The sequence below is a fragment of the Phacochoerus africanus genome, chromosome 4 (assembly GCF_016906955.1).
Source record: "Phacochoerus africanus isolate WHEZ1 chromosome 4, ROS_Pafr_v1, whole genome shotgun sequence".
Taxonomy (NCBI): Eukaryota; Metazoa; Chordata; class Mammalia; order Artiodactyla; family Suidae; genus Phacochoerus; species Phacochoerus africanus.
This window is the reverse complement of record NC_062547.1, coordinates 45,775,578-45,843,805: the sequence shown is the minus strand read 5'-3', so window position 1 is coordinate 45,843,805 and position 68,228 is coordinate 45,775,578. Positions and strand designations below refer to the sequence as shown.

Sequence of the window (68,228 nt, the reverse complement as noted above, 5' to 3'; positions counted from 1 at the left end):
GATCTTTTTAGGAACCAGGTCTGCCTATTTCAGACTAGAAAACTGGGGAGATTATCAGCACTGCAGTCTTTATTTAGCAGGACTTGATAATCTTCAGAATCTCCATTAAAGGACTGATCCACCTGGAGTTCCCTAGTGGCCTAGCAGGTTGAGAAATCCGGTGCTGTCACTCCTGTGGCAGGGTTTCCATCCCTGACTGGGGAGCTACCAGCCGTGGGCACTGGCCTTAAAAAAAAAAAAAAAAAATTGACCCATTGATATAAAAAGAAAATAATCTCACTATTTGGCCTCTTTTACTCATCTATTTTTTCATCCTTATGTTAAGAGGTATTTTTGCATGTGATATCTTATGAATTGTAATTGCACAATATTTAGGCAACCTGAGTTAATGATGCATCTTTTCACAGTTTCCCCAACAGGTTACTTCTTGGCGATCAAAGAAGACTTTGGTCTGCAGTTGCCCAGGGATGGTACTTACTACTCAAACTTTTTGCCTCTGCTACGTAAAATGAAGCAACTGATTGCCTACTTGGAAATATCTATTTGCTATTTCTGTTTCTCTCTTTTTTTTTTTCTTTTTGCCTTTTCTAGGGCTGCTTCTCACGGCATATGGAGGGTCCCAGGCTAGGGGGCTAATCGGAGCTGTAGCTGCTGGCCTATGCCACAGCAGCGTGGGATCCGAGCCTCGACCTATACCACAGGTCCCGGCAACGCCAGATCCTTAACCCACTGAGCAAGGCCAGGGATTGAAACCGCAACCTCATGGTTCCTAGTCAGATTCGTTAACCACTGAGCCACGACGGAAACTCCCCCTTTCTTTTTTTCTTAAAGGCTGCACCCATGGCATATGGAGTTTCCCAGGCTAGGGGTCAAATCGGAGCTGTAGCCATTGGCCAAACCCACAGCAACTCCAGATGGGAGCCACGTCTCCGACGTACACCACAGCTTATAACAATGCTGGATCCTTAACCCCCTGAGATCAAACTTGCATCATCATGGATGATAGATTCCTTTCCGCTGAGGCAGGAGTGGGGGAACTCTGCTATTTCTGTTTCTATTCCTGTTTTCTAAAGGGTAATTCCTTGCAACGCAGGACCTACTGGGCATGAGACTCTTTTAAGAGCTGTTCTTTGTGCTTGAGCAGTGGCAAGAGTGTTATGGTCCTCATTAGCTTAATAAGGCTTATTCACTACAGACATTTTTAAAATGCATGCAGTATGATATCCAAAGCAATAGAGATAATATGTGAAAAGAGTAACAAAGTCCCTACTCTCCTAGAATTTACATTCTTGTGAGAGGGAAAAGGAATAAACACATAATTTTAGATAATCATAAGCAGATGAAAATAAAAGTATGTTATAGAGAATGCTTGGACATGGGGAAATCCTTTAGCAGGTGAGAGATATCAAGAAAAGTCTCTTTAAGAAGATAATATTCAGGGAGTTCCTGTTGTGGCTCAGCGGATTAAGAACCCAACTAGTATCCATGAGGATGCAGGTTCCATCCCTGGCTTGACTCAATGGGTTAAGGATCCGGTGTTGCTGCAAGCTGCTGCATAGGTCGCAGATGCAGCTTGGTATAGGCTTGTACCTGCAGTTCAGATTCGACCCCTAGCCTGGGAACTTCCAAATGCCACAGGTGCAGCCCCAAAAAGAAAAAAAAAAAAGATAACATTTGGAGTTCCCCCATGACTCAGCAAGTTAAGGATCCAGTATTGTCACTTCACTGGCTCAGGTAGCTGCTGTGGTGTGGGTTTGATCTCTGGCCTGGGAACTTCCACATGCCATGGGCATGGCCAAAAAGAAAAAAGCCTTTATGATTGTAACATTTGAGCTTATATCAAATGATAAGGAGGTGTATTAGTTTCCTACTACTGCTGTAACAGATTACCACAATGGTGCCTTAAAACCACAAATTTATTATCTTAACAAATTTTGCATTCAGAAGTATAAAGTGGGTCTTAATGGGCTAAACACTAAGTGTTGGTATGGCCGCATTCCTTCTAGAGGCTCTAGGGGAGAATCAGTTTCCTTGTCTTCTCTATTCTAGGGGCTACACACAGTCCTCGACTCCTGTTCCCCTTCCTTCATCTTCAGAGCCAGCAACATCTCGTGCACTGACTCATGTGCACCGAATCTCTTCTGACCCCCTTTTCTGGCCTGCCTCTTCTACTCAGGACACTTCAACTTCTATTACATTACGTGTGGATAATCCAGGATAATTTCCCTATCTCAAAGTCAGCTGTTTAACAACCTTAATTCCATCTTATTTCTCCGTGCCCTGAAACCTAACATATTCTGGTTCTGGGAATTAGGATGAGGATATATTGGGGGTGAGGAGAGGGAGAGAAACCAAGGGAAGATATGGGGGAAAATATTTCAAAGAGAGACTACCAAGAGCAAAGGTCCCCATGTACTAATCAAGCTTTGTCCTCTGGGAGTGTTTCCAGTCTCTTGCTTTCTGTATCTCTGATGCAAACACATTGGAGCTGAAACCAGGCAGTTAGTTAACCTTGGAGATTTACTGTTCAACTATTTTGCACTCATTTTCTGGAATATGGACATCTCCAGTGCCTGAAGGTATATTTCACAGGCTCTCCAGCCACAGACTATCTACTTATTAGGCAATGAAGCAATACCTCACATAGGCAATGCCTACAAATAGGCAGTCAAGTAATGCCTAATGTATTACCCTTAGGGATTCCTTAAAATGCTTGGCCATCACAGAAGTGATTATTAATTGTCTTCTAATAAAATGGAAAAAATGAGAGATGATCATTGCTGAACTTAGTCCTCAGTGTCTAACCAAAGGTAAATGGAGATGGCCCAGGATGGATATTGGCATTGCAGGTGGGCCATAGTGTTGCTGAGACCTGGGAACAGAGGAATATCACCTACCAGATGTTGGAGTTCAGCCCTGCCTCTCTTTCCCTGCTTCCTAAGGTTTGCATTGTCTGGCTGACAACAACAGTTCCACAGTATGGTACTTGGCTCAAGTGTGGCCCCTTTCCATCCTCTATTTTCAAAAAGGATTAGTTTTCATTCCAGAAATATCTCCCCATTCACTTAAAATGAGAAACCTTTCTCCTTTGGCATTCTCCCCCTGCCTACATTAGCAGGCGAGAGCTGGAGCTCTGACGGCAGCCTGACTCACGACTGCACTGATCAGATGCCTCCTCCTCACCCCCACTGCCCCTTGGGGACAGTGTGTGTGGGAGGGCATCACGACTCACTAAAAGTCTCTCGGAACACAGATCCTTCCCTGTCATCATTTTCATCATTTATTGTGTTCGCTCAGCGCTCAGCCAAAAAATAGCTTTCTTTGTTCCCCCCCTTCCCCTGTATTTGCTCCTAGAGTGATAGGAAACAACCTGTATTATGTTTGTCTATGGATTTTATCAGGACAGGGATGTTTGGTAGAACAGGAAATGAAAGACTTCACTATTTCATGGCAGAGATCCCATCTTCTACAGCTGGGCAGAATGGTGCCTGGAGAAATGTGAAAATCCTGTATGTGGTTCTGACATTTCTGTATATAAACAGGTAATGGTTTCAGCAGAGTTGCTGTGCTCCAGGAAGAGCCTCTTTCTTGGACTTAAGGAGCCTCCCTCCAGGACTCACTCTGAGGGTTCCCTGCCAGTTTTTGGATGGCTGCATCCCTGGACTGAGCCTTGGGTGCTCACTGGACAGCCCTCTCTCCTGCACCACTGCCACTCCCAGTGCACAGTGATGAAATCAGCACAGGTTGCCTCCTTGGCACTTTGTTGTTGTTGTTGTTGCTATTTTAGGGCCATACCCGAGGCATATGGAGGTTCCCAGGCTAGGGGTTGAATGGGAGCTGTAGATGTCGGCCTATACCACAGCCACAGCAATGAGGGATCCCAGCCTCATCTGCGACCTACACCACAGCTCATGGTAACGCCTGATTGCTGACCCACTGAGCGACCCAGGAATTGAACCTGCATCCTCATGGATCCTAGTTGGGTTCATTGACCACTGAGCCACAAAGGGAGCTCCCAGTACATTTTATATGTGTACTCCCTCATGGTTGGGTCTCATCAGAATAGGAGGAAATGAGAGTTAAGGAAGTCCCTTGCAGAGCCATGTTGGAGCCTGAGGGAAAAGAAAATCAACAATACTGATGTTAGCTCATTAAAAATGAGCTATCTTGGAGCTCCTGTTGTGGCTCAGTAGAAATGAATCTGACTAGCATCCATGAGAAAGGAGATTAGACCCCTGGTATAGCTCAGTGGGTTAAGGATCCAGCATTGCTATGAGCTGTGGTGTAGGTCAATGAAGTGGCTCAGATCCAGGGTTGCTGTAGCTGTGGCATAGGCTGGTGGCTACAGCTCCAATTTGACCCCTAGCCTTGGAACCTCCATATGCCATGGGTGTGGCCCTAAACACACACACACACACACACACAGAGGTATGTTGGGAGTTCCCATTGTGGCTCAGTGGGTTAAGAAACCAACCAGTATCCATGAAGTGGTGGGTTTGATCCCTAGTGTCACTCAGTGGATTAAGGATCCAGTGTTGCCATAAGCTGTGGTGTAGGTCACAGACACGTTTCAGATCCCATGTTGCTGTGGCTATGATGTAGGCTGGCAGCGGCAGCTCCAATTTGACCCCTAACCTGGGAACTTCCATATGCTGCAGGTTCAGCCCTAAAAAGAAAAAAAAAATGTTATCTGATTACTGAGTTTTTGGTGCCTCCCTGGAGTCATAACCCTGGGATACAGGGTACCCAAGTGGTGATTTTAATGAAAAATGGTATGTAGGAACTGGTTTTGCACACTTGGATTTTTCTCAGCCAGGTACTGAGGGGAAGCTGGTAGAGTGTGGTACCGCTGCATGGGATGTGAAGAGCCTTCTGAACAACTCCCTTTGATCACCAAGTCTCTACCTTGCCTGAGGTGCAACATTTACCATTTAATTTCTGTGAGTTAAGTATTCCCAACTCAACTCGAAATAGGCCAAATTGGAAAATATAAACTCTGATGGAGAGTAAAATCCTTGAAAGTTCCTAAAACTAAGAAAGTGTGTTCATTCCCACATTGATTTTAGAGGCAGGATAGAATGAGAGGCGTTTTAACACTTATCTGTTGAGTTGATAGCATGGCCATACACAGCAGTGGTAGCTATGGGGATTTAAGAAAGGGATGCAGGAGTTCCTGTTGTGGCTCAGTGGAAATGAATCTGACTAGTATCCATGAGGATGCAGGTTCGATCCCTGGCCTCACTCAGTGGGTTAAGGATCCGGCATTGCTGTGAGCTGTGGTATAGCCTGCAGATGTGACTCAGATTTTGTTTTGCTGTGGCTGTGGTGTAGGCCAGAGGTTACAGCTCCGATTCGACCCCTAGCCTGGGAAACTTCATATGCTGCAGGTGAAGCCCTAAAAAGAAAAAAAAAAAAAAAGGGGGGGGGGGTGATGTAGAAAGAAAAACTGTTTTCAATAATTCTTTCCCTTCACAGTTTTTCCAAGGGCTATAGAGAAATCAAATTTCTATCAGGATTCATTTCTGCCATTTCCTGGGGATGCTCAGCCAATCAATTACTATTTAGACTTCTAATCTCTTTATTTTTTATTTTTTGTTTTTTTGTCTTTTTAGGGCCACACCTGAGACATATGGAGGTTCCCAGGTGAGGGGTCCAACAGTAGCTGCAGCTGCCAGCCTATGCCACAGCCACAGCAACACCAGATCTGAGCCATGTCTGTGACCTACACCACAGCTCACGGCAATGTCAGATCCTTACCCACTGAAGGAGGCCACGGATCAAATCCACATCCTCATGGATACTAGTTGGGTTCATTAACCACTGAGCCATGATGGGAACTCCCTAATCTCTTTAAATACAAGGAAAGGAACAAAACAGTCTAGTGGGGTGCTGAAAGAGAGGCAGTGATAGAGGGTGATTGGGACTCAAGACTTAAATGGGAAAAAAAGTTCCCAGAATCTGGAACTGGGGCTTGCCTTTGATGACTACTTCCCCCTCAGTCACTGCACCTATTTGTCACCCATTTGCACTGTCACAGGTCTCCACCCCATTTCCAGCAACCCACTAGGTAGGAGGAGAGAGGATACCTGAGAGCACCACCTTCAAAAAGTTACTCCTGCATTCTGCTCTCCCTGCAGTGCCTGGGAGCTCCAAAATTGCAACACGGACCTAAGCACATCTGCTGCCAGCATGAGACTGGAGCCGGGCTCAGGTTCATAGTGAGCTAGGAGGGAAAAAAGTAACAGAATGTTATTACTTATTAGCTGAGAGGCTCTTGTCACCTATTATACTAATTAATTTTTATATTGAGGATACTATTGTTGCCTTCAAGTTACAAGGAGAAGCTGAGGCTCAGAGGCATACTTGCCCATAGTCACAGTTAGTGGAAGACAGACACAGTATTTGAATCCGAGTCTATGCTCCAAGTTCATGACATTGTAAGGTATGCTCCAAAAGGGTAGGGTCATTACCTTTCAAATTCTAATGCTAGAGCTGGACCCCAATTAATACCCAGGGAACAGTGTTTTAAGTAAACAGGGTCTATATTTCCTGGCAGATGATGTCAGTGTCACAGGGAGAGACTGGAGAAACAGAGAGAAAGAGCCCAATGTTTCAATTATAGGGATTATCAGTCCTTTCTCCAGACACTGGTGTGGGCACCTTGCCACGTGGAGGTTTTACCCCCATGCGCTCACAGAGGGTTAGGGTGTGGAATGCACCCCTGCAATGCCCAGTCCTCTGTCCTCCCACCCGAAGGTACAAAAAGGGCAGTCACCTTCCTCCTGGAATCATCCCACTGCTCAGATCCAAAAGTTCCTGCGGCGCCCACCAAAGACCTTGAAGCCCATCTTGGTGGGCAACAGGTTGCTCCTCACCATACTCCCAGATCTGCTGAGCAAGCCCACCAGCCGATGGGTCATGCAGGTGGCAGTGTTGCAGGATCTCTTCTGGACAGTGATGCTGATTTGTGGGATGAAGAAAGAAGAGGCCCATCAGCGAGAGGTTGAGTGCAGGTGCTGTACGACAGAATCGTCATGGAAGACTACTGCCTTGAGGGGACCAGTGAACCTTGAGTATTTCTGCTAGAAAAGGTCATCACAGCAGAAAATCCTAGGCCGTCAGGGGAAATGCCATAATCATCCCATAGACATGTCCAGGGGGGTCAGAAAACTCAAAAGTGACTTTAGAATATGCTTTCCTGGGAGTTCCTGTTTTGGAGCAGCAGAAACAAATCTGACTAGGACCCATGAGGTTGCGGGTTCGATCCCTGAACTCTCTCAGTGGGTTAAGGATCTGGCATTGCCATGAACTGCAGTATAGGTCGCAGATGAGGCTCAAGATCTGGCATTGCTGTGGCTCTGGTGTAGGCTGGCAGCAACAGCTCTGATTCGACCCCTAGCCTGGGAACCTCCATATGCTGTGGGTACGGCCCTAAAAAGACATATATATATGCCTTCCTGGGCCTGACCAGAGGAAGAAGGGGATGCCCTGTTGTCCTTGGGCAGGGAACCTTACCCGGAGCCCCGAGCCCTCTGCTTCTGCATCTCACGGGCCTTCATCTGCTCATAGTCATTCACCATTGCAGCCAAAAGGAGGCGTGATTCCTCCTCAGAGAGGGTAGCAGGATCAAAAGGGCTCCCAAAGGCAGACCTAAGGAGGGGAAGCAAGCCTAAAACAGGTTCTGATCTCCTGCGTGCCCCTCCCCAGGATAAACAGCCAGGTTGCCTGGTTTCTGATAGTTTGAATGGGAAAATAATTTTAGCTTAATGCAATTTGAATGAAGGTGAAAAATGAGATGTATAGATCCCATATCAGATTTAATAACACCGTTGCCCTGGGTGGTCGGTCCACCATATGGGGAAGGATGGTGCCCTACTGGGCTTGGGCAGGGACGTGCACGGCATAGATGCTTCCCAAGCCGCCAAGCCGACCTCCAGCCCCACTCTTCCAGCCCCACCATTCATCATCTATGCCCATCAGTGTCCCAGAACCATTTGCCCAGCTGCCCCTTGCTTCCGGCTGCTGTTTGCCAAGATGTTCCAGTGACCTGTGATTCCAGCCCTGTGCCCACATCTACCCCAATCCAGTTCTGATGCTGCCCAGGATCACCGTGTCGGAGCACACAGCGATAAACCGCAGCAGCCTGTACAGACCCTCCAGCGCGGCAAACGCTGCAACAGCATCGGGGGCCGGTGGAGGGCAGCAAGGACCCCAGTTAAGTGGTTCCCCCAGGCAGAGCCGAAATTAAACCGAACTCTGCCATGAGTGTGACCCGAGCCACAGGTCCGAACCTGAGCCTTCTCTATATCTTTCCGCACACCTGCCTCGCGGCACGTCTGTTTGCCGGTTAATTGCCTCTTGACTGAGAACATCTAATTTACAAGATACCCTTATTCAACTTTTCTCCTTCATGCAACAGACTGCTTCTATAAGGTAATAAAATTCCTCCCACCGCGAGACAGGGCTCAGCGGACCAACCTGGGAGCCCCCTCCGGGGTGTTCGGGAGGGACTCAAGATGGCGGACCGCGCGGGCTCGGTGAATCGTGGTATCGTCAAGCAGAAATTGGGTGCACAGACCAGACCAGGTTTGGGGGTTCAGCACTATAGTTTTGAGCCTTCAGCTAGAATTTCCGTGAAGGGTTAGTTCTATGACCAAAGTGGCTAATTCGGCATAGCAGATGCGGTGCGGCATGTAAATTGGACTCTGCCACTTAAAACTGTGGTAGGTGAGGCTTCAAAACTCAGGCGCAAAACGCTTTTTCCAAAATAATATCCAAGATCTGAGGTTTTCTGACCTATCAATCTTCTGAAATCATTTGTAAGTATGTGTGTCTGGGGATGTCTTTTTTCATTGGGAGAACAACAGCTTTTTTTTTTTTTTTTGTCTTTTTGCCTTTTCTAGGGCTGCTTCCGCGGCATATGGAGGCTCCCAGGCTGGGGGTCGAATTGGAGCTGTAGCCGTCGGCATACGCCAGAGCCCCAGCAACGCCAGATTCAAGTCACGCCTGCAACCTACACCACAGCTCATGGCAACGCCGGATCCTTAGCCCACTGAGCGAGACCAGGAATGAAACCGTAACCTCATGGTTCCTAGTCGGATTCATTAACCACTGCGCCACGACGGGAACTACAACAGCTATGATTACTGTAAAGGTGGCTGCACTATGGCTAAGAAACGACTCCTTTAGAAGACAAATTTGTAACTATGTTAATTTGTAGGCTCAGCATTCTACCCTTGGCTGCCACTTGTGCCTTTCGTGTTCAAAGCCAACATTCATTCCTCACTCAGAAATCTTGGGCGCCTACACACAAAGGGCTGGGGATGAGAGGCAGGAATCAGGGTCTGCCCCCAGAGGGTGCTCACTTAGCCTCCAGCAGTTTTAAGCTTTACTTGGAAAGAAAAGCCAGTCTCTCCAGTTAGGGAGGGGCTGAGATGAACTCCTTCCTCAAGTCCTCTGACTTTCCAAGAAGTCCTGGCTCTGAGCTGCGGGTAAGTTTACAAAACAACATCTTTTCTTTAGCACTTAGCACCATATTTTGCACATGAGGTGGCACTCGCCCAATGTTTGTTGAATGAATGTGAATGGAAATTCATTTCCTCTGGCAGATTCACCAAGGCAGTCTCCCTGCTATGAGAGGGCTCTAACTACAGCCTGCAGAGCATTTGGACCTAGTTAGGTAGAACAGGATTTGCTTGGAGCGCAAAAGTACCCTTTCTAAATTCTAGGGTTCACTAGTCTGAGTTACAGAACCAGTCTCCTCTGCGCCCATCCCTGATTTACCAAGTGCACTCGAAATTTTAGACCTTCAGCAAGTACCGATTACTTGGATTGCACACAGCCCTCCCTGAAACTTCTTAGGACTGAAGCACTAAACAGAGTATAAACTAGCGAAAATCACTGAGGTAAAAGTTACATGACTAGCTGGCACTTGACTGTACAATCTTTTTCATTATGTTTAAACCTCAAAATTAGCATCAGGTAACCACAATCTAGTGTGGAAAAAAAAATTACACCTCCTGATAAACTCTGAAGGCTATGTTATTTCCCTTCTTTTAAATGAAATTCTTGTGATTATTTAAAAAAATTTCTAAAAGATGATTTATCAGAGTGTACCGGAGACCCATATCTGTCTGAAAATTCTCAAAAATTTTTTTTCCATTTTCTTCCAGATCTTAGAGGAAAAGCTTTCGGTTTTCCACCATGGATTATGGTGTTGGTGTTGGTTTTTCGTATATAGTTGTATTATGCTGAGGCAGTCTCCTTCTATACCTAGTTTTTGTTTTTAATCATGAAAAGGTATTGAATTTTACCAAATAATTTTCTGTATCAGTGGGAATAATCAGGTGTTTTCCCCCCATATTCCATTATTGTGATATAACACTTTGATCAAATTTCACATTTTGAATCATCCTTGCATTCCAGAAATTCATCCCACTTGGTCATGTTGTGGGATCCTTTTAATACGCTTCTGAATTCAACTCTCTAGCATACTGTTGAGGGTTTCCACATCCATGTCATAAAGGATTTTGTCTGTAGGGGTTTTTTCCTTGCAGAATCTTTCTCCAACTTTGGTATCAGAGTGATGTTGGCCTGCCTCATAGAATAGGTTAGGGTGTGTCCTTTCTCTTCAGGTTTTTGGAAAATTTTGACAAGGATTGGTCTTCGTTTTCTTTAAATGTCTGGTACTATTCACCAATGAGGCCACCGTATCCAGGGCTTTTCTTTGTTGGAAGATTTTGGATTAATGCTTCATTCTCCTTCCTAGTCATAGGTGTATTTGAATTTTCTATTTCTTCATCATTCCATCTTGGTAGGTCTTCTGTTTCTAGGTATTTGTCCATTTTATCTAGAACATCCAACTTTGTGTACACTTATTCATTGTACCTGTTGTTATTCTTTTTATGTCTATAGGCTTGGTAGTAATGTCCTCTCTGCCATTTCTGATTCAGGAATTTGAGCCTTCTCTTTTTTAACTTGTCCCTCTATCTAATACATTGTCACTTATGCCGATGCTTTTGAAAAACCATCTCTGGTGTCTCGCTAACCTCTATCCTTTACCACTCCTCTATCCTTTGTTATTGCTTCCTTCTCACAGGTTTGAGTTTAATTTGTTCTTTTTTTGGTGTAAGTTGTAAAAAGTTGGGATGTTGATATGAGATCTTTCTGATTTTTAATGGAAGCATTTAAGGCTTTAGCATTGCTTTCACAACATCCCCTAAGTTTGGTATGTTGTATTTTCATTTTAAGTCATCTGTAAATGTTTTCTAATTTCTGATTATGACATCATCGTTGATCCGTTTTTGTTTGTTTGTTTGTTTCAAGGTGTGGTTTCATTTCCACAAGTTTGTGATTTGTTTTTGCCGTTACTGATTTCTAACATTATTCTGTTGTGATTGGGGAAGATACTTCTTATGGTATCTATCTATTGAGATTTAACTGGTGGCTTAACTTACGGTGTGTCCCAGAAAATGTCCATGTGCACTTGAGAAGAAGGTGTATGCTATTGTTGCTGGGGAGAAAACTCTCTCAATCGGAGCTGTAGCCACCGGCCTAAGCCAGAGCCACGGCAACGCGGGATCCGAGCCGCGTCTGCAACCTACACCACAGCTCACGGCAACGCCGGATCATTAACCCGCTGAGCAAGGGCAGGGACCGAACCCGCAACCTCATGGTTCCTAGTCGGATTCCTTAACCACTGTGCCACGACGGGAACTCCCTCCAGTTGTTTTTGAATAGCCTACCCTTCTCTATGTTTTTTTCCATGGGCAAAAGAGAAAACTGAAGAGGAGAAAAATTAGGCACTGGTCCATAAATCTTCTGGCAGTTATTTTAGGCAGAGAAGAGCCTGCTAGGATGAGAGGAGGTCCAACCACGATGCCTCTCAGACCCACGTCCTTGCCTAAACCTCTGGGATAAAACTAGTGATCAGCAGTCAGATCACAGATCCCTGATACCTGGAGGACATGGTCCTTTTGGTCCCCTCTGGCTTTCACTGCAATTTTCAGACCAAGTCTTCCCTTTGGAGTTGCAAGCCTTCAACAGACTCCAGAGTTCTAAAGTGATGACATAAGACAGCTTTACCAGCACAGCTGTTGGCTGTGAGGGGAGACAGATACCCAAAGTATTTGTCTTGTTTTACTGGCCTTTTCCCCTTAACATACGGTCCTCAAGGTTCATCCTTTTACAGTATATGTCAGAATTTCCTTCCTTTTTAAGGCTGAATAGTATTCCATGGTGTGTGTGTGGGGTGTGTGTGTGGGTGTGGGTGTGTTTGGTTTTGCTTATCCGTTCATCAACTGATGGACATCTGGGTAGCAGCTTCCATGTTTTGGCTCTTGTGAATAATACTACTATATAAATGAGTGTACAAATATCTCTTTGAGGCCTTGTTTTCAGTTCTTTTGGTTGTATATCCAGAAGTAGAAATACTAGATCATATGTTAAATATATTTTTAATTTTTTGATAAACTGTCCTACTGTTTTCCACAACAACTGTATGTTTTCACTTTCTGCCTATACAAGTACAGTCCCTGTATATTTATTTGCATTTACATGGTGCACCAATAGCGTACCAGGATTCCAACAATTTTTTTTTACCAACAATTTTTTTTTTACCAACAATTTTTTTTTTCTTTTTTTGTCTTTTGTCTTTTTAGGGTCGCACTTGCAGCATACGGAGTTTCCCAGGCCAGGGGTTGAATCAGAGCTACAGCCGCCAGGCTACACTGCAGCCACAGCAATGCGGGATCTCTGCTATGTCTGCAACCTGCACCACAGCTCATGGCAATCCTGGATCTTTAACCCACTGAGCAAGGCCAGGGATCGAACCCGCTTCCTTAAGGGCACTAGTCGGGTTTGTTAACTGCTGAACCATAACAGGAACTTCCTTTGATTGTCTGCTGGGTTTTTTTTTTTTTTTTTGGATTTGGTTTTCTGTCTGCCTTGCTGATTGGGTGATTTCCATTATTCTCTCTTCCAAGTCGCTTGTTCTTTCCTTTGCATTATTCATTCTGCTCTTCAATGCCTTTAACTCAGTTTCCTCTCTGCAAATGAATTTTCTGATTTTTCTTGGTGCCTCTTTATAGTTTCTAGTACTTTTTTTTAAAGTAATCTGCATTACTATTAATATTCATTCTTAATTCCTTCAGTACCTTCTTTCTTCTCATTACCACCTTTTTGAACTTGGTTTGTTTGACCGTAGAAGTCTGTTTCATTGTTTGCTTCCTCAGGGGACTTTTCCTGTTCTTAAAACTGGGAATGGTTCCTGTGCTTCTTCATCCTTATATTTTTCTTATTCTGTGAGTTTAGGGAAAAAAATTTATCTATTGTAGTCTTGGAGGTCTATTTATATGCAGGAGTATCTCTGGATAGCTTGTGAGGGCTTAGCAAATCATTTGGCAAGAGGGCTTTTTTTTTTTTTTTTGCTTTTTTAGGGCCACACCCATGACATATGGAAGTTCCCAGGCTAGTCATTGATTTGGAGCTGTAGTCACCAGCTTACACCATAGCCACAGCAACATGGGATCCGAGCTGCATCTGTGACCTACACCACAGCTCATGGCAATGCCAGATCTCTGACCCACTGAATAAGGCCAGTGATCGAACCTGCATCCTCATGGATACTAGTCGGATTCTTTTCTGCTGTGTTGAAAGGGAACTCCTACTTTGGGTTTGGATGCTTGATCTTTCATCAGTGTGTATAGGCTATTATCCCCTTGATAGGTGTACGGCCTGCATGTGCTTCCAGGGAGGTGGGGGCCACAAACAGTGCCTATTGGTGACCCTTGTTTGCTGGGCCCTTGGCAGTTGTGAGGAACCACAGGGGGTGGGGGCAGTGCCCAGAGGCTTTGGCAGAGGCAACGGTGGGACATGTGCATTTCCAGAGGGATGAGGGCAAGGGGTGGTGCTCGCTTGCAGGGCCATTTGTGGCAGCAATCTCTGAGGTGACTGGGGCGGCAGGCAATGCCCATTCACAGGACCTTTAGTGGTGGCAGGCTGTCCACCTGAGAAATCCAGGATGGCTTTAGTGGTTTGCACCCAGCCTCATAGTCCATACAAGAGGTGCCCTGCCACCTGAGAGCCTAGTGTATGCAGAGAAAAATGTTCCTCCTGTAGCCCTCCCCAGCAATGGCACCTTGCTTCTCCTGCAGGTCCAGGCCTCCTCCTGCACGCCTCTCCCCAGCTAGTGGTGCACCATTCCCTAGCCCCCTTATGCTGTCTCCACACACCCACCCTAGTCCTCTTCCCAGAACTGACCTCCAAAGCTTGAGTCTCAGTGCCTAGCCCCTGCCTGAGTATCTCATGCTGTGGTGTCTTATGCTGTGGTACAGATGGTCTGTGTGGCTCGCTCTCTGCTTTGCCCTCCTTCGTCTGGCTGCTGCAATTTTCTCTGAGGCTTTGAGGCTCCCCCTCCATCCTGGATGATCTCCCTATCAGTTAGGTGGCCTCCTGTGGTATGTATTCCTTTCTTCTTTCACAGTTCCCTCTCAGGAGTGCTGGTCCTGTCCTGATTCCTTTTTTCTCTTCCCTCTCTTTTTTTCCTTTCATTCTACCCATTATGTGGAGGGATTCTTGCCCTTTTTTTGAGGTCTTCGGTCTTCAGCCAGAGTTTAGTAGATATTCTGTGTGAATCTTTCTACACGTAGCTGGGGATTTTTTTGTTGTCTTTGTGGGAGAAAGTGAAGGCCATGTTTTACTCCTCTGCCATCTTGATCCCCACATCTGGGTTGTTTGCTTTTTGATATGGAGCTATATATGCTGTTTGTATATCTTGGATATTATATTAACCCTTTGTCAGTTGTATTTTTGTAAATATCTTCCCCTATTCCATAGGTTGTCTTTTCATTTTCTTGGTGGTCCCTTTGCTTTGCAAAAGCTTTTAAGTCCCATTTGTTTATTTTTGGCTTTATTTCTTTTGCCTTGGGAGATCTATCTAAGAAAATATTGCTATAATTTATCTTAATATATTGCCAATGATCTCTTCAAGGTTATTCCTTTAATTCTGCGTAATTTATGATATAGAGTCATCATCAACAATGAAACCACAATGGTAACAAACAGCATCAGTAGCAACAAAAACAACACAAATTCATTCTCTTCCGTCTGGAAGAAATTTGGAGCTGTCAAATTAACTTGAGAATTTTAACTGAAAAATGATTTATAGGGTTCCACTTATAAGGACTTTAGAAATCATAGTAACAAGTAAAAATGTGAACAGACTAAAAAATCAACAACTCTTATAGGAGTTGTATGAGAGACAAGGACTGAATGGGCAAATTTCTGCTCTCAAGACTGGGGAGACAGAGAGGTGAATGCAGGGAGTAAGGGCTTCCCAGAGCAGACACGCAGCAGGCACACACCTGGAACCAGTGCAGGCAGAGTAGGACAACCTGAGCTGTAACTGACAAATTGCTGGAGGCTCAGTGTGGACAACTTCTGAATATTAAAAACGCACCTTCCTGCCCTGCAACTGTCTGAGATTTACCTCCACGCTCAACCAGGTTCTCACAGTAAATACGGGAGAAAAATCCCCTGGTCTTCCAGCAAGGGAAGAAATAAGGAACCATTTTGAAATGTGCCAGAGCATTCTGATTTTCTTAACAAGGTCTGCCCTTATTAACTGAGGAGAAACTAGTTAACCTTAGCCTAACTTGCTGGGATATTATCAGAGCCTCAGTGACCTAGGGGAAGTGAAATTCCTAAGTTCATTCCTAGCCTTCCAAGTGGAAGAAGGGAAACATCCAATTCCAGGACCCTCTATTCCCCTCTCAGATCTAAGATAAATGTGAGAAACACCTGTGAAGTTGATAGTCTGGAGGAACAGGCTCACTGAAAGACCAAGACCTACTTCTAGGACTGTGGAAACCTTCCTCTGCCCTTAGACCTCATCACCACTTACTGAAGACCTAGTGACAGCAGGTCCTTTGACCTGGTACATCATGTGCAGCTATCAAAAAATTAAAGGTAGGAGTTCCTGCTATGGCACAACAGGATCAGCAGCATCTCTGTAGCACCAAGGATGCATGTTTGATCCTTGGCCTGGCACAGCAGGTCAAAAGTATCTGGTGTTGCCACAGCTGTGGCGTAGGTTACAGCTGTGGCTTGGATCTGATCGCTAGCCTGGGAATTCCATATGCTGTGGGGTGGCCAAAAAAGAAACAAAAAATTGAAGGTATACTAAAAGGCAAAACCACACTATGAACAGGCAGCAAGTATCAGATCAATTTATTTTCCTTATACTTGATCTAACAGATAACAATTTGTTCAAAATAATAATAGCCAAGATCTATTCGATAATATATAGGTATAAGTATGTATTATCATATACTTATATCTCTCTATATGGCTATGTATGACATATGTCTGTAGAATGTTGCTAAACATGAGGGAAGGAGTTTCAAAACAGGGGGAAGAGGGGCACAGATACCTTGCCCTGTATCTCTGACACTGAAAGATGTGATAGTGCCCTCGGAAAGGGGAGAGAGAATTTTCATCCTAGACTGGCAGCCCCATAGTGTTCTCTTTGTCATTAAAATGGATCTACAACTGACTCCTGGTCTTGCCTGGATGTCATGCTTTCTGCACCTTGTCAGCAGAAGCTATGCACTGTAGCTGCTTGGTGAGTTTATCTACAGCCTAAGGCACATATCTAATTGAGGCTGAAGAAGAAAGAGGAAATGAATAAGGCCTAGGAATGATTATGGTCTCTCAGGGAGGTAAGATGCACAAATGAAATAATTAAATAGCAATAACAGATAGGGAATTAATACTTTTTTTTTTTCTTTTAAGGGCCGCACCCACAGCATATGAAAGTTCCCAGGTTAGAGATTGAATCAGAGCTGTAGTCACTGGCCTACACCACAGCCACAACAACGCCAGATCCGAGCCACATATGTGACCTACACCACAGCTTATGGCAACACTGGATCCTTAACCCACTGAGCGAGGCTTGGGATCAAATCTGCATCCTCATGGATACTAGTCAAGATTTGTTTCTGCTGAGCCAGGATGGAAACTCTGGGAATTAACACTTGTTCCTATTGTTGCTATATCAAGTTATCACTATTTTAGTGGCATAAAACAATATACATTTATAAACTTACACTTCTGTGGCTAGAAGTCCGACTTCCATGCCGGGTCTCACTGTGAGGAAATCTTGGCAGGCATGTGTCCTTTCTGGAGGTTCTAGAGGAGAATCCACTTCCTTCCCATTCCCCAGTTCTAGTGGCCACCCACGTTCCTCAGCTCCCGGCTCCCTCTCTCCCTTTCAGAACCAGTAATGGTGAATTGAGTCCTTCTCATATCACCTCAGTCTGACTTCCTCTTCTCCTTCTCTCTTCCTGCTTGTGATTTTATTGGGCTCACCTGGGAGATCCAGGCTCCTCTCTCTCTCTCTCTCTCTCTCTCTCTCAAGGTCCTCAATTGAATCATACCTTCAAAGTCAACTTCAAGCAGACAGTAATCTCCTTCGGCCAGTTTCTCGACATGTAAAGGGGGAATAATAATAACTACCTGAGAGAAGTGAAGATATTTATGTTAAAGACCAGACACATTACTTGGCAAGAAGTAGATATTTAAGAGTGGTGGCTGTTATTATTATAAACAAGGCTTTTATATCCTTGTTTATCCCTTCAGGGGCCAAATAACATGAGCTTAATCTGGTAAATTAATTGAAATCATTACATACTCCTCTGCCTTCTAAGAAGGCAATCTATGTTCTTAATCACCAAGGCCACTACAGAATAAATCTGCCTTCCCTAAACCTCTCGGATACCTGCCGGCTCATATTGCAGCATCACCGCCTAGAAGGTTAATGACAATTTATATTAAACACCTGGCTTGTTGCCTGGCATGGAACAGGCACTCAATAATGGTGTCTAGGGAGTTTCCATCGTGGTGTAGTGGAAGCAAATCTGACTAGTATCCATGAGGATGTGGGTTCAATCCCTGGTCTCCTTAAGTGGGTTGGGGATCTGGTGTTGCCGTGAACTGTGGTGTAGGTTGCAGATGCGGCTCAGATCTCACGTGACTGTGGCTGTGGCCGGCAGCTGTAGCTCCGATTAGAACTCTAGCCTGGGAACTTCCATATGCCAGGGGTGCGGCCCTAAAAAGCAAAAGAAGAGAAAAGAATGGTGTCTATTATTGTCATTATAGCAAAAGCTTATCCCTAATCCATCAAGTGCCAGGTTATATCAGTTGTATGGAAAGTTAAGAGTAAATGCTTTGTACACTCCTCTTCATTTTTACAGGAATATAATTTTAATCCTTTTCTGATTTCATTGGCACTATGTTAAGAACATCATTTAATGTGCTGGACAATAGTACTGTCCACTCTCAGAGACTCTAAGACAGTAGGGACAGTAGCCTTGAAGTAGTATATACCACATTATCCTTCTCTTTGAGGTTTCCAATTAATAAAATGTTACGGTTATTTTATTTCCTTTCTTGTCATCGGGTTGTCAACACTCATATCTCGCTAGTGACACTGTAACTGTCTTTTGCAATAATCCACCCACTCTCATTCTCATGGGGCGTGCAGTGAAATAAACAACCCCCCAAAAACAACAATAAAAACCAATGGGACCAACGAGCCTGTGTATAGACATTGGTGCAAACATGTAAATATAACTAAATGTTATAGATTTTATATCATGAATATTTATAAATTTATTATATACTTATTATATATTTATCAAGAACTATAAAAGTGTCTTTTAGGACATTTACTTCATTAATCTGCACTAGTGAACAGAAACAATCCTTGTCCAGTTTATGGGTAAGCACAGAGTAAATGGATGCCAAGTGAGCATTTATATAAGCAATGATCAGGATGTTCCTGGTCTTTTATAACAACACCTTCTAGTAACTTGTGCTCAAGGGAAAAACAGAATCAGCCAAACAAGTAAGAGCTGGGTGTGAATGAAGAGCCTACAGATACTGAGTGAGACCTTACTATGGTCAGGATGACAGTAATGAACTGTTGTGATGCCTGTTTCAATTATCTAGAGGCTATTTTCTTGATTTCTTCTTCTGAGCTTTCTCTGGTTTGAAGGAAGTCATCAGTTAAAACCATAGGATGAGTGGATGTTTTGTAGTTTCTTTCAGGAGGCACAGTCATAGTGAAGATAAGACAAAGTCTGTGATGTGGAAAAAGGCCTGCAGTCTTGGGAGGAGTGTGTTCCTGGTGAATAGGGCTCTGAGGACATGAGTGGAAATCATACTTAATTTCTAGGCAAATATGTAACTGTGTTCTTGGAGATGATGCGAGGTCAGTCAGCTTTTAAATGACCAGATCAAAGTGCCTCTTCGGCATCAAAGACCCAGAGGATCTTGGAGGCCCTTTGGAAACTCCTCGGCCCTGGACCGATTGTCTTAGGCACATCTTTATCCAGTAGTCAGATGGGCTTAAGCAATCAATGCCTTACTTTTCCTCAGCACCAATAAGTGCCATCACAGCAAACCTCCAGTTAAGATGAGAATGTGAAGGATGGGCTCCCCAAGGAGCCCAGGAGCTGAGCAGAGACCATGGGTTAGAGAAGGGTTGGTTTCTCTTTTACCTGATTTGCCTTGTGCTCAGTCTGGAATGACTTATGCCTTTTACTTTTATCTCAGGAGCTCAGGAATTTTCATTGGCCCAAATACTACTAAGAAATCCTTTCAGTCTCTCTCTAGGAAGATAGTTCTTACAAATGATGAGGTAGGGTTAGGGATCTGGTGTTGTCACTGCAAAGCCTTGGGTCTCTGCTCTGGTGTGGGTTTGATCCCTGACCTGGGAATTTCCACATGCCACAGGGATGGCCAAGATTAAATGTGACAAAGCAATCTTTTGTTTTGTTTTGTTTTGTTTTTTAGGGCCGCTCTTATGCCATATGGAAGTTCCAGGCTAGAGGTTGGATCAGAGCCGCAGCTGCTGGCCTATGCCATAGCCACAGCAACTTGGGATCAGAGCCACGTCTGCAGGCTACACCACAGCTCGTGGCAACGCTGGGTCTTTAACCCACTGAACGAGACCAGGGATCGAACCTGCATCCTCATGGGTATTGGCAGATTTGTTATCCTGAGTCATAGTGGGAACTCTAAGCAATCATTTTGAAGAAATTGTCATGAAAAGAGAAACAAAAAAGAACTCACATTCATAATAATCCCAAATATTTATCAACAAAATGTAAAGAAGCCATATGATATTCTCAGAGATTAAACTTTCGGTGCATGCAGTCTTCCTGCTCTGTCCCCTGAACTCACAGAGCATGCCTCATTCGGTCAAGAAGCCTGTGTTGACGTCCACTGTGCCACATATTTTGCCTGATGCTAAGGACAGAGAGGTGAAGGATGCTGTCCTTGCCCTCTGAGCTTTGGCTCATGTCGTCAGTACAGTTCCTATCAATCATGATATGGGTCCTTCTATATGTGTTAAGGAAGGGTCCAAGGTCTTACTCACATTCGCTCACTGTGTTAAGCACAGCAGTTAATTTTCATTGTACTAGAAAATTTAAATGGTAATTTTTTTTCTCCAAAATATGGTCAGGGGAATAAAGGGAAAGTGAGATTAGATGAAAAGAATCAAAATTGTTGGACTTAACAAGGCACCAACATTTCCTGATTGACTACCATACACTAGATGTCATTCCAGGAAATTTGTATTTGTTTCCTTGTGTAATCTTCACCCCAATCCCATAAGGCAGGAAGATCCTAAGCCTATAGAAGTTAATATAATATACCTCCTCACCCATCCTTCCCACTGCAGCCAGGTGACCTCATCTGGTCACCCACTGGCTTGGCAGCCTTCCAACTCTCTACTGGCTTTGGAATAATGAGAAACTATGAGACTTGGTATTTCCCCAAGTCTCCAGCCTCATCTCTTGCCTCTCTTTCTCCTTCTCCCTTCTCTCTTAGTATAATGCTTTTTCTTCAGTTTCCTTTGCACACACCATGCCCTTTTCATACCCTGCCTTTTCACAGGCTGTTCTCAGATGCAGAGTGCTTTTCATTAAATGTTGAATGAATGAGTGAATGAATGATTGAATAAGGGATATTGGAGAGTCAGGATAGGAGCCTGTTCAGGGGAAAGATTGGGAGTAGTAAGGGGATTAGGGAACTAATCACAAAACTATAATAGATGAGTTCTTGTTGATAATAAAATGTAGCCCATCTAACACCCAGGTCTTGATTTCTTCTCTTTACTAGTGCCGTTTTTTTTTTTTTTTTTGTAAGCTTGTTTTTAATTGTTTTGTTTTGTTTTTGAGAAACTTTTTTTTTCATTTTTAAAAGTTTTATTGAAGTATAGTTAATTAACAAGGCTGTGATAATTTATGCTGTACAACAAAACTAACCAGTCATACATATACACATATACATCCTGATTCTTTTCTCACATAGATTATCACAGAATACCAGGTAAAGTTCTCTGTGCTATCTAGCATGTCCCCGTTGGCCAGTCATTCCATATACCTCAGTGTGAATATGCCAATCCCAAATCCCCATTCCATCCCTCTCACCCACCAACCTGTCCCCTTTGGTAAGTTTTTTTTTTCAAAGTCTGTGGGTCTGTTTCTCTTCTGCAAATAAGTTCATTTGTATCCTTTTTTTAATGATTCCACATATAGGTGATATATGATATCTGTCTTTCACTATATGACTAACTTCACTTAGTATGATAGTTTCTGGGTCTATCCATGTTGCTGCAAATGGCATTATTTCATTCTTTTTTACTGCTGAGTAATTCTATTATGTATATGTTCTACTTCTTATTTATCCACTCCTTTGTCAATGGACATTTAGGTTGCTTCCATGTCTTGGCTATTTTTTTTTTTTGTAGCATTTTTTATTACTCAATACTTGGCTATTATTAATAGTGGTGCAATTAACACTGGGGTGCATTTATCTTTTTGAATTATGGTTTTCTCTGGATAGATGCCCAGGAGTGAGATTGCTGGTAGTTCTATTTCTAGTTTTTTGAGGAACTTCTATATCGTTTTTCATAGTGGTTGCACCAATGCATATTCCTGCCAACAGTGTAAAAAGGTTCCCTTTTTTCCATACCCTCTCCAGCATTTATTATTTGTAGACTTTTTGATGATGGCCATTCTGGCTGGTATATGGTGTACCTCATAGTAGTTTTGATTTGCATTTCTCTAATAATTAGTGATTTTTGAGCATCTTTTCATATGTTTTTTTTTTACCATCTGTATGTCTTCTTTGGAGAAATGTCTATTTAGATCTGCCAGTTTTTTTATTGGGTGGTTTGTTTTTTGGTATTGAGCTGCAGGAGTTGTTTTTTATATTTTGGAGATTAATCCTTTGTCAGTTGTTTCATTTGCAAATATATTCTTTCATTCTGTGGGCTGTCTTTTTGTTTTGTTTAGGGTTTCCTTTGCTGTGCAAACACTTGTAAGTTTAATTACATCCCATTGGTGAATTTTTGTTTTTATTGTCATTACTTTAGGAGGTGGATCTGAGAAGACATTGCTGAGAGAGTGTTTGGCCTATGTTTTCCTCTGAGAGTTTTATAGTATCTGGTTTTATATTTAGGTCTTTCATCCATTTTGAGTTTATTTTTGTGTATGATGTTAGAGAGTATTCTAACTTCATTCTTTTGCATGTAGCTGTCCAGCTTTCCCAGCGCCACTTATTGAAGAGACTGCCTTTTCTCCATTGTGTATTCTTGCACTATCCTTTGTCATAGATTAATTAACCATAGGTGCTTGGATGTATTTCTGGGCTTTCTATCCTGTTCCATTGATCTATATTTCTGTTTTTGTGCCAGTACCACACTGTTTTAATGACTGTATCTTTGTAGTATAGTCTGAAGCCAGGGAGCCTGATTCCTCCATCTCCATTTTTCTTTCTCGGGATGGCTTTGGATATTTGAGGTCTTTTGTGTTTCCAAACAAATTTTAAAATATTTTGTTCTAATTCTGTGAAAAATTGCTATTGGTAATTTTATAGGAATTGCATTGACTCTGTAGATTGCCTTGGATAATATAGTTATTTTGACAGTATTGATTCTTCCAGTCCAAGAGCATGGTATATCTTTTCATCTTTTTGTGTCATCTTTGGTTTCTTTCATCAGTAACTTATAGTTTTCAGAGCACAGGTTTTTGTTGCATCCATAACATAAAGAAATTCCCAGGCCAGGGATCAAACCTGTGCCACAGCAGTAACAATACCAAATCCTTAACCCACCAAGCCACCAGGGAACTTCATTTCTTGTTCTTCTTTTAAGTGTCAGCATTAGTGCCACATTCTCTAGGAAGCTTTTCTATTCCCAAGCTAGTAAAAACCCCTGCTATAAGCTATGGAACTTCCTACATGCATTTCCCTTCTGTAATACTCACCACACTTTGAAGACACACACTTTTATATCTTTCTTATTTGGTTTTATATTCTTAGTACACAGCATTGTAAACAGTACTGGTAGTTGTTGTCTGTATTTATTGACTTAAATTACACATAGTTACTCCAGGACACATAGTTGATTTGTTTTTCTTATTGGTTGGGTGTTTTATTTGTCTAGCCATTTGTTTCTTGCACATAGCATTACAAGTGATTGGAGATTATATATATTCCCTACCTTCTCTTCCCAGGGTAAAGAATTGGTCAGGGATTGGGGCTACTCTTAAGTATAAAATGATATTATCTAATTGAATGTTAGAATTAAAATAACAACTATTCCAATTATTTGGAATTAACATTCTCTAAATGTTCCATTAGGCTTATGCTCTGCAGAGCACGTGTTTATTTTCCTTTCTTTTACCTTACTTCTCATCCTTTCTCTTTTTGCTGACTAATTCTTATCCATCTTTTCCATGTCACCATTGCTATCACTTGATTTGACATGCACCTAACTATTTAAATGACAGTTGTATTCCCAGTGTCAAGTAAAAGGATATCAGTCAAAAGGTAGGAGCTATGAGTTCCTGTCATGGCTCAGTGGTTAACAAACCCAACTAGTGTGCATGAGAATGTGGGTTTAATCCCCAGCCTTGCTCTGTGAGTTAAGAATTTGGTGTTGCAGTGAGCTGTGGTGTAGGTCACAGATGCAGCTAGGATCCAGTGTTGCTGTAGCTGTGTGCAGGCTGGCAGCTACAGCTCCAATTCGACCCATAGCCTGGGAACCTCCATATGCGTCAGGTGTAGCCCTAAAAAGACAGGAAAAAAAAAAAAAGGCAGGAGCTCAATATACGCTGTTGAATAAAAGAGTGAGTGGGTAAATAAATGAAGGTGTGTTGGAGAGACTCGGGGTAGGATATTGTTCAGGGGAAAGATTGGGAGTAAAGAGATAAGGGATCAAACACAATGCAATGTTATGTTCTTTGCCATTTAAACTTATCAAAATATGCAGCAAACCTAGCACCCAGATCTTGGTTTCTAAATACCATTGTCCAATAAAATATGGCAGAAATCCCTAGAGAAATAACTGATTCTAAGGCTGGGGCAGGTAAAATTTAAGTTGAGTCTAGAGTACCATGTAGACTTAATACAGATGTGCTCAAAAGGCTAGAAGTGAGGATTCAACTTAGTGGCTCTCATCTAACAGACAGAATATGGAAAGTGAACAAGAGTAACTTTTAATATCAGGGGAAACGTGGTTGACATGATCTTAACCAAGCAATCAAGTTTAACAACTCCAGTAATATATGTTGACATCATGGATGCCTTGATATGATGCAAAAGGAAAAACACCTTTCTTCGAAATATTCTTTCGAAGAACCCTAACCTTAGTCTAATCACAAGAAAACATTAGATAATATCAGCTGGACAGAAGTATAAGCAATACTTGACTAGCGTACTCAAAAGTGTCAAGGTCATGAAAAACAAGGAGTGACTGAGAACTTGTCAAAGAATCAAAGGGGACAGAGGAGACATGACAGCTAAATGCAATGTCGTATCCTGGTACGGAAGGAGGATAATAGTGGGAAAACTGGTGAAATCTGAATAAATTCTAAAGTTCAACTTCACTCTATCAATGTTAATGTCTTTATTTTGATAAATAGGCCTTGGTTAGGTAAGCTCTTAATACCATGTGAAGCTGGTTGAAGGGTATATGGAAAGTTTATACTATGTTTGAATCCTATCTGAAAAATATAGATTGTTTCAAAATGAAATCTGAAAAAAAAAAAAAGTGGTCACACAAGGTTTGACTGCCATGTCCATTTAGGGGAATATAGTGAGGGGAACAGGGAAGCTTGCCTAATTTTTTTTGGAGTCCATGAAATCTTGGCCCTCTAGCAATGCATACAACACTCCCCTTACCTCCACAGTGTTTTCAGTTTTTGGAAGGATTTCACACTAAATACATTGGACCCTCCCCATGGAGAGGAAAGATAAGCTAAGAAGGTGTTTAGGATCATGGGTACTAGAGTGAGCTTCTCCCAGGACCTTGTGTTAAAACATGTAATCCCACATACAATGTTTGGGATTAGGCATCTGTAGAGACCAAAGTGTGGACTCTAAAAGGAATTGATGTGAAAGAAGACTATGACATCCTAATTAACTAATGAAAGAACCACACAGAAGTGGCAGGCAACCAAGTCCAGAAATAGGATAGCCAAACTCTGAATTAGTCACATTTGCAGCAAGGACCGGGGGATGTAGGTACAAACTGTGTCTCATCAACCAAGATAATAGGATTTCTCTTTGGTAAAGATCAATGACTCAGGCTGTTATAGCTCCTTTGCCCTGATTCTGTTCTCTCTGAACAAGTTATTAAAGCACAAAGAAAGAAAATTGATTACTTACATTCTTTGCTAGATAATTTAAATGCTTAATGTTTTTTTATCATTTATTTATATATATATATATATTTTTTGAATTCTCTCAAAACACTCTGAAGTAGGCATTATTGTCCCCAGATCATATGTGGGAATCAGAGACCTATAGAGATTAAGCCACACACTTGGTTAAATTTAATAGCAGAGCTGGGATTCAAACGCAGGTATGTCTGATGCCTTAATCAGTCCCTTTCCAGACCCAGAGGGTGGGTACAGAGAAAATGCCCACTGCACCCCTGTGCTCTTTAACTATCCTGTTTGATGAGGACTCCTGATTAAAAACTGGATCACAGCTCTGTGGGATTTTCTCTTGGAGCACTCATCGATTAAAGGCCCAAACCCCACTTGCCTTTTGAATACAACAGTCTCTATGTGAATGGACAAGAAAGTGACTCCTTGATATCCGTTTCCCTTGCTTTTGGTAATTACCCTGATTTTTATTGGGTATTGGTTTGAACCTCGCTGATCCCAAGCACTTAGGTTGAAGCTGACTCCACCCCTGGGCCTTAGGGTAGAACATCTGACTCACCAGTGAGAATCTCTACTCTAGCCACAGATTTTAGTGACAGGATGGGCATGCAGGCAGAATTAGGTGAAGAATCATGGAATTAACAACAAGGTTCTACTGTATAGCACAGGGAATATAGTCAATATCCTATGATAATCCATAATGGAAAAGAATATTTTTAAAAGAGTATAAATATATGTATAACTGAATTACTTTGCTGTCAAGCAGAAATTAACACAACATTGTAAATTAACTATACTTCAACTGAAAAAAAGAAGCATAGTATTCCCTTACTGGGATCCTCTGAGAAATGTGTCTCTTTGCTTTTTTTTTTTTTTTAAGTGGGGGGCAGGAAGGGGTTTCAGAGATTTCTTTTTTTTTTTTTTTTCTGGGAATGAAATTAGGAATCATGTAGCACAGGGGTATGGATGAAGAAGCATGTCGTCACTGTTCACTTTGTGCCAGTGAAGTGGAGTCAGCTTTTGGAGAACGTGCCCTGTGTGTCAGACAGGTCAAATAAACCAAGTTTGGTGTTCCCACCTTCCCCTTGAGCTGGTAAATCCCTTTTATTATTTAATCCAATTCCAGTGGGACCATCTCTTATTGCAACTCAAATCCTCTTCACTGACAACTTACAATGTAACTTTTGTGACAGTCAGTCAGTGAGTAGGGTAACCATGTAATTTATGGTTCAAATTAGGAATTTTGACAGAGTAAGGGAGAGCTATTAGTCATTACATGCTGGCAACAAGTGGCAACTAGGACCATCCTTGGAGACACTGGGATGTGTTTCTCCCCTGTCACAGAGGCAGATGGTAGTTACAGCTGTGAACCTCTGGATGATTATTTTGCTCTCTGGATATCAGTTTTTCATATAAAACCTCACAGAAGTATGATATTCTGTGAAGCTAGGTACTTGTCTATAGTCTGTAATATTCTGCGCTCCATCATATATTATACACTATAGTCTGCAATATTCTGAGCTCTGAGTCCTGAGGTCGAAACGTTCCTTCGAGCAGAGATCATCGTCATCTTCACCCCTTTACCAGTCAATTATTGCTACATTAATGCTGTAAACAAACAACCACAAAATTCACAGTAACTTATAACATCATTCATCTTTGCTGCTGATGACTGTGCAGAGAAGCTGTGGTTTGGCTGATCTCTGCTGGGCTTGGTTGGCCAGGATGAACCCTAGACTTTGGCTTGGGTTAGGATGCTCCACTTGTGTTCCTTCCTGTACCCAGGCTGGAGGAGAATGACCACTTGGGACATCTTCTTCTCATGGCACAGGTTGGAAACACCAAGAAACCAGAAAAAGAAAAATTCCAGTACATTTAGTCTTTGGTCTGACATAGCATATGTTATGTCCACTCGCATTCCTTTGACCAATGCAAGTCATAGGAGCAAGCTCAGTGTTAGTGGGACAGGGCCATGCAATGCACCTCAAGAAGGAAGTACTCAAATACCACCTGCCAAATGGCTTAGATATATAAATCACAGGGTAGAAGAATTTGTATCATTAATTCAAACTAACATCTACCAGATATTTGGCACTCAGTAGGTACCAGACTCTTAAATACATTATATTCATAAACCTCACAACACTTTATGGGACAGATATTATGAATATGTTTTGAATGAATGAGTGTTTGCCTTTTGCAGGCTTACTGGGCTATTCACTGTGGTTAGCATGTAAAACAGATTTGATATTCCATCAATTGAAGAGCAGGCAAGGTAGCTGGAGGACTCTATTAACCATGAAGAGGGATCCAGAGTTATTTCCTAAGCTCAGATCGGCAAGGTGCACAACTGATCCCAGAGCATCCAGTGAACAAAGACTTTTCATTTAGGTTGAAAGAGAACTTCCAGTGTGGATGCTCCTTTTCCCTCCCCATCCCCCTCAGCACTCTTAAGCCTCATTCTTCAGGATTAATTCCTTAAGGTGATATAAAGTGTGTCCCTTCTTTTTCCCCAAACACTGTGAAGCTGCCCCTGGGCAGAAACACAATGTCTGCAAGTTGGAATTTGCCATTTTCATACTAACCCTTTCATGAATATCAGGAAAGTACCAATGAACAAAAATTATGTCATAAAAATTTTATTTTATTTTTATGCTTTTGTGGTTTTTTTTATTATAGGGTTGATTTACAATGTTCAATTCCTGCTGTACAGCAAAGTGACCCAGTCATACATATATATATATACACACATTATTTTTTTCACATTATCCTCCATCATGTTTCATCACAAGCAATTAGATATAGTTTCCTGTGCTATACAGCAGGATCTCATTGCTTATCAATTCCAAATGCAATAGTTTTCATCTACTAATCCAAAAGTCCCAGTCCATCCCACTCCCTCCCCCTCCCTCTTGGCAACCACAAGTCTATTCTCTATGTCCATGAGTTTGTTTCTTTTCTGTAGATAGGTTCATTTGTGCTGTATATTAGATTCCAGATATGTGATAACATATGGTATTTGTGTTTCTCTTTCTGACTTCTCTCAGTTCCATCCATGTTGCTGCACATGGCATTATTTTGTTCTTTTTTATGGCTGAGAAGTAGTCCATTGTGTATATGTACCACATCTTAATGCATTCATCTGTTGGTGGACATTTAGGTTGTTTCCATATCTTGGCTATTGTGAATAGTGCTGCAATGAACATAGGGGTGCATGTATCTTTTCGAATGAAAGTTTTGTCTGAATATATGCCCAGGAGTGGGATTGCTGGATAGTATGGTAGTTCTTTAGTTTTCTGAGGAACCTCCATATTGTTTTTCATATTGGGTGTACCATTTACATTCCCACCAACAGTATAGATGGGTTTCCTTTTCTCCACATCTCTCCAGCGTTTGTTATTTGTAGACTTACTAAAGATGGCCATCCTGACTAGTGAGAGGCGGTACATCATTGTAGTTTTGACTTGCATTTCTCTGATAATTAGGGAGGTTCAGCATTTTTTAACATGCCTGTTGGACATTGTATGTCTTTTTTGGAGAAATGCCTATTTAGGCCTTCTGCCCATTTTTCAATTGGGTTGTTTTTTTGCTGTTGAGTGTATGAGCTATTTGTATATTTTGGAGATTAAGCCCTCTTCAGTTTCATTGTTTGCAACTCTTTTCTTCCATTATGTATGTTGTCTTTTTTTTTTTTTATGGTTTCCTTTGCTTTGTAAAAGCTTGTAAATTTGATTTGGACCCATTGGTTTATTTTTATTTTTATTTCTGTTGCCTTGGGAGACTGACCTCAGAAAAAATTTGTATGGTTGATATCAGAGAATGTTTTGCCTATGTTCTCTTCTAGGACTTTGATGGTGTTTTGTCTTATGTTTAAATCTTTAAGCCATTTTGAGTTTATTTTTGTGCATGGTTTGAGGGTGTGTTCTAGTTTCATTGATTTACATGCAATTGTCCAGTTTTCCCAGCACCACTTATTGAAGAGACTGTCTTTTTCCCATTTGATATTCTTGCCTCCTTTGTTGAAGATTAATTGACCATAGGTGTCTGGGTTTATTTCTGTGTTCTCTATTCTGTTCCATTGCTCTGTCTGTTTTGGTACCAGTATCACACTGTTTTTATAACTGTAGCTTTGTAACATTGTCTTAAGTCTGGGAGAGTTGTACCTCCTGCTTGGTTTTTGTTCCTCAGGATTGCTTTGTCAATTCTGGGTCTTTTATGGTTCCATGTAAATTTTTGGATTGTTTGTTCTAGTTCTGTGAAAAGTGTCATGGGTAATTTGATAGGGATCACACTGAATCTGTAGATTGCTTTGGGTAGTATGACCATTTTAATGATATTAATTCTTCCAATCCAAGAGCATGGAATATCTTTCTTCTTTGAATCCTCTTTAATTTCCTTGATTAAGGTTTTGTAGTTCTCAGCATATACATCTTTCATCTCCTTAGTCAGGTTTATTCCTAGTTATTTAATTTTGGGGGTATTATTTTAAAAGGTACTGTATTTTTATATTCCTTTTCTAATATTTCATTGTTAGTGTACAGAAATGCAGCCAAATTCTGAATGTTAATCTTGCATCCTGCTGCTTTGCTGAATTTGTTGATCCATTTGAGTAGTTTTTTTTTTTTTTGAGTCCTTAGGGTTTTCTATATATAGTATCATGTCATCTTCAAATAGTGACAGTTTTACCTCTTATCTTCCAACTTGGATACCTTTTATTTGTCTGTCTGATTGGTGTGGCTAGGACTTCCAATACTATGTTGAATAACACTGGTGGGAGTAGGCATCCTTGTCTTTTTCCAGATTTTAACAGGAAGTCTTTCAGCTTCTCTCTGTTGAGTGTTAACATTGGCTGTGAGTTTGTCATAAATGGCTTTAATTATGTTAAGGTATGTTCCTCTGTACCCACTTCGGTAACAGTTTTTTTTTTTTTTTAAATCATGAATGGATGTTGGATTTTGTCAAATGCTTTTCCTGCATCTATTGAGTTGATCATGTGGTTTTTAATTTTTTTTGTTTTGGTAATGTGGCGTATGACATTGATTGATTTGCATATGTTGAACCATCCTTGTGAACGTGGGATGAATCCCACTTGGTCGTGATGTGTGATCTTTTTAAAATGTTGTTGGATTTGGTTGGCTAAAATTTTGTTGAGAATTTTTGTGTCTATATTCATCAAAAATATTAGCTTATAATTTTCTTTTTTTGGTAGTATCTTTGGTTTTGGTGTTAAGGTGATGGTGGCATCATAGAATGTCTTTGGGAATATCCCTTCTTCTTCAGCCTTTTGGAAAAATTTAAGAAGGATTGGTATAAGTTCTTCTTTGGTAGAATTTGCTTGTGAAGTCATCTGGTCCTGGACTTTTGTTTGTAGGGAGTGCTTTTATTACATATTCAATTTCATTTCTAGTGATTGGTCTGTTCAACTGATCTGTTTCTTCTTGATTCAGTTTTGACAGGCTGTATGTCTCTAGAAAGTTGTCCATTTCTTCTAGGTAGTCAAATTTGTTGGTGTATAATTGTTCATAGTATTTTTTTTATTTGATTCCTGCAGTATCTGTTGAGATTTCTCCTTTTTCATTTCTTATTTTGTTTTGTTTGTTTGTTTGTTTGTTTTGAGTTCTTTCTCTCCTCTTCTTAGTGAGTCTGGCCAGAGGTTTGTCAATTTTGTTTACTCTTTCAAAAGTAAAAAGCTCTTGGTTTTGATTTTTTTTCTCTTGTTTTTAAATCTCTATTTTATTGATTTCCTCCCTGATCTTTATGATTTCCTTCTTTCTGCTGACTTTAGGTTTTGTTTTCCTTTTTCTAATTCTTTTAGGTTGTGGGTTAAGTTGTTGATTTGAGATTTTTCTTCTTTTTTGAGGAAGGCCTGTTAGTTAATATGTGGTCAGTTCTTGAGAATGTTCCATGTGCACTTGAAAAGAATGTACATTCTGATTTTTTTTTTTGATGTAATGTCCTGAAAATGTCAATTAAGTCTAACTTTTCTATTGTGTTATTTAGGATCTCTGTTGCCTTACTAATTTTCTGTCTAGAGGATCTGTCCATTGACGGTAGTAGAGTGTTAAAATCTCCTACTACTACTGTATTCCCAGCAATTTCTCCTTTTATGTCTGTTAGTATTTGTTGTATGTATTTGGGTGCTTCTATATTAAGGGTATATATATTAACAAGTATAATATCCTCTTCTTAAATGGATCCTTTTATCATTAAATAGTGTCTTTCTTTATCTTTCTTTATGGCCTTTGTTTTAAAGTCTGTTTTGTCTGATATGAGTATTGCAACTCCTGTGTTCCTGTTTTGTCCATTGGCATGAAATATCTTTTCCCATCTCTTCACTTTCAGTTTATATGTATCTTTTGCCCTAAGGTGAGTCTCTTGTAGGCAACATATCACAGGCTCTTTTTTTTTTTCCAGTCTGCCACTCTCTTTTAATTGGAGGATTCCATCCATTGACATTTAAGGTAATTATTGATAAATATGTACTTATTGCCATTTTAAGTCTTGTTTTCCAGTTGATTTGATGTTTCTCCTTTGTTCCTTTTTTTGGTTGGATGATTTCCTTTTATTTTATGCTTGTGTCCTTTGTTTTTAGTTTTTGTGAATGTGTTGTTTGGTTTAATTTGTGGTTGCTCTGTTTTTCAAGTATGTTAACCTGTTCCCATGTCTGCTTGATAGTCATATAGGCTCAAACATATTCTAGAAGAAAAGAATCTAGATTTTCTGACTTTCCTTCCCGACATTTTATGATTTTGATGTCCTTTTGTAACATCTTCATGCTGTTCCTGTGCTTATCATCACTTTTACAGTAGGCCCCCCCCTTTTAGATCTGTATCCCAGCTTATTTAAGTGATTACTTTCCAATTGTGATTTCCTCCATCCTATTTCTTCTTTCTTCTTTTTCATTTGAGGAGCCCTTTCAGTATTTCTTTTAGAGTGGGTTTAGTATTGGTATATTATTTCAGTTTTTGTTTGTTGGAGAAATTCTTTATTTTTCCTATTTTAAATTATATCCTTGCTGGGTAGAGTATTCTAGGATGCAGATTTTCCCCTTTTAGAACTTCGAATGTATCTTGCCACTCTTTCTGGCCTTTAGTGTTTCTGTAGAGAAATCAGCTGATAGCCTTATGGGGGCTCCCTTATAATTAACTCTTTGTTTTTCTCTGCTGCCTTTAGAATCCTCTCATCTTTAACTTTTTCCATTTTTATTATAATAAGTCTTGGTGTGCGCCTGTTTGGTTTCCACTTGCTTGGTGCCCTCTGTGCTTCCTGTATCTTGATATCTGTTTCCTTTAGATTTGGAAAATTTTCAGCCATAATTTCTTCAAATATAGTTTTGCTTACCTTTTCTTTTTCTTCTCCTTCTGGAATCCCTATTATGCATAGATTGGCCTACTTTGTATTATCCCATAGATCTCTTACAATGTTCTCATGTTTTTTCATTTAGTTTTCTGTCTGTTGTTCTGATTGTGTTATTTCCATCATTCTGTCTTCCAAGTCACTAATTCATTCCTGTGCATTGTTCATTCTGCTCTTCAGTGCTTTTACTAACTCAGTTTGCATCTCTACAAATGACTTTTCTAATTTTTCTTGGCTCCTCATATTTTCTAGTTCTTTTCTAAAGTAATCTGCATTACTTTTCATATCCATTCTTAATTCCTTCATATTTTCTCTTAATTCCTTCAGTATTTTCACTATTTCATTTTTTAACTCTGTGTCTGTTAGACTGCAGAGATTTGTTTCATTGTTTTCTTCTTCAGGTGAATTCTCCTGTTCTTTTAACTGGGAATCGTTCCTGAGCTTCTTCATTTTGCTTATTTTTTTTTAATTCTCCAAAGCCTGAGTTGCAACACCCAGTCCCTGCTCCAGTGTCTCAGGCTGTGGTGTCCAGAGCTGGTGGCACTGATGGTCTTTGAAGCTCTCTCTCTGCTGTGCCCTCCTTAGCCCAGCTGCTGTGCTTTTCTGTGCAGCTTTAAGGTCCCTCTGTCTCAGCTGATCTCCCTGTCATTTAGGTGGCTTCCCAGAGTGTGGGTTCCATTTCCTCTTCCTCAGTTCCTTCTCAGGAATGCTGGTCCCATTCTGAATCCTTTCTCTTTCTCTCTCTTTTCCTTTTGTTCTACCCAGTTATATGGAGTGTTTCTTGCTCTTTTTGGAGGTTTAAAGTCTCCTGCCAGCATTCAGTAAGTGTTCTGTGCAAATCATTCTAAATGTGGATTTTTTTTTTTTTTGATGTGTTTGTGGGAGAAGGTGAGTGCCACCTCTTACTCCTCTGCCATCTTGATCTTGCTCCTATTTAACTTAATTTTTTGGTCTTTTTTATTTTATTATTAAGGCCCAAATCAGTGTCATATGGAAGTTCCCAAGCCGGCCTACACCACAACCATAGCAATGCCAGATCCGAGCTATATCTGTGACCTACACTGAATCTTGCAGCAGTGCTGGATCCTTTAACCCACTGAGTGAGGCCAGGGATTGAATTTACATCCTTATGGATACTAGTTGGATTCTTAACCTGCTGAGCCACAACAGGAACTCCAAAGTTTTTATATTCTATATGTAATTCATTTTTCTAACATTTGAGACAAAACTTTTCCACTGTTTTCATTTTTACTGTAATTACTTGGTCCTTATACAGAAGTTTTCTATTTATTTTTTTTCCTTTTTAAATTCTTAAAAAAATAAGTAAAAAAAATAAATAAATTCTTTCAAAGATTTAGAATTCCAAAACTCAATATAATAAATGAAAAGGAAGCCAGTAACAGGAAAGTTTCTCTTATTGCCTTTATGGCAACAAAATTCATGTTTTTCTTTTTCTTTTTCCTCCAGGGGTTTGCCTGAATCTCCCTTCAGGATGGCTAGAGTTCTATAAGTTCTCTCTCATGTATAGCTGCTTGCTTGGTCAGCACTCACTCAGTCTTTGTCTGATAGCAACTAGCAGGATGTAGGCAGTTTCACTGGCTCCGTTTGTTCTGCAACCTTTTTGGAGGTTTGTCTCTTACTAGGTGCAATGATGCACGAAACGCCTTCTGAATTCCTTAGAGTAAGGTTCTAGGACATAAAAGATCGACCAAGGCAATTTGGTTTGGATATGGATGACTAATCCGTTGATTAAAAAGGGTGGTAAAGAGAAGGAATCTCTTATGCTGTCAGGTTGCTGACATTGGTCCCATGTTGCTTTTAGTTATCATGTCACCTTAGAATTCTCAGCTTCTCAGTCTTTCTTAGGTTTTTCATGAATTTGATGCTTTAAAATACACTAGTGAGGTATTTCTTATACTGCTTCCCAGTATAGGTTATCTGAGATTTTCTCATGATTACATAAAGATTATAGATATTGGAGAGAAATATCCCAGAGGAAAGGTGCTTTTTTCTTTTCTTTTTTTAAAATTGAAATATAAATTGATTTACAATGTTGTGTTAGCTTCAATGGTACAGCAAAGTGATTCAGTTTTATATATATATGTGTGTGTGTATAATCTTATATCTTTCCAGATTCTTTTCCCTTATATATTATTACAGGGTATTGAGTATAGTTCTCTGTGCTATATACTAAATGCTTGTCGGTTATCTATTTAATTTAATTTAACTTTATTTTTTTGTCCACACCTGCAGCATGTGGAAAATCTTCAGCCAGGGATTGAACCCATGCCACAGCAGTGACCCAAGCCCCTGCAGTGACAACAATAGATCCTTAACGTGCTGCACTATAAGGAAACTCCAAGAATCATCTCTTTATTTGTGTCCACACTCATGGCATATGGAAGTTCCTAGGCCAGGGATAGAGCCCATGTTGCAGTTGAAACCTGTGCCACATCTGTGGCAACACCAGATCCTTAATCTGCTATGCCACACAGAAACTGATTGTCTATTTTATATATAGTAGTGTGTATATGTTAATCCCAAACTCCTAATTTATCCTTCTCCCTGCTTTTCCCTTTGATAACCATAAATTGGTTTTCTATGTGTGTGAGTCTATTTCTGTGTTGTAAGTAAATTCATTTGTACTATTTGTTTTAGAGTCCACATATAAGTGATACCATATGATATTTGTCTTTCTCTTTCTAACCGACTTCACTTAATATGATAATCTTTAGGTCCATCCATGGTGCTTCAAATGGCAGTATTTCATCCTTTTTTATGGCTGAGTAATATGTCACTGTATATATATACTACATCTTCTTTATCTATTCATTTGTTGAGGGCCATTCAGGTTGCTCCCATATTTTGGCTGTAGTAATAGTGCTGCAATGAATATCAGGGTGCATGTATATTTTTCAAATTATAGTTTTCTCCAGATATATGCCCAGGAGTGGGATTGTTAGATCATATGGTAACTCTTTTTTGAGTTTTTAAAGGAATCTCCTTACTGTTCTCCATAGCGGCTGCACCAAGTTACATTTCCACAAGCATTGTAGGAGGGTTCTTTTTTCTCCACACTGAGAGGTTTCTTTTTCATTGCATCATATTAGGGAGTTCTTGATCAGGGAGTCCTATTTACTACTGGATCACTTGTTTAAAGTTGTGTCTTCCAATTTTGATCTGTTACAAAGTTACTATTTTTCCCTTCCCATAGTCTGTCTGACAGATGAGACTTACTAAGTCCACCCCACATTTTGCACACTTGAGCATCTTACTTTCTTGCACTACAAGATATTCCAGACTCATCTTGTATTTTCTCTGTCCCAGCCCTAGAATCACCTATTTCTCCAAGGATTCCTGCTTCACTCTCGGGGGCGGGGGGGGGGGGGGGGGAAATGTTGCATAGAAATACATAGTGAGTAGCCAGCAGTGGTGTTATAATGTTATCTGTTAGGAATGGAAAAGAAAACAGGAAGTCACATCCCTGCCTTCAAGTAGCCTTAGTCTGATGTGCTGAGCACTGTAGAAGGGAAGTGGATGGAGTTGTAGGCATACAGTAAGGGACTTAGCCATCATGGTGGTCACAGAAGTATCCTAGAGGAATTGGCACTAATGCTAAGGCTTGAAGGGAGAGCAGGGACTAGTGAAGACCAAGATCTGTGTGCTAGATATACTGCATCTTGTGATCAGCTTAAACCTTGAGTAACTCATATACTATAGTTTTGTGATTAATTCTCTAATTCCTTTACTACTCTTAATCCCTGTGTAGGATCCTACTTTATTTAAAATTCCTTCATTCATTCATTCAACATTTTTTGAGAAGAGAGGAAGGAAAAGCAATCCGTGTAGAAAGAACAGCCTGTGGGAAGTCCAGGATAAGAAAAAGGGCATGGTGTGTGTTCAAGGAACTGAAGAATGGAGTTCCCATTGTGGCGCAGTGGGTTAAGGATCAGGCTTTCCACAGCTGTGGCATAGGTTGCAGCTGCAGCTCAGATTTGATCCCTGGCCTGGTAACTTCCACATGTCATGGATGTAGAGGGGTGGGGAGGGCAGGGAGAGGTACAGAAGGAATTGCATTACACCAAGAGAGGACAGAGAAGGCGAAAGAGAGGCACGAAATGCTGGTTAAGGGTCTTGGACATTACTCCAAGGATAATGGAGAGCCATGGAAACTTTTTAAGCCAATGAGTACCTAGACTATGTTACTGGTCTGCAGTGGGAAGGATAGGTTGGAAGGGATTATGTCACTAACTTCTGAAAGTCTTAGTTTCCTTCCTGCCTCACAAGATTGAGTGAAGATTAAACGAAGGAATACATATAAGTCCTCCGGGATGATGTTTGGCACATGTTGGGCAATCAGGAATTGTTGGTGCCTTGTTTATTAGTCCAGTAATTCTGATTCTTTTTCATCTAATCTCACTTTTTTCCTTATTCCCCTGACCACTTGGCCATATTTTGGATAGAAAATTAATTTTTAAACTTTTTGCTGAACTTAAAATTGGTTATTGTGCTAGACACAGTGAACAAATGTTAGTTAGACATGGACCCTTCTTTAGTAAATATTTACAGTAAACCATAATATGATGGGATATGAACTATAGCGATGACATGAACCAAAACTCAGGGGGAAAGAATGACATCCTTTGCCTCTCTTGTCAGGCAAAAAATGTGGCACAGAGGACTTCAACACAGACTTCTTGACCAAATGATTGCATGCTCTGGGAGTTCAGAGGACGAAGGCAAGAAGCTTGGCTTGAACTGTAAGTTCACTATCTTGGGAATTCATTCAGTTTCAGTGAAGACTGGCTTGCTTGCTTTATATTTTGTTAGTATTGTTTGGGATTATTGCTAGTAAGCTTTTAAAAGTTTTTTTCATGAAAAAATTTTCCAAGTGATTGTTTAGTCACATTTCCAAATCAAAACTTTCCTACCATGAATCACACTATAATAACATGAAAACATCTAATCTATGCTGAGATGCTTGGTTTGATAATATTAAATTCCAAATTACCTATGGTATTTCTAGCTGAGTCACAGAAAATAAGAGGCTGATTTCATCTGCTGTTGCTGACTTTCTCACCACCCACCGGCATTATGGTCACCTAACCTGACCCCTAGCTGACGTGTTTAGATAATCAGAGTAATTTTACCCTTAGCCCTAGCAATATACCAGTGAACTGGTATGGGAATCTTGTAGTGTCAGTAAAGTAAATGACTGTGGGGTCATAACTAACACTGCTGCCTCTATTAACATGTGTTGTTCTTCCAGGTTTGATGCTAATATAATTTATTTCTGAGGCAAGTTGAAAAATGAGGTAAGAACTCATGTTGGTTATGGGAACACTTAGCATTACTGTGGCAAATTTAAAGGCAGAGGCTGTTTTATTCTTTTTCTTTTTTGGCCACCCCACAGCACATGGCAATCCCAGGTTTGTGATCTAATCCAAGCCATAGTTGAGACCTAAGCCGCACCTGTGGTAACGCCAGATCCTTAACTCACTGTGCTGGGCAGGGGATCAAACCTGTGTCCCAGAGCTCCTAAGATGCCTGCAGATCCTGTTGTGCCATAGTGGGAACTCCAGCTGTTTTCTTCCTGTATTTATGGTTCTTCAGGTTCACAGGGTAAAGCAGGACTTGATCAGTTGCTTACTACTTTTAAAGGAGTTTTACTCTTGTAGACGAAAGCCAGGCCTGCCTGTCCTTAAATGCACTGGAGTCTGAGTCAGTGGCTCCATGAGTGACAGCTTTCATGCACCAGTGAGATCACTGAGGGAGGACACATGTATTTCAAACACCTACTCATGCCCCTTAGGGGAGAAATCATTTTAAAGAAAACTTGAAAAGTAATTCTGATACTGTTGGCAAAACTGAATTGTTTTTATGCCCTGAAAGTATTTTTATTATAAAACTCAAACTCAAACTAAGAGATTTAGAAGTATAGAGAATATAGAAAAGGAAATAGAAGTTCTGGTTTCCCAATTTAGTTTCACAATCCTATACCCCATAAGTTGTCATTGTTAACAATTTCTTGTTAATTTTTCCTTCCAGAAATGCTTCTCCCTATACAACTACATATACGAAGTATTTATTATATATTTTCACATGTAAGATCATCCTATACACAGTTTTGTGTTTTTTCATTTTTCACTTAAAATTAGATTAGGACATTTAGATCTCTATCTTCATTTTAGTGCCTGTATAGCATTACATACATAGATGCACCTTTATTTTACCTACAAATGAGTATTTACATCATTTCCTTTCTTTTTTCTTGCTATTTGAAATAGCACGGTAATGAACATCTTTCAACATATTTTTTTTCCAAACTTAAGCACATGTGTCCAAGCAGGAATCCTAACACTGTTTTGAATAATATTCTTCAGTTGAATTAGATGTCCAAATACTCAATTCTAACAACACATAGGTAATTTAAGAAAGGGTTGGTGTGGTATTGACACAATATGTTCTACTGAATTAGGCAATGTTCTTGTAATCTATTGCTACATAAAAAACTACCCCAAAACTTAGTGGCTTAAAACAAAAACACTCATTTAATTAGCTCAAAAATCTGTAACTTGTTCAGGGCTGAACAGGGAAGGCTTGAGTCTGCTCCATGCAGCATCAGGTGGGTGTGGCTTGACCGAGGACTAGAAGAGCCATTTCCATGAGGGCTCACTCAGCTGGTTAGTATTAGCTGTTTACTCTGCATAGGTCTCTCCATGTGACTTGGGCTTCCTTGAGGCACAATGCTTGGATTCCAAGGACAGAATACTGAGAATTAGAGCTAGACAGGAGCGGTATTGCCTTTTACAGCCTAGCCTCAGAAGTTGCATTAGTGTCCCATCTGCTGTACTGTATATTCATTGAGGAAGTCACAAAGGTCCCTCTAGTTTAAGAGGAGGGACATAAACTCCATCTTTTGATGGGAATATGGTAAGATTCTTTAAAAAAGGCATGTAGGATGTGAAATATTATTGCAATCACTGCTGGGAAATATAATCTGCTATAATAAAAAAAATACCTTCTTTAACTTCAGGTAGATAGTTCACAATATAATGGTATTGTTGATTTTTGAATGGACAAGATCCAAATTTTATTGTCTTTCTTTTGATCTGATTGTGAATTTTTTTTTACTAGAACAATAAATTTGGACATGTAATACTCATGGTAGTCTCAATTATGATGAAAAGCTGTTGCAGTTGCATGATCACCCACATTTTTTTAATGGATGAAAAACAAGAGTTCCCATTGTGGCTCAGCAGGTTAAGAACATGACAGAGTTTGGGTTCAATGAGGGTTTGATCCCTGGCCTCGCTCAGTGCCTTAAGAATCTGGAGTTGTTGCAGACATGGCCTGGATCTGGCATTGCTGTGGCTGTGGTGTAGGCCAGCAGATGCAGCTCTGATTCTACCCCTAGCCTGAGAACTTCCATATGCTGTAGGTACAGCTGTTAAAAAAAAAGAAAGAAAGAAAAAAATGGATGAGAAACTATTAATTTAGTTTTTCCTTTTATCTTCTATTTAGCATAGTATCCAGTTATTATCAGTTATTCTTCTTGCTATTATTCTACATGAGACATTGCATATTCACTTTACTGATGAGGAAATCTAGAATTGGAAAGGTTATGCAACTTTGCTAAAATCACATTAGTGGTACAGCTTGGATTTGTACCTGTATCTCTGCTCTAAGCCTAGGTTCTTTATGTTTATTAAACTCTTTAAAGCTTTGGATCAAGAATTACACCTTGGGAGTTCCTGTTGTGGCTCAGCAGAAACGAATCTGACTAGCATCCATGAGGATGCAGGTTCGATCCCTGGCCTTGCTCAGTGGGTTGAGGATCCAGCGTTACCATGAGCTGTGGTGTGGGTCACAGACACAGCTCAGATTCCGCATTGCCGTGGCTGTGGTGTAGGCTAGCAACTACAGCTCCAATTCGACCTGTAGCCTGGGAACCTCCTTATACTGTGGGTGCGGCCCTAAAAAAAAAAAAAAAAAATTACATGTCAAGCTTGTAAGTAGGAAAATACTTAGTCTAAGTGAGCTGTGATACTTTCCCTGGACACTGTGTCTTGGGATCTTCCATGTCAGGGATGTGGGAAAATATATTAATATGAAAATGTTTATTGTTCTGAGAGAACACTAGAACTAATATAACTAAACAGAATCTAAAGATCCAATATGGATGAGTTCCCTGGTAGCCTAGCAGTTAAAGATCTACCACTGTCACTCTGTGGCTGGGGTCACTGCTGTAGCTCAAGTTCATTCCCTGGCCTGGGAACTTCCACATGCTGTGGACATGGCCATAGGGGAAAAAAAAATTCAATACGGAAAGAACTAAAATATTGTGATGCTTCTTCTCCCTGCTACACCCAACTCTACTTCCTGGTTCTATAAGATAACAAATTCTGATTAAATACCATATTAAGATAAGGTAGTAGAAGATAAAAGGAAGCACAGATATTATGCCAGTAGGTAAAAGAAATCATAAAATCTTCTCATAAGAAGCCAATCTTGACTAGTGAGTTGAAGGAAAAGAAGGATACATTATGACGACTTTGACAGCTTAGAGTTAGTTCCCCAAACTGGCTGTGTATCAGAATCGCCTCAAGAGCTGAGTAACTATACAGTGCTCAGACTTGACTCCTGCAGATTCAGATTTGGTTGGCATAGAGTGGCCCCAGGAATAGTGTCTTTATCAATATTCAGTTGCTGCTGATGTAACAAGCTTCATATTTTTTGGGGGGGGTGGGGATTTTTTTTAGGGATGAACCCACAGGCCATGGAGGTTCCCAGGCAATGGGTCGAATGGGAGCTGTAGCTGCTGGCCTACGCCATAGCCACGCGGGATCCGAGCCGAGTCTGCAGCCTACACCATAGCTCATGGCAACGCCAGATCCTTAAACCACTGAGCAAGGCCATGGATCGAACCTGCATCATCCATGACTCATGGATGCTAGTCAGATTCGTTAACCCCTGAGCCATGACAGGAACTCCGGAAAACAGTTTTATAGCACAGTTCAGGAGTTTTTCTTTTTTAAAACTTCAATCTTTAGTACTTTTTAAAGGTTTTGATGTCATTCTCTCTTTTCATCAGATTTTTTTTTCTGGCTTAAAAAATATATCTACAAGGTATATCTGTTCTTTAATAGAAACCAACATTCTGACTCATTCTTTTGCTGTTATCATACAAGGTTTTGTAATATTGCTTGAGATGAATCAGATGAAACTCTATTTTCTTGTTTCATTGGAATTAGAAGTGGAATAAGACTCCTGGAGTATAAAATTATGGTCTATAAGTATATTAATATTTACATTTCTTCCTAATATCAAAGTTTATTGCCCCTAAACTACACCAGTATTGTTTGGCTGAATCTTCCTTTTTAATACAGAAATGACTGCCTCTTAGAATCAGCTTTCTTCCTCTCAGCATTTGCTACAACTTTGAAAACTGGTTAAATACTCCAGTGACTTATCAAAAGGATATTTTCTCTAAAGACTGAACTGTCACTATTTGGCATTTGTCAGAACTTCCCAGAAGCATCTAGAAATCTTTTAGCCCCTCCCTTCTTCAATTCCATAGTGTACTAGGGAGGGCTCCCTATATCTGTATTGAGGATTTTTATATTGGGCCTCATATACTCTTTAATCTTAGTAGAGAATTCATTCAAACATTCAATAAAAATTTGAGCATATTCTAGGCACTGGAAATACAAAAGTAATTAAAACAGGCACCATTCCTATTTTAATGATATAGTAATTTTACCAGGTAATTTTCCACTAGAGAACAGAACTAGAATTTTATATTTTATATATATGTATGCATATATATGTGTGTATATATACTATATAGTATGTGTATATACATGTATAATATATATAATATATATTAATGGAGAGAGAGAGAGTGGGTTGAGAGATACACTGCAGGGAATTGGCTTATGCAGTTTGTGAGGGTTGGCTAGTAAGGTCCAAAATTCCTAGGGCAGGCAGGCAGTTAAGAAAGGCTAGACAGGGAGTTTCCATCGTGGCTCAGTGGATAACGAATCCAACTAGGAACCATGAGGTTGCAGTTCGATCCCTGGCCTTGCTCAGTGGGTTAAGGATCAGGGAGCGGCCCTAGAAATAGCAAAAAGACAAAAAAAAAAAAAAAGGCTGGACATTCTCAAGCAGGAGGTCATACTGCAATTCACAGGTACAATTTCTTAGTCCTTAGGGTAACTTGGGTTCTGTTCTTAAAGTCCTTTCAACTACTTGAAACAGGCCTACCTTGATTATGGAAGATAATCTCTTTTACATGAAGTCAACTAATTGTAGATGCTAACCAAATCTAACCATAGTAGGTTAGGGTTTGATTGAATAACTCAGCACTACAGCCAAGCCAAAGTGACATATAAAACTGACCATCAACAGCAATGTTTGAAAAATGCTATGGTGAAGAAAGTATAAAATGCCAAGGACGGACATAGCAGGGGCATCTATGTCTATGGTGAGTCAGAGGTTTTCTTGAAACTGATAATTAAGGTAAGACCAGAGAGATGAATAGAAACTAGCTAGGTAAAGACATTGAAAGAGAATATTCTAGGATGTGGGAACTGTAAGCAAAAATCCAGACATCAGAGAGAGAGCACCAGAGATGTAATTTTCTCTTCTTATCAGAAGTTTTTTCCTGGCTTTCTCCTTTCAGAATACCCATGAAGTGATGGTTGTTCTTTAACAGAAGTCAAGAGTTGATTCTTTTTTTGTAATGATTATATTAGCTTATTGTAATGCCTTCAATACCGAATCAGATGAAACTCTATTTTCATGTTTTAATTAGCACTTTCAGTTGCCAGTGATATGAAGCACCTTTTCAGGCTTATTTAACATTCAGATTTTCTCTTTTACGGATTGCCTGTTTTTAACCTTTGCACATTATGGGTAGTTTTCCTTATTGATTTTATATGATTTGGATATTGCTAGAAATCCTTTGTCTTTATATGCATTGCAGGTATATCTCTCAGAGAACATCAGTCCAACGCAGGAGATACTCGGCAGACCTACAGTTGCAGGTGAGTGCAGGGAGACCTCCTTAAATCTAAGAGTATTGCAGTAACCTCAGTTCTGGTCTCAAGTCTCACTTCTAGGACAGAGCCTCCATACTTAGCAGGGACAAGAAAGAAAAGGGGAAAGGAGACAGCCCATATTACAAAGCAGTGCTTTTTTTTTTTTTTTTTTTTTCCTCCCCCTCCTGTGGCATGTGCAAGTTCTTGGGCCAGGGATGGAGCCCTCACCACAGCAGTGAAAAATAAATCGATCTCATACTTGCTGCCTATTCATAGTATGGTTTTGCCTTTCAGTGTACCTTCAATTTTTTGTTTCTTTTTTGGCCACCCCACAGCATATGGAATTCCCAGGCTAGCGATCAGATCCAAGCCACAGCTGTAACCTACGCTACAGCTGTGGCAACACCAGATACTTTTAACTTGCTGTGCCAGGCCAAGGATCAAACCTGCATCCTTGGTGCTACAGAGATGCTGCTGATCCTGTTGTGCCATAGCAGGAACTCCTACCTTTAATTTTTTGATAGCTGCACATGATGTACCAGGTCAAAGGACCTGCTGTCACTAGGTCTTCAGTAAGTGGTGATGAGGTCTAAGGGCAGAGGAAGATTTCCACAGTCCTAGAAGTAGGTCTTGGTCTTTCGGTGAGCCTGTTCCTCCAGACTATCAACTTCACAGGTGTTTCTCACATTTATCTTAGATCTGAGAGGGGAATAGAGGGTCCTGGAATTGGATGTTTCCCTTCTTCCACTTGGAAGGCTAGGAATGAACTTAGGAATTTCACTTCCCCTAGGTCACTGAGGCTCTGATAATATCCCAGCAAGTTAGGCTAAGGTTAACTAGTTTCTCCTCAGTTAATAAGGGCAGACCTTGTTAAGAAAATCAGAATGCTCTGGCACATTTCAAAATGGTTCCTTATTTCTTCCCTTGCTGGAAGACCAGGGGATTTTTCTCCCGTATTTACTGTGAGAACCTGGTTGAGCGTGGAGGTAAATCTCAGACAGTTGCAGGGCAGGAAGATGTGTTTTTAATGTTCGGAAGTTGTCCACACCAAGGGCTTAATCTCCAAAATATACAAACAACTCAACAACAACAAAAAATAAAAAAAAAAACCCAATCAAAAAATTGGCAGAAGACCTAAATAGGCATTTCTCCAAAGAAGACATGCAGATGGCCAGTGGAGACATGAAAAGATGCTCAACATTACTAATTATTAGAGAAATGCAAATCAAAAGTACAATGAAGTACCATCTCATACTGGTCAGAATGGCCATAATTAATAAGTTTACATACAACAAATGCTGGAGAAAGTGTGGAGAAAAGAGAACTGTCCTACACTGCTGGTTGAAGGAACTCCCCTACACTGTAAATTGGTACTATGGAATTCAGTATAGAGGTTCCTCAGAAAACTAAATATAGAACTATCATATGATCTGGCAGTCCCACTCCTGGGCATATATATCTGGACAAAACATTCATTCAAAAATAAACACACATGCCTATGTTCACTGCAGTACTATTTACAAAAGCCAAAACAAGGAAACAACCTAAATGTCCATCCATAGAGGAATGGATTAAGAAGATGTGAGATATATATATACAATGGAATGCTACTCAGCCATAAAAAAGGAAAAAATAATGCCAATCGCAGCAACATGGATGCAATAAGAGATTATCATATTAAGTGAAGTAAGTCAGAAAAGGAAAGACAAATACCACATGGGATCACTTATATGTGGAATCTAAAATATGGCACAAATGAACCTATCTACAGAATAGAAACAGACTCACAGACATGGAAAACAGACTTGTCATTGCCGTGGGGGTGGGGAATGGGATTGGAAGGGGAATTTGGGGTTAATAGATGCAAACTATTATATTTAGAGTGGATGGGCAATGAGGTCCTACTGTATAGCATAGGGAACTGTGTCCAGTCTCTTGGGATAGAACATGATGGGGGATGATTTGAGAAAAAAAGTTTATATTTATATATGAATGACTGGGGCACTTTCCTGTACAGAAGAAATTGGAACATTATAAATTAACCACACTTTAATTTTAAAAAACAGTAAAAAAAAAAATGGACAGAAGATCTAAATAGACATTTCTCCAAAGAAGACATATGATGGCCAATAGGAATAAGAAAAGATGCTCAACATCACTAATTATTAATGAATGGCAAATCAAATCACTATGAGGAATCACCTCCAACCGTTCGAATGGCTGCATCAAAGAGTCTACAAAGGGAGTTCCTGTTGTAGTGCAGTGGGTTAAGGATCTGCTGTTGTTTCTGTGGTGGTGCAGGTTTAATCTCCAGACTAGCACAGTGGGTTAAGGGTCTGGCATTGTCACAGCTGTGGGATAGAGCACAGCTGCTGCTTGGATTCGATCCCTCGCCCAGGAATTTCCACATGCCATGGGTGCAGGTAAAAAAGGGAAAAAAAGTCTACAAATAATAATTGCTGGAGAGGGTGTGGAGAAAAGGGAACTCTCCTACGCCGTTGGTGAGAATGTAAATTGGTACAGCCACTAAGGAGAACAGTATGGAAGTTCCCGTAAAAACTAAAAATAGAGTTACCATATGTTCAGAGATTCCACTCCTGGGCATATATTTGGTGAAAACTATAACTTGAAAGGATACATGCACCCCAGTATTCATAGCAGCACTATTAACAATAACTAGGATGTGGAGGCAACCTAAATGCCCCTCACCAGATGAATGGATAGATAAAATGTGGTACATATGTACAATAGAATATTACTCAGTCATACAAAAGAACGAAAAAGTGTTATTTGCAGCAACATGGATGGACCTAGAGATTATTATATTAAGTGAAGCAAGTCAGACAGAGAATGACAAACACCATATGATATCTCTTATATGTGAATTCTAAAAAATGATACACATGAACTTTCCTACAAAATAGAAATAACACAGGGAACTACATTCAACATCTTGTAATTAAATTAAATTAAAAAGATTCTGCGCAGCAAAGGAAACCATCCACAAAATTAAAATGCATCCTCCTGAAAGGAAGAAAATATTTGCACATCATATATCTGATAAGTGATTAATATCCAATATTTATAAAGATGTATACAAGTCAATAGTAAAATTAAAAAACAAACAAAAATTCAATTAAAAAGTGGCAGAAGATCTGAATAGACATTTTTCCAAAAAAGACATATACATGGCCAGCGAATACATGAAAAGGTGGTCAATATCCCTATTCAGGGAAATGCAATTCAAAACCATAATAGGATATCACCGCATACCTGTTAGAATGACAAGAAGAAAAAGAGATAACGAGTGTTGGGAAGGATGTAGAGAAAAGGAAACCCTTGTGCACTCTTTGTGGGAATGCAACCACTATGGAAAACTGCATGGAGGTTCCTCACATAGTTTAAGATAGAACTACCAGCAATACCACTTCTGGGTATTTATCCAAAGAAAACAAAAACACTAACTTGAGTAGATATATGCGTCCTTTTGTTCACTGCAGCGTTATTTACAATAGCCAAGATATGGAAGAAACATGTTTCTACAGATAGAGGAATGGATAAAGAAAATACAAAATATAATCAACAAGGTCCTACTGTATACCACAGAGAACTATATCCAACTCCTCGGATACACCATGGTAGAAAATAGTAATAATAAAAAAGAGTGTATATATATGTATGACTGAGCCACTTTGCTGTACAACAGAAATTGGCACAACATTCTAAATCAGCTATACTTTAAATTTTAAAAAACTTTTTAATTAAAAAAATCCACTTACTTCAACCTGCGGGTTATTTACTATAGGGTTAACATGTGACATCAGTTTAATTCCATCACATGAATTAAATTCAGAAATGCTGAAGGACAAATGTGTACAGATAGTTGTCTTGAGGGAATAGAAGTTTTGATTGTGTAGAGACAAAAAAAGAAAATACATGCACAAATATATACGTATGTATATTATTCAGTGATAAAAAGGAATGAGATTTTGCCATTTGTGACAACAGGGATGAACATTGAGGGCATTATGTTAAGTGAAATCAGTCAGAGCTCACAGATACAGAAAACATATTGATAGTTGCCAGAGGGGAGGAGGTGGAGGGTGGGAAAAGTGAGTGCAAGGGGTCAAAACTACAAACTTCCAATTCTGAAATAAACAAAGTCATGAAGATGTAATATACAGCATGTTGACTATGGTTAAAATGCCATATTGCATATTTGAAAGTGGCTAAGAGAGTAGATCTTAAAAGTCTAACCACACACACACAAATTTCTAACTATAGTTTGTGGTAGATGTGAAGTAGACTTATTGTGGTGATCATTTTGCAATATATAAAAATATCAAAATCATGAGAAACCAATCTAATGTTACCTGTCAAATATACCCCAATTTATAAAAATCTTAAAATGTCAGAGTTCCCTGGGGACCTAGTGGTTAAGGATCCAGCATTGTCACTACTGAGGCTCAGGTCACTAGTGTGGTGTGGGTTCAATCCCTGGCCTGGGAACTTCCCCATGCTACAGGCATGACCCTCAAAAATATAAAATGTCACTTTTTAAAGAACCTCCTACAAATCTACCTTAATCAAAACATGTGGAACTGGCATAAGGACAGTCATATAGAGCAATGATTTAGCCCAGAAATAAACCATTATATATGTATGGTCAAATGATTTTTGACAAGGAGGCCAAGATCATTCAGTAAGGAAAGGACAGGCTTTTCAACAAATGGTGTTGGGAAAGCTGGATGTCCACATGCAAAAGAATGAAGTTGGAGCCTAGACTTAACACTGTGTACAAAAATTAGCTCAAAATGGCTCAAAGACCTAAATATAAGACCTAGAGGGATAGATCTCTTAGAAGAAAACATAACACAAAGCCATTTGATATTATTATTATTATTATTATTATTATTGGTCTTTATGCCTTTTCTAGGGCCGCTTCCGCGGCATATGGAGATTCCCAGGCTAGGGGTCTAATCGGAGCCGTAGCCACAGGCCTACGCCAGAGCCACAGCAACGCGGGATCCGAGCCGCATCTGCTGCCTACACCACAGCTCATGGCAACGCTGGATCCTTAACCCACTGAGCAAGGCCAGGGATCCAACTCGCAACCTCATGGTTCCTACTCGGATTCGTTGACCATTGCACCACAATGGGAACTCCTGATATTATTTTTTGAATATGATACAAGAGGTATAGGTAAGAAAAGAAAATATGGACAAATTTGAATTCATAAAATTGAAAAATTTCTTAATCAATAGAAACTGTCAACAGAAATGGCAATTCCATGAATAGGACAAAATATTTGTAAATCATATATCTGATAAGGGAATAATATCCACATATATATAAAGAAATTCTAAGAATCAAGAATCTGAGTAGACATTTCACCAAAGAAGATACCGAAATGGCAGATAAGCACATGAAAAGACTCATAACCTCACCAGTCATTAGGAAAAAGCAAATCAAATGTACAATGAGATACAGCTAATACCCTTTAGGATGGCTGTTATAAAAACAAACAAACACACAGAAAAACACAGAAAGATGGAGTTCCCACTATGGTGCAGTAGGTTAAAGATCCAGTATTGTTACTGCGTGTCTCTTGTTACTGCTGTGGTGTGGGTTAGAGCCCTGGCTGGGGAACTTATACATGCCTCAGGCATGGCAAACAAACAAACAAAACCCAGAAAATAAAAAATGTTGGCAAAAACATGGAGAAATTGGAACCATGGTATGCTGTTGATGCACCATATAAATGCAAATGCATATACATGTATAGGCAGAAAGTGAAAACATACAGTTGTTGTGGAAAACAGTAGGACAGTTTATCAAAAAATTAAAAATATATTTAACATATGATCTAGTATTTCTACTTCTGGATATACAACCAAAAGAACTGAAAACAAGGCCTCAAAGAGATATTTGTACACTCATTTATATAGTAGTATTATTCACAAGAGCCAAAACATGGAAGCTGCTACCCAGATGTCCATCAGTTGATGAACGGATAAGCAAAACCAAACACACCCACACCCACACACACACCCCACACACACACCATGGAATACTATTCAGCCTTAAAAAGGAAGGAAATTCTGACATATACTGTAAAAGGATGAACCTTGAGGACCGTATGTTAAGGGGAAAAGGCCAGTAAAACAAGACAAATACTTTGGGTATCTGTCTCCCCTCACAGCCAACAGCTGTGCTGGTAAAGCTGTCTTATGTCATCACTTTAGAACTCTGGAGTCTGTTGAAGGCTTGCAACTCCAAAGGGAAGACTTGGTCTGAAAATTGCAGTGAAAGCCAGAGGGGACCAAAAGGACCATGTCCTCCAGGTATCAGGGATCTGTGATCTGACTGCTGATCACTAGTTTTATCCCAGAGGTTTAGGCAAGGACGTGGGTCTGAGAGGCATCGTGGTTGGACCTCCTCTCATCCTAGCAGGCTCTTCTCTGCCTAAAATAACTGCCAGAAGATTTATGGACCAGTGCCTAATTTTTCTCCTCTTCAGTTTTCTCTTTTGCCCATGGAAAAAAACATAGAGAAGGGTAGGCTATTCAAAAACAACTGGAGGGAGTTCCCGTCATGGCACAGTGGTTAACGAATCCGACTAGGAACCATGAGGTTGCGGGTTCGGTCCCTGCCCTTGCTCAGCGGGTTAATGATCCGGCGTTGCCGTGAGCTGTGGTGTAGGTTGCAGACACGGCTCGGATCCCGCGTTGCTGTGGCTCTGGCGTAGGCCGGTGGCTATAGCTCCGATTCAACCCCTAGCCTGGGAACCTCCATATGCTGCGGGAGCGGCCCAAGAAATAGCAACAACAACAACAACAACAACATCAACAACAACAAAAAAAGACAAAAAAAACCCAAAAAAACAACTGGAGGAAGTCCTGCTGTGTCCTAGCAAGTGAAGGTTCTAGCAGTTGTCACTGCAGCATCTCAGATCACTGTTGTGGTGCAGGTTCAATCCCTGGCCCAGGAACTTAAAAAAAATTAAAAAGTAAACTTAAAAAAAGGCTAAAAATTAAAAAAAAAAAAACAAAACGCTGCATATAGAGGCGAAATTAGAAAGTGCCCACTCATGCACAAGGAAAAATTCAGAGGAGACCTGAGAAGACCTTAAGTTTATACCTGAAGTTGAGCCTCAGCATAGGAACTAATGCCTTGGGGCACAAAATGTGTAAGGATATAACTCTGTCACATCACCAGCTGAAAGGGGTGGGGACAGAGATGCAAAGGAGATAAGTTTTTGTATGTTATTAAGGTTTTCCAGGTATATATTCAGATTAGAGTGTACAGCTTGAGGATATTAAAGGTAATCCCTATGGCAGACACAAAGAAAATAGCCATAGAATTCCAAAAAAAGGAAATGAGAAAGGCATTTAAATATATAATACAAAACGAAGTTAACGCAAAAGAAAGCAGTAATGTAGGAAACAAGGGAAAGAAAAACTATAAGGCACACAGAAAACAAATAGTGAAATAAAAAGAAGTAAGTTTCTCCTTATCAGCAATTACCTTCAAGATAAATGGATTAAGCTCCCCAGTCAGAAGACAAGGATTAGCAGAAAGGACAGACACAGGATTAACCTACATGCTAGCTATAGAAGACTCCCTTTAGATCAAAAGACACAAATGTGTTAACAGTAAAAGGATAAAAAAAGATATTCCATGCAAATCGTAACCAAAAGAGAGCAAGCACAGCTATCCTAATAGCAGAGAAAATAGACTTTAAATCAAAAAAAGTTACAAGACACAAATAAGATGTTACATTGCAATAAAAAGCTTAGTAGAGCAAGAAGATATAATAATTACAAACAGTTACATACTTACTATCAGATCAGCAAACTAGATGAAGCAAAAGCTTACAGAATGGATGGTAGAAATCGACAGTTCTACAACACTAATTGAAGACTTCATATCCCACTCCCAATAATGGCTAGACCCTCAGACAGAAGATCAGCAAGGAAATAGAGAGTACTTAATGCAATAAACCATCAAGATCTAACAGGCATTGAGAGAGTTTTCTCCCCAGCAACAACAGCATACACCTTCTTCTCAAGTGCACATGGACATTTTCTGGGACACACCGTAAGTTAAGCCACCAGTTAAATCTCAATAGATCAAAAGATAGATACCATAAAAAGTATCTTCCCCAATCACAACAGAATAATGTTAGAAATCAGTAACGGCAAAAACAAATCACAAACTTGTGGAAATGAAACCACACCTTGAAACAAACAAACAAACAAAAAAACAAACAAAAACGGATCAACGATGATGTCATAATCAGAAATTAGAGAACATTTACAGATGACTTAAAATGAAAATACAACATACCAAACTTAGGGGATGTTGTGAAAGCAATGCTAAAGCCTTAAATGCTTCCATTAAAAATCAGAAAGATCTCATATCAACATCCCAACTTTTTATAACTTACACCAAAAAAAGAACAAATTAAACTCAAACCTATGAGAAGGAAGCAATAACAAAGGATAGAGGAGTGGTAAAGGATAGAGGTTAGCGAGACACCAGAGATGGTTTTTCAAAAGCATCGGCATAAGTGACAATGTATTAGATAGAGGGACAAGTTAAAAAAGAGAAGGCTCAAATTCCTGAATCAGAAATGGCAGAGGGGACATTACTACCAAGCCTATAGACATAAAAAGAATAATAACAGGTACAATGAATAAGTGTACACAAAGTTGGATGTTCTAGATAAAATGGACAAATACCTAGAAACAGAAGACCTACCAAGATGGAATGATGAAGAAATAGAAAATTCAAATACACCTATGACTAGGAAGGAGAATGAAGCATTAATCCAAAATCTTCCAACAAAGAAAAGCCCTGGATACGATGGCCTCATTGGTGAATAGTACCAGACATTTAAAGAAAACGAAGACCAATCCTTGTCAAAATTTTCCAAAAACCTGAAGAGAAAGGACACACCCTAACCTATTCTATGAGGCAGGCCAACATCACTCTGATACCAAAGTTGGAGAAAGATTCTGCAAGGAAAAAACCCCTACAGACAAAATCCTTTATGACATGGATGTGGAAACCCTCAACAGTATGCTAGAGAGTTGAATTCAGAAGCGTATTAAAAGGATCCCACAACATGACCAAGTGGGATGAATTTCTGGAATGCAAGGATGATTCAAAATGTGAAATTTGATCAAAGTGTTATATCACAATAATGGAATATAGGGGGGAAAACACACCTGATTATTCCCACTGATACAGAAAATTATTTGGTAAAATTCAATACCTTTTCATGATTAAAAACAAAAACTAGGTATAGAAGGAGACTGCCTCAGCATAATACAACTATATATGAAAAACCAACACCAACACCATAATCCATGGTGGAAAACCGAAAGCTTTTCCTCTAAGATCTGGAAGAAAATGGAAAAAAAAATTTTGAGAATTTTCAGACAGATATGGGTCTCCGGCACACTCTGATAAATCATCTTTTAGAAATTTTTTTAAATAAGCACAAGAATTTCATTTAAAAGAAGGGAAATAACATAGCCTTCAGAGTTTATCAGGAGGTGTAATTTTTTTTTCCACACTAGATTGTGGTTACCTGATGCTACTTTGAGGTTTAAACATAATGAAAAAGATTGTACAGTCAAGTGCCAGCTAGTCATGTAACTTTTACCTCAGTGATTTTCGCTTGTTTATACTCTGTTTAGTGCTTCAGTCCTAAGAAGTTTCAGGGAGGGCTGTGTGCAATCCAAGTAATCGGTACTTGCTGAAGGTCTAAAATTTCGAGTGCACTTGGTAAATCAGGGATGGGCGCAGAGGAGACTGGTTCTGTAACTCAGACTAGTGAACCCTAGAATTTAGAAAGGGTACTTTTGCGCTCCAAGCAAATCCTGTTCTACCTAACTAGGTCCAAATGCTCTGCAGGCTGTAGTTAGAGCCCTCTCATAGCAGGGAGACTGCCTTGGTGAATCTGCCAGAGGAGATGAATTTCCATTCACATTCATTCAACAAACATTGGGCGAGTGCCACCTCATGTGCAAAATATGGTGCTAAGTGCTAAAGAAAAGATGTTGTTTTGTAAACTTACCCGCAGCTCAGAGCCAGGACTTCTTGGAAAGTCAGAGGACTTGAGGAAGGAGTTCATCTCAGCCCCTCCCTAACTGGAGAGACTGGCTTTTCTTTCCAAGTAAAGCTTAAAACTGCTGGAGGCTAAGTGAGCACCCTCTGGGGGCAGACCCTGATTCCTGCCTCTCATCCCCAGCCCTTTGTGTGTAGGCGCCCAAGATTTCTGAGTGAGGAATGAATGTTGGCTTTGAACACGAAAGGCACAAGTGGCAGCCAAGGGTAGAATGCTGAGCCTACAAATTAACATAGTTACAAATTTGTCTTCTAAAGGAGTCGTTTCTTAGCCATAGTGCAGCCACCTTTGCACTGATCAAAGCTGTGGTTCTTCCAATGAAAAAAGACATCCCCAGACACACATACTTACAAATGATTTCAGAAGATTGATAGGTCGGAAATCTCAGGTTTTGGATTTTATTTTGCAAAAGCGTTTTGCGCCTGAGTTTTGAAGCCTCAGCTATCACAGTCTTAAGTAGCAGAGTCCAATTTACATGCAGCACCGCATCTGTTTACCCCGAGTTAGCGAACTTGGTCTTGGAACTAACTCCTCACGGAAAGCCTAGCCGAGTACTCATAATTATAGTGCTGAACCCCCAAACCCTGGTCTGGCCTGTGCACCCAATTTCTGCTTGTAGAAGAAACCAGGATTTACGGAGCCCTAGCAGTCCGCCATCCTGAACTCTTCTCTTTCTCACCTTGCCTTCATCCTGGAGTGCACCTGCCCTCTATGAACCAGTTTTTCCGTTCCCTTGGTCTCCCGATCCGCTGTCTGTCCTGAGGAGAGTGAGATGCAAGCACCCGATTCCCTAGCCCCAATATTTTATTCTCTTGCGAAGAAGGAGAAAAGTTGAATAAGGGTATCTTGTAAATTAGATGTTCCGAGTCCAGAGAGCACAAACCGGCAAGGGGAACAAATGTGCCGCGAGGCAGGTGTGCGGAAAGATATAGAGAAGGCTCAGGTTCGGACCTGTGGCTCGGGTCACACTCATGGCAGAGTTCGGTTTAATTTCGGCTCTGCCTGGGGGAACCACTTAACTGGGGTCCTTGCTGCCCTCCACCGGCCCCCGATGCTGTTGCAGCGTTTGCCGCGCTGGAGGGTCTGTACAGGCTGCTGCGGTTTATCGCTGTGTGCTCCGACACGGTGATCCTGGGCAGCATCAGAACTGGACTGGGGTAGATGTGGGCACAGGGCTGGAATCACAGGTCACTGGAACATCTTGGCAAACAGCAGCCGGAAGCAAGGGGCAGCTGGGCAAATGGTTCTGGGACATTGATGGCCTTAGATGATGAATGGTGGGGCTGGAGGAGTGGGGCTGGAGGTCGGCTTGGCGGCTTGGGAAGCATCTATGCCGTGCACGTCCCTGCCCAAGCCCAGTAGGGCACCATCTTTCCCCATATGGTGGACCGACCACCCAGCGCGACTCCAGACATCCGCACAGAGGTGGGGATTGGGCAAATGGATCGCGATCGCACAGAATCCCCTCTGCACGTCCCTGGTAAGCTCTTCTCGATCCCTCCCTGGGTGGAGAGCAGGTACATGGCTACTAATGATACCACTCCTTCAAGACGGGAATATGATGCCCCGCTTCAAAAATTAATATATTGAGGTGCTAGAAGACACTAGCCCGATGACCTTACTACCTAGAAAAGGCACAGCTGGAACAAAGTTTCCGTGTGACAAAGACTGTGATCCTGCCTCTTGCTTCCCACAAATCCTGCCTTCCTGTGCTTGATTCCAGCTGCCTGAATCAGACCCCCTGCTTGGGCACAGAATCATCAACCTGCTGCGCATTAACCTCCCAAACCGCACTTGGACATGGTAGTCTTAGGGGACCGGGGATGCCTTGTAATGCTGGACTCTGCTCTACAAAGATCGCATAGCTGGGGATGGAGAGGGATGCGAGCCTGTGAAACCGAACAGGTAAAGTTTACCATGACGTCAAACTGTCCTTAAATTCCTGCTCACTTTGCGTGTGTTTTTCGTTGGTGCCCACCAACCTCCCCACCCCCTCCCACCCCCGCCATCAATGACCTCAATGCAAATACAAGTGGGGTGGTCCTGTTGGACGCTCCAGGTTCTGGACGCAAGTAGTGACACAATCCTGGGGCTCAGGATCTTTCCTCTCATTGGTTGCCTGGAGCTCTGGGACCACCCCAGATTCAGAGCGGCGGGAATAAGAGCAGCTGCTGGTGCGGGGAAGGATTAGAGGCACTACCCACCTCAAGTGTCTCTGCCACTTCTTCCACAGTGCCATCGCCTGACGCCAACGCTGCTGCCTCTGCTCCCTCCTCTGCTCCAGTCCACCTGGTTCCTGCTGCCCGGTAAGCCCGGAGATGCCTGCTAAGCTGTGGTTCTGTTTCTCTCTCCCTCTCCTCCCTTCCCTCTCTCTCCATTGGATTTTCTTAGCTGATCTCTTTTCCCGTCTCAAAGTTCCTGTCCACTTCTCTCTGGGTCTCTTCATCCTGTAATATGCCTTACTCTGCAATTCATTCTAGGCTCCTTTCACAGGTAACTCTGGATGGTCTCAGTTCGGGGATTCCCTGCTCTACTCTTCCTGAGCTGAGCTGGGCTCCAGTCTTGTCCCCGCAGCAGACGTGCTTAGGTCCGTGTTGGGATTTTGGAGCTCTCCAGGCACTTCAGGGAGAGGAGGATGCAGGAATAGCTTTGAGCAGAAGAAACTTTCATGGATCCCATCTCCTCTTACCTACAAGGATCGCTGGAAATGGGGTCGGGACCTGGGACAGTGCAGATGGGTGGCAAATAGGTCTAATGACTGAGGGGAAAGTAGCTATTAAACGCAAGCCCCAGTCGAAGGTTCTGGGAACTCCCCCTCCCGCACCGCCACCCCATTTAATCTTGGGTCCCAATTTAAGACTGTACCGGCTTGATTCTTACAGGGTGCTCTTTGCCAGAGTATGGAGCAGCTGGACGGTAAAATCTGGTTCTTCAGAGTCTCAGGGATTCCAACTGCAGAGATATGTCCTCCCAACTCCCCTTCCCCCCAGCCAGGTATAAGCAAAAATCAGGCATCAGGAGAGATGCTGATGGGTTGCACTATGGGAAAAGCTGTGGTGACAGGTACTGCGAGTCTGTCCTCCAGGAGTCCTGGCCAACAGGTTGAAGGTGAGAGTGTGGGTGTGCTGGGCAGGGGGCTATGGACTGAGACCTCCTCACCCAGTTGTCCTGCTAGGCTTCTTTGCTAAACCAAGCATGTTGCAGGCTCACTGGATCTTCCAGCAGTCCACTTGGCTGAGGAGGAAATGATGGTGAAAGGAAAGGACACGAGCAGCCTGAAGCCAGGAAGCCAGGGAGTTGGAGGCAGAGGCAGGAGCAGAGCCCAGGTCTGTGGGCTCAATGAACTTGGAACTGCTACAGGTGGTGACATTGTTCTTCCCTTGCATAGGGGCACCATGGGCTTCTGGAAATTTCCGCCCTTCCTGGTTCTCAGCATCCTGGTCCTGTACCAGGCAGGCATGTTCCACACAGCACCAATGAGGTAAGACAGCCCTGCCAACAGCACACTCACTTGATGAGAATGTAATATAAACGTGTATATAAATTTATTATAAGGTGGCTCTGTAGAACAATGGATAGTGCCTTGCGCTCCTATAAGTTTATCATAAGCTTTATGTGTACACAAAGTTTGTAAATAGACATAAGATATACAGTATTCATGATTGTAAATTTTATATAACTTATCAAACCTCACAGCATGCTTTTTTGTTTTCATCAAATATTTGTACCTTTAGCACACGTATATACTCATATTACCATAATTTAAGAAATGGATTGTATCCAATTTGCCAAATACTTTGCCAGTAAATTTGTTATTAAATCTGATATGGGATCTACACATCTCATTTTTCACCTTCATTCAAACTGCATTAAGCTAAAATTATTTTCCCATTCAAACTATCAGAAACCAGGCAACCTGGCTGTTTATCCTGGGGAGGGGCACGCAGGAGATCAGAACCTGTTTTAGGCTTGCTTCCCCTCCTTAGGTCTGCCTTTGGGAGCCCTTTTGATCCTGCTACCCTCTCTGAGGAGGAATCACGCCTCCTTTTGGCTGCAATGGTGAATGACTATGAGCAGATGAAGGCCCGTGAGATGCAGAAGCAGAGGGCACAGGGCTCCGGGTAAGGTTCCCTGCCCAAGGACAACAGGGCATCCCCTTCTTCCTCTGGTCAGGCCCAGGAAGGCATATTCTAAAGTCACTTTTGAGTTTTCTGACCCCCCTGGACATGTCTATGGGATGATTATGGCATTTCCCCTGACGGCCTAGGATTTTCTGCTGTGATGACCTTTTCTAGCAGAAATACTCAAGGTTCACTGGTCCCCTCAAGGCAGTAGTCTTCCATGACGATTCTGTCGTACAGCACCTGCACTCAACCTCTCGCTGATGGGCCTCTTCTTTCTTCATCCCACAAATCAGCATCACTGTCCAGAAGAGATCCTGCAACACTGCCACCTGCATGACCCATCGGCTGGTGGGCTTGCTCAGCAGATCTGGGAGTATGGTGAGGAGCAACCTGTTGCCCACCAAGATGGGCTTCAAGGTCTTTGGTGGGCGCCGCAGGAACTTTTGGATCTGAGCAGTGGGATGATTCCAGGAGGAAGGTGACTGCCCTTTTTGTACCTTCGGGTGGGAGGACAGAGGACTGGGCATTGCAGGGGTGCATTCCACACCCTAACCCTCTGTGAGCGCATGGGGGTAAAACCTCCACGTGGCAAGGTGCCCACACCAGTGTCTGGAGAAAGGACTGATAATCCCTATAATTGAAACATTGGGCTCTTTCTCTCTGTTTCTCTAGTCTCTCCCTGTGACACTGACATCATCTGCCAGGAAATATAGACCCTGTTTACTTAAAACACTGTTCCCTGGGTATTAATTGGGGTCCAGCTCTAGCATTAGAATTTGAAAGGTAATGACCCTACCCTTTTGGAGCATACCTTACAATGTCATGAACTTGGAGCATAGACTCGGATTCAAATACTGTGTCTGTCTTCCACTAACTGTGACTATGGGCAAGTATGCCTCTGAGCCTCAGCTTCTCCTTGTAACTTGAAGGCAACAATAGTATCCTCAATATAAAAATTAATTAGTATAACATATGACAAGAGCCTGTTAACGAAGAATTAATAACATTCTGTTACTTTTTTCCCTCCTAGGTTACTATGACTCTGAACTCTACTTCGTTAAATTTACAATGAAAGCAACCTACTAAAAAATAGCATGGAAGACATCCATGTATGCATGCTTCTCGAAACTGAAAACACTCTTTTCCTTGAAATAAACTAAAACTAAATGCAAAATAAAATCAATGCATCAATGCAGTTACCTTGTGTGCATCTTTTGTATATATGATTCTATAATATGATGCATGTCTCATTAGGTTTAATGGTAGCAAATCTGGGCCCTGTCAGCCAACCTATTGGTGGGGGTAGCTCTGCTAAACCTCAGGGTCACATGAATTCATTGCCTTGTGGGTGTCTGGGGATGCCGAGCAATGGTGAGTCTCAAGGGAAAATATTCATTTAATGTTTTCATTTGTTCACTTAAGATAAAAAATATATTTTAAATACACTTAGAAAGAGTCCCTGCTGCTATTTATGCACTTTTCCCCATGAGAACCTCAGGGATCTGTGAACACTTTGTTGACCAGCTGGTTCAAATGAGGCAATAATATGCTTGGTGTGGGTCCTCGGTATCTTATATCCTCAGTGTCTAGTGAAACACTCTTACTGGGATTAGAACCCTCTGCAACTCAAAGAGACATTCAATAGTTGGCTCTCCATAACCATGGGTTCCACATCTGTGGATAACCAACTGCAGAATGAAAATATTTGGGGAAAAAATTCCAGAAAGTTCCAAAAAGCGAAATTTCAATTTGCCATATATGAGCAACTATTACATAATGTTTATACTGTACTAGCTATTAATAAATAATCTAGAGTTGATTTAAAGTATGCAGGAGGATGTATATAAGTTATATGCAAATAGTCCGCCATTTTTTATAAGGGACTTGAGTATTTGTGCATTTTGGTATCTGCCTAGAACCCCGTGGATACTGAGGGACAACTGCACACTTAAAAGGTCCAGATTTTACTTATGTAAGTTGTATTTCAATAAAATTACAAAATGGATTAAAAAGAGAGAGAGAGAGACATTCACATTTATTTTTGGAGAGTTCCCTGGCCCCCAACCTCAGAAGCTATTTGTTCTCCTCTCCTTGACTCAGGTTTTCCCTAGCCCATCCCTGCCTTTCCTCCCTAACAGTATCCTGTCATACACCCCATAGCCTGTAAAGCCCTTCAGAACAATGACTCCCAGTCTCAAAGGGGGCCAAAGACGGGCAGACCGGGAAAGGTCCTCAGATGCCATCCAATCCAACTTTTTACTAAGTTGCAGAGAAGGAAAGTGTGTTGCTTAGGGTCCTGCAATAACTTTAACAGAGACATTCCTGTATTTAACAAATAGTAATTGGGGAGTTCCTGTTGTGGCGCAGTGGAAATGAATCAGACTAGGAACTATGAGGTTGCAGATTTGATCCCTGGCCTCACTCAGTGGGTTAAAGATCTGGTGTTGCCGTGAGCTGTGGTGTAGGTTGAAGACATGGCTCAGATCCCGTGTTGCTGTGGCTGTGGTGTAGGCCGGCAGCTGCAGCTCCGATGTGACCCCTAGCCTGGGAACCTCCATATGCCACAGGTGTGACCCTAAAAATCAAAAACAAAAACAAACACATAGTAATTGAATGTCTGCTATATGTTTGACACTATTTGAGCTCCAGGTATAGAGCAATGAACAGAACAGACAAAACCCCCTGCATATTATAAGTAGGGGAGATTGAGGTGATACATGCTCTGGAATCTGAAACACTCAGTATTGGAAAGAATCTGGGATGTCATAAGAGTGTAAAAGGCTTATTCAAGGTACTAATTTCATGGTGTCAACATCCCTGGCATCTGCTGGAAATACGGTTACCAGCTCCTGACTGTGATTTCCAAGGCAACTGGGAAGCCAGTGTTACTGGTGGACAGTTTAGTGGGATTCTTTAGTTGGAAAAGTTGTCCCCTGTTACCTATTGACTCCATTATTTCCTCAGAAGCACATACAGTTATGACCCTTGCTTCCATGCAGTCTGTACTCACACAGCAGCCCAACCTTAGTTGCAAAGGTAGATCAGACATGTCTCCCTTAGATATAGAAAACTCCATCGATGCCCCATCTCCCGGAGTAAACAACTGGAGTGTTGCAATGGATTACAAGGTCAAAATTCACCCTCCCTTCCTCTCCTCTCCCTACTAGTTTCACTACTGCCTGGTCTCACAGTCTACCTCTCCCTCACACTGGCCTTCTTACTACCCCTTATTTCATATCCTCCAACACCAATCCTCTCAAGTATTTGCACCTGCTGGTAGCGCTCTGAAAAATGCCTTTACCCCATGCTCCAAATCCTCCAGATATTTATTGAAATATCACCTAGCCTGGCTATCCTTTTTGATACTGTACTTTATCTGCCAATCCACCATAATCCTTTCTTTGCTTTTTTCTTTTTACCTCTTTACTACTTATTACCTACTATCATAATATATATTTTACTCATTTAATTAATTATGTGTATCCCATCCTGTGAACAATGTAAGTTCCATTTGGGCAGGAATATGGCTCTTTTGTTCATTGCTGAATCCCCTACCCAGGGAACAGTTTGCCTGGCATAAGGCAGCTCTCAATAAATATTTATTGAATGAAGGAAGTTAAGTATTCTTCTTCTTCTTCTTTTTTTTTTGGCTGCACCCCTGGCACGTGGACGTTCCTGGGCCAGGAACTGAATCCACACCGCAGGTGCAGCTTGCATCACAGCTGTGGCAATGCTGGGTCCTTAACCTGCTGCACCACAAGGGAACTTCTGAGTCATCTCTCTTGTGTTTGTAGTCAACTCTCTGGTTCTCTTTGGGTCTGAAGTACTACATGATCTGGCCCATATCTTGTCTCTGCTCTCTTTTGCAAACCAACCTGCTGCTTGTTTCACCACCAGCTTCCTCAGGATCTTTGCATTTATTTATTTTTATTTATTTATTTTGCTTAAATGATGTTCCCAAATCTCTGCATGCTTGATGCCCTCGCTTCCTTTAGAACTCTGCTGAATTGTTTGGAGAAGACTTTCCTCACCCCCATATACAGCATTACATTCCTTCTCAGATTACTCTCTATCATCTTATTCAGCTTTACTGAATAGAAGTTATCACTGTCTAAAATATTATGTATTTATTACTTGTTCTTTTTTTGTCTGTGTCCTTCTACCAGCATGTAACACTATCAGGGAAGTTACATGCATCCTTTCTATATCCCCGGAGTGTAGAAAACTCCATAGAACATGACTGGCCCTCAATAAATATTTGTGTTAATAAGTACATTATGAAACTATGTAATGCTGTGATTTTGTTCTCTCAGTTTATCTTATAGGTGTCTTTAAGCATGATATGAGATGCAGAAATTCTTATATTTAAAATACCCTATAGTTTTTGTTTTGGTTTTCACTTTGACTCAAAAGTTATATCGAAGATTTTTTTAAAAAATTAAATTAGCTTTTAAAACCATACTTCACTTATTCAGTTCCAGGTTTTGCAATGAGGTTTGAGAAAGTAGTATCTATTAATTTTTGATTTGGATCTTTACTGAGATTTTCTATGATATTTATCATGTGATCCTTTCCCACAAATGATTAAAAGATTTAAAAAGTATATTAGGAGTTCCCACTAGGCAATCGTCTCTGGAGCACTAGGACACAGGTTTGATCCTTGGCCTGGCACAATGGGTTAAGGATCTGGAGTTGCCTCAGATGCAGTGTAGGTCACAACTGCAGCTCGGATCTCATCCCTGGCCTAAGAACTCCAATGTGCTGCGGGGTGGCCAAAAAAGGAAAAAAAAAAAAAATTAAAACAGTTCCTAGGACAAGTCACCTCCACACTATAGGAAAAGAAGCTAGGCCCTCTTATTTTACAAAAGAGATTACGAAAATCCCACATTCACAATATCCCATTCCTTCCTTCTGCCTTTCTCATTCCCTTCCTAACTTGAGGTCCACTGACACTGTATTGTTGGTTCTAGCTCTTAGGGCAGTTGGTGTGTCCCACTGAGGGCTCAGGGAATCCTATATCAGAACTCCTCAAGCTGAATGCCTGAATATGCATCACATTGTCGCTTGGGAAAAGGGGCTTATTAGAAAGTTTCCCAAAGCTCAGCTACTGGGAAATCCCAGGGCTCATGTGCATCTTCCATGTTGTAGCAATTCCCTGTTTAGCCTGCCGAACCTGTGTGCAGCATTAAATACTGGATACAGGTTAAAATATAAAGTAGGATTTTTCATGTGGGTTTTTTTTTCTTTTCTCTTTTTTTTTTTGGCTTTTTGCTATTTCTTTGGGCCACTCCCGCAGTATATGGAGGTTCCCAGGCTAGGGGTCTAATCGGAGCTGTAGCCCCTGGCCTATGCCAGAGCCACAGCAACGTGGGATCCGAGCCGTGCCTGCAACCTATACCACAGCTCACAGCAACGCCGGATCGTTAACCCACTGAGCAAGGGCAGGGACCAAACCCGAAACCTCATGGTTCCTAGTTGGATTCGTTAACCACTGCGCCACGAAGGGAACTCCTCATGTGGATTTTAAACTAATCCTTAATTAAAAGCCGTATTGTTTGGTTATTGTCAAAGGAGTCTAACAGAGGCCTCTACAGCCTGGGGCTCAAAGTCCAAACAACAACTTTAGGATTTTATTGCATCATACTAACCTGTCAAAGCCTGGAGATGTGTGATACAATGCAGTCCATTTCTCACCTTTATTGGAGTTTCATCAAACGTGACACCAGTTTGCTCAATAACTCCTCTTTCTCTAGAGCACATATGAACAAGAATTTTTTTTTCCTTTCTTTTTTTGGCTTTTTAGGGCTGCACCCATGGCATATGGAGGTTCCCAGGCTAGGGGTCGAATTTGAGCTGTAGCTGCTGGCCTACACCACAGCCACAGCAACACCACATCCAAGCTGTATCTGTGACCTACACCACAGCTCATGGCAACGCCAGATCCTTAATCCACTGAGCAAGGCCAGGGATTGAACCTGCATTCTCATGGACGCTAGTCGAATTCGTAACTGCTGAGCAATGACGGCAACTCCATGAACAGGAATACTGAAGGACACAAATAAATTGCAAGCTGCTGAAGGAAGAATATCTGATACTGGAGATTTCGTGATTCCTAAACAGAGCTGCCTGAGGAGGAGGGAAAGCAGTCAGCCACACAGGCTGTATTCTGGGGGCTCCAGTCCCCACAGCAGAGGCACAGAGGATGGCAGCTGATATAAAGAGTTGTCTCCTCACCCCCAGACCCACACCCATTAGAAGCACCCCCTTTTCAGGGACTCTGTTACTTCCCCTCTATTTAGCCACCTCCTGCCTCGGGCCCACCTGCTCTGGGAGGCTTGCTGAGTGCTCCAGCTCACAGCAGTCTCCTTCTCCAAGCCCCAGCACTCACTGCCTTTGCCAATCAGCCCAGAGCTTACTTCTCCTGGTAGGTAGAATAAGAACTCCCTCCCCCACCTGTCCACATCCTAATCCTTGGGAAATGCAGATCTGTTACTTTACATGGCAAAAGACACTTTGAAGGTATGATTCAATTGAGGACCTTGAGAGAGAGAGAGAGAGAGAGGAGCCTGGATCTCCCAGGTGAGCCCAATAAAATCACAAGTAGGAAGAGAGAAGGAGAAGAGGAAGTCAGACTGAGGTGATATGAGAAGGACTCAATTCGCCATTACTGGTTCTGAAAGGGAGGGAGGGAGCCGGGAGCTGAGGAACGTGGGTGGCCACTAGAACTGGGGAATGGGAAGGAAGTGGATTCTCCTCTAGAACCTCCAGAAAGGACACATGCCTGCCAAGATTTCCTCACAGTGAGACCCGGCATGGAAGTCGGACTTCTAGCCACAGAAGTGTAAGTTTATAAATGTATATTGTTTTATGCTACTGAATAGTGATAATTTGCTATAGCAGCAAATAGAATAGTAATGCTTATTCTCCTTTATTATCTTCAATTTTTTAAAAAATTATTTTATTTTATTTTAGGGCTGCACCCTTAGCACATGGAGGTTCCCAGGCTAGGGGTCCAATCTGAGCTACAGCTGCCGGCCTATACCACAGCTCACAGCAATGCCAGGTCCTTAACCCATTGAGCAAGGTCAGGGATCGAACCCGCAACCTCATGGCTCCTAGTTGGATTCATTTCTGCTGCACCATGACGGGACTCCTATTTATTTATTTTTTTAATTGAAGTATATATACAGTTGACTTACAATGTTATATTAGTTTCAGGTACAAAGTAATTCAATTATACATATATTTTTTCCAGATTCTTTTTCTTTATTGGTTATTACAAAATAGTGAGTATAGTTCCCTGTGCTATACAATAGGTCCTTGTTGGTTGTAGAATTATTTGTGTGAGCCTCATCTTCCTAAGAGACCATAATCATTCTTAGAAGACAGGTCTTATTCATTTCCTTTCTTTGTCAGGCTCAATGAGACATGTGCCTTGGGCTCCTGGTGAACTCACCAAGCCTCCACATTCCAAAGCTTCTGCTGATAACTTGGATAAAGCATGGTATCCAGGCAAAGCCCAGAAGTCAGTTGTAGACCTATTTTTATGAAGAGAAAATTATGGTACTGCCAGGCCAAATGGCAAGCTCTCTCTCCCATCTCAGAGGGCACTATCGCATCTTTTAGCATCAGGGATACAAGGGCAAGGTATCTGCCCTCCTCTTCTATCTATTTTTGAAAATCCTTCCCTCTTCCTATTGAGCAGCAGGTGGAGGGAGGAGCCTGTTCTGATTGCATCACTTAATAGAACGATTTTCTTTACTCCTCATGTTGACCCACTTCAGCTGGTCTTTCAGAGGTCAAGGGTACCTCCCAGGGCAAGTGGTGGAAGCCAAAGAGTGAGAATGCTGGTGTTAAATATAGGTACTATAAAGACACCACGAAGTTGATAGCACATTTAGAACATCAGAATTAGAAAGAAAGTTCAAAACCTTTCAATCTAAGAAATTTGTTGGACAAATGTGGAAATAGAGGTCCAAATGAATTTATCAAAGTCACGCAGTTTAGGGTTAGGGGTAGGAATCAGAACCCTGAATCCCAGCACTCTTTCTACTTCCCCTTTCCTCACTGCCTCCACTGGCAGAACAAAACACTACTGAAACAACCACAATTTCAGACAAGGTGAAACAATGCATACTGCCAGCTTAAGAAGGTAAGTTATTGGATTTTTGTTTCTTTGAACTTTGAAGCATTTAAAATTGTTATTTTATGAATCTTGCTATGGTTCTGTGTTGGTTTTGTGCTTTAGCAATTTACTTAAGCGGCAGCAGCAACCTTTTCCCGCTGCAAAATTGTCCATCTCCTAGATGCTGGTACAGGGATTGTAAATAATTCATGTCTGGTCCCTGAGCCTCTAACTACACATCACATTAGCCCAAAGCAGGAGGATGTGCCCATGTTCTCCTCAGATTCAGCTTCATGTCCAGAGGACCAGACCTTTTATCTGATGTGCGACACATAAACCATGTTCCATCATCTCAGCCATCACTGAAAATATAATTGATTCAAGCCAAATTCTCTTACCATTTCATCACCTATAAAACAAAGATGGTACCTATCTTATTAAATAGCTGAGAGTTTGAGAGAGACCAAATACATAGGGCTTGATACAGAGCTGGAACTCAGTTGTTTGTAGTTTTATTATTAATTATTTTTGCTCTGTCCTATTTCAATATGATTTTTTTGGCTGTGCCTGCATCATGTAGGAGTTCCCAGGCCAGGGACTGAACCTGAGCCACAGCAATGACAACACTGGATCCTTAACCCACTGAGCTGCCAGGGAACTCCCAACATGATTTTTAGATAATTTTCTTACCATACATGCAATGTTTTTCAGATAATTTAATCTCTAAGGTATTAATTAATCATCAGTGTTCCCCTCCTCCAATGTTTCCAAAGACCTGTGGGCACAGACCACTGATGAAAAACTTTGGCTTCTCCATTTCTTTACACAGTACAATTTTTTAAAAATTACTTTGTTTTTAGTGCAATCTTAGATTCACAGCAAAACTGGGAGGAAGGTGCAGAGAATCCTGCATACCTCCTGCCTCCACTCATGTACATCCTCCATTATTAACTTTCCCTGTCAAAATTTGTTACCAGGATCTTTCAGTTACTAATTTTTAGTTTAACTCCATATGGTTATTCCAAAAGGATCTATTCTTTCAAATTTAAGATTTAAGTGAGTTCCCACTGTGGCACAGAGGAAGTGAATCTGACTAGGAACCATGAGGTTGCGGGTTTGATCCCTGGCCTCACTCAGTGGGTTAAGGATCTGGCATTGCTGTGAGCTGTGGTGTAGGTCACAGACGTGGCTCAGATCTGGCATGGCTGTGGCTGTGGCTGGCAGCTGTAGCTCAGATTGGACCCCTAATCTGGGAACCTCCATATGCCACGGGTGCAGCCCTAAAACAACAACAACAACAACAAACCAGATTTGTGGTCTATCTTGGTGCATGTTCCATGTGAGCTGGGAAAAAATGGTATATTCTGCTATTATAAAAGTAGTCTGTGGATGTCAATTATATCCAGTTGACTGATGGTGTTATTGAGTTCAACTACGTCCTTTGTGATTTTTGTGCCTGCTAGATTCTTCCATTTCTGACAGAGGGGTGCTGAAGTCTTCAGCTATGTAGTGGATTCATCAATTTCTCCTTGAAGTTCTATCAGTTTTTGCCTTACATATTCTGTTGCTCTGTTTTTAGGCACAAGCATATTAAAGAGTACTACGTCTTCTTGGAGAATGACCCTATTATATTATGTAATGTCCTTCTTTATCCCTGATAACTTTCCTTGAAGTCTGATCCATCTGAAATTAATATAGCTA

At 41.2% G+C, this 68,228-nt stretch overlaps 1 protein-coding gene across 5 annotated transcripts; it reads left to right on the top strand.

Moving 5' to 3' along the window:
* The first annotated feature begins 8,151 nt into the window (after positions 1-8,151).
* On the top strand, positions 8,152-59,585 carry LOC125125350 (calcitonin receptor-stimulating peptide 1). 5 transcript variants are annotated; one of them, XM_047776222.1, is made up of 11 exons: positions 8,152-8,433; positions 37,758-37,858; positions 38,368-38,413; positions 44,086-44,146; positions 56,002-56,183; positions 56,512-56,990; positions 57,161-57,386; positions 57,483-57,759; positions 58,265-58,399; positions 58,696-58,880; positions 59,433-59,585. In XM_047776222.1, exons 6-10 carry the CDS (start codon positions 56,733-56,735, stop codon positions 58,853-58,855), a joined length of 1,056 nt encoding a protein of 351 aa, XP_047632178.1. In that variant the 5' UTR covers positions 8,152-8,433; positions 37,758-37,858; positions 38,368-38,413; positions 44,086-44,146; positions 56,002-56,183; positions 56,512-56,732; the 3' UTR covers positions 58,856-58,880; positions 59,433-59,585. The 5 variants fall into 5 exon arrangements, with proteins under 5 accessions (XP_047632178.1, XP_047632177.1, XP_047632179.1 ...); XM_047776221.1 differs by lacking the exon at positions 8,152-8,433 and adding an exon at positions 9,409-9,491; XM_047776223.1 differs by lacking the exons at positions 8,152-8,433; positions 38,368-38,413 and adding an exon at positions 9,409-9,491.
* Positions 59,586-68,228: the final 8,643 nt, after the last annotated feature.

Bases quoted from the DNA above. Each gene is read 5' to 3' on its own strand.
- LOC125125350 (XM_047776222.1), top strand. From the start codon at position 56,733: ATGCCTTACTCTGCAATTCATTCTAGGCTCCTTTCACAGGTAACTCTG. The intron at 57,387-57,482 runs GTGAGAGTGTGG...AGCATGTTGCAG, and splicing joins TCCTGGCCAACAGGTTGAAG to GCTCACTGGATCTTCCAGCA. The intron at 58,400-58,695 runs GTAAGGTTCCCT...CCCACAAATCAG, and splicing joins CAGAGGGCACAGGGCTCCGG to CATCACTGTCCAGAAGAGAT.